This window comes from Camelus bactrianus, chromosome 5, assembly GCF_048773025.1.
Source record: "Camelus bactrianus isolate YW-2024 breed Bactrian camel chromosome 5, ASM4877302v1, whole genome shotgun sequence".
Lineage (NCBI taxonomy): Eukaryota > Metazoa > Chordata > Mammalia > Artiodactyla > Camelidae > Camelus > Camelus bactrianus.
In genome coordinates, this window is record NC_133543.1 from 78,556,220 (window position 1) to 78,627,900 (window position 71,681).

Consider the following 71,681-nt stretch of genomic DNA (forward strand, 5'->3'; position numbering starts at 1 on the left):
CTCACAGAGAAAAAAATGTGACAATGAGTGTGTATATGTCCATGAATGACTGAAAAATTGTGCTGAACACTGGAATTTGACACAACATTGTAAAATGATTATAAATCAATAAAAAATGTTTAAAAAAACCCAGATGAGTGAATATAAAATGGAATGCTACTCAGCCATGAAAAAGAATGAAATTCTAGCATTTGCAACAACATGGATAGTACTGGAGGGTATTACGCTTAGTGAAATAAGGCAGGCAGAGAAAGCCAAATACTGTATGTTATCACTTATATGTGGAGTCTAAAAAATAAACAAATGAGTATAACTACACAGAAACAGACTCACGGGTATAGAGAATAAACTAGTGTTTACCAATGGGGAGAGTGAAGGAGGTAGGGGCAAGACAAGGGTAGGGGATTAAGGGATACAAACTAAATATATATAAAATAAATAAGCAACAAGGGTATATTGTACAGTACAGGGAAATATAGCCATTTCTTTGTAATAACTTAGAGTATAACCTATAAAAGTTGGGTCATTATGTTATACACCTAAAACTAAAATAATATTATAACTCAACTATAGCTCAAAAAAAAATTCACATAAAGGTGAAAAAAAAGGAATTTTGATGTTTTATGACATTTTGAAAGTCTGGAAAGAAAAAAAAAAACAAATTTGTCTTTGAGAAATGCATTTGCTGAGAACATATTAGGAAAGTCTCTGCTTTTCCTAGGCAGAAAAAAGTTAACAATGAAATGTTCTAAGACCTCCATTTTTATTTCCCCTATTCAATAAATATCCACTCAGTCCCAAACATCAATCCCTGTCAATCCCAACCATGTGTCAGGTGTACTGTGATGGAGATCCGAAGACAGTAAATCATGATACTTACGGTGTGTATTTTCCAGTGAGGGACACAGACAGTAATGACAAACACAATACCATTGTGAATGTGCAGCTGTAGAGGTTCGTACCAGATACCATTAGAACATGGAGGAGGGAGTGAGCAAATCCACAGCTGGGGAGAAAGGGATTCCCAAAGGATCTTGAATAGGAGATACTTAAAGTGGGTCTTGAAGAAAGGGAAGAGGTTGGTTAGAGAAGTAGGGGCAAGAAAGAAGCAGAACATGGAAATGCCTGAATGCGACAGTAGCTGCCAAATTCTAAGAGCAGGAAGCAGCTTGGTGTGTCTAGTGTAGAGCATGTGTGTCTGTGTCTGTGTGTGTTTGGTGTGGGGTGGCAGAGATGTGGGGATTTGTTTGAGATGAATCTAGGAAGCAATGCTGAGTTTGTTCTTAATCTGTTCCATTTACTGTGTAGTAATTTACTTTAAAATACTTTAGAAATTTTGTATTAAACTATATGATATATTTAAACATAAGTTAATTTTTATGTGTACCCTAGATGTAGCCAGGTGTAGTAAATTTGCATTTGAAGAATCCAAATCATGAATTCACACTTAAAAATTTGTTCCCTAAACATTTCAAGTGATTTTCTAAAACTCCATCTTAAGGTTTTGTTAACTGGCATAGGGGATGTTAGAAATAAGGTAAGGTGGTTGCCTAGAAAGATGACACCAGACCTATGAACCTTTTCTGAATAAGGAGGAGGAATCCAGCGGGCAGTGCTATGAGCATTATTGGTTCTGACTGCCTTTTTTCCAGAGGATGTTGTCACTTGTCCAGTCGGAAGGTTAGATGATTCTGCCATCAGAGTGTCGGGTCCACTCACAATGAACTTGCCATGTGAGATGCCTGACCTAACTCTTAACTGGCGGAGGCTGCTGATATTTATTAAAAGAACATGTCAATTGCTGTATTTGTCAATTGCCTAATTGCTTTAGATCAGTTTGTGACAGTCTGGTCAGCAGTGGAGAACAACTGGAGATGATCAAAGCATGCCACGAGCACTGTCAGTGTTCTAGGAAGATGGCTCTGGGGGAAAGGAAGTGTGGTGGGCTGGAAAGTGAGACTCCATTAGATTCTAAGTTGCTGTATCCCTGTTACAGTGTGTTTTGTTTGTTTCTCTTCTTCCTCCTATAGATTTTTAAACTACTCAGATTCTGGCAATATCCCTGTGGGGTAGTATATCAGGATAGAGTAGGGATGGAAAGCTAGATAGGGGAATGTTGAAAAAGCTCTTTGCATGTTTATGATATGTCTACCGCTGCTTCCTCCAGGTGCTTAATGGAGTGAGGGGAAAAGGAGAGCAGGAGAGAGGACAGGGTCTTGTTGTTTTGTTTTGTTTGTACGTCCATCATATCTCCTTAGTGTTTATGGATTGTGGGCAACTTGAGAATAGGATGTTGAAATAATAAGCTCCTAAACTTTGATTCATCTAGTCTTTGGTTAAAAATATAAAAAAACTATTGTCACAATGGGGTTCGAAAGGCTTGGGAAGGAAAAAATCAGGTACTTTGCATTTTCAGTGTACTGATTTGGATAAGCCTTGGAGAACATTTGAATTCCAGCAATTTCTGGAGCACAAGGAACTAACAGATTGAACAGGTGGAAAAAGGTTTTATTTACGTTGGTACAGACTCTGCTCTTGTAATATTTGTTTAAAAAAGAAAGAAGTTTCTCTTTAGTTATATATTTAATATTAATTACATTGGGCTGTTTGTTCAAAGAGAAGACAAAGTTCCTTATATCTTCTCCCTGGAATGTAATCATCTACTGGTTACATTTAGTCAAATTGTATTTGTTGTAGGATATGAAATTATTTCATTTAAATTGTAAATGAACTATGCTAATCAAATTCATCACTATATAAATTGTGTGGGCTCTTCTGACATATGGGAAAATCTCAGAGTCCTGTGTCTGTTTTTCCTTGCTAGTTGTGTATGAATGTCTAACTTTAAAAATATTAAAACCATTGGGGGGGTTGGATATGGCTCAGCGGTAGAGTGCATGCTTAGCATGCATGAAGTCCTGGGTTCAATCACCAGTACCTCCATTAAAAATAATAATAAAGAAATAAAATTAAAAAATTAAACCATGACTCTTATATAATGTGTAATGAGCAAGGTAAAAGATACAGTCAATGAGGGACCCAAGATGATAGCACAAGTTCAAAGATAAATATGAAAAACTGATATGTAAAAAAAGAACGCCAGAATAAGATTACATAGTTAGCCCCAGAAAACCAAAAACCAAAAATTAAAACAAAACTGATGAATGTCCTACAGGACAAAAACAAAAAAACAAAAAAACAAAAAAACAAAAAAACAAAAAAACAACCCTGAAACCTTTGGGGTTATCTTTTCAACTATATGGAAATCATTTGCAATTTGTCAATGTTCTACAAGTAAACATCTGTATTAGTTTCCTATTGCTGCTGTAACAAATCACCACAAACTTGATATCTTAAAATAACACATACTAAAAAACCCCCACAGATTTATTATCTTACAGTTTTGGAGTCATATGTCCAAAGTGGGTCACACTGGGCTAAAATCAAAGGGTCAGCAGAGCTATGTTCCTTCTGGAGATGATAGGGGCGAATACATTTCATTGCCTTTTCCAGCTTCTAGAGACTGCCTATCTCAAGACCCAGAGTGTGATCCCAATAAATGGTAGATACATAAAGCTACATTTCCCTAGAACAGTACTGTCCAATGTGAGTTTCCAGGATGATGAATGTGGTCTCTTCTGTGCTGTTCAATATCGTACCCACCAGCCACACATGGTTACTGAGTACTTGAAAGGGGGCTTGGGCAACTAGGGAACTGATTTTCACATTTAATTAATTAAAATTAAAATCTAAATAGCCACATGTGGCTTGTGGCCACCATATTGGAACATTACAATTACTAGAACATTACATTACTCTTTAATGGGTTTATTAATACTGGAGTATGACCTTGAAACATCCCACAGTATTTTCCCCTCTTATTTCCAAGTTTTGGAACATTTTTCTTAACATGTGAAAGTAACATAGTGACTCCAACAGATTAAAATCCGATAACAATGTAGGTTTCTTTGTCAAAGAACTATGGTTTCTTTCTTTTTACCTTCCTTAGATCTTCTGGCTCATGAGTATCTGAGGTGCACAGTGTAGGTTTCACAGATACTTTCTGTCTGAATAGGGCATATTTGTTTGCCCTTCCTTAGCCAAACATGTGTAAGTATCAGTTTGAGATAGACTCTGTGGTAAAGAAGGAGTAAAAGACACTCCCTGCCACCAGTCAGTGGGGACATAGTCTAGAAAGGCAGGATGCACACGTAGACAGATCGATGGTGAGAGAAAGAAGAACCAGGCACAGTAGGGCGTGAAGGAGGAAGGGGCACTTTCACCCCACACTGCATCTGTTAGTCTCAACAAGGAGGCTTATCGGCATAGTGGGTTGAATAATAATTGCCCCAAATTCATGTCAGCCTGGAACCTCAGAATGGGACTTTATTTGGGAACAGGGTCTTTGCAGACAAAATTAGTTCAGATGAGGTCATACTGGATTAGCATGGTTCCAAATCCAGTGATTGCTATTTTTATAAGAGAAAGGAGAGAGGGATTTGGACACAGACACACAGGGAAGAAGGCCATATGATGATGGAGGCGGAGACTGGAGTGATGCAGCTACAAGCCACGGAATGCCAGGAGCCTCCAAAGAGGCAAGGAAGGATTCGTCCCTGGAACCCATGGCCTTGCCAACACCTTGATTTCAGACTTCTAGCTTCCAGAACTGTGAGAGAATAAGTATTTAAGCCATTCAGTCTTGGTCACTTGTAACAGCAGCCCTAGGAGAGTAATACAAGTGGAAAAATACTCTGTAGCTCACAGAATCGAGGGCTGAGCTGAAGAAGCCAGCCTTCAGATGTGTAGGAACAGGGGCTCCTCTGAGGATCTCAGCCGCAGGGCCTGTGTGCTTTCCATGGCCCGGCCATCCAGGCAGTCTGCTCCAGGGCCTGTTAAGCTGGTGGACCTCACTCAAGAGTCTGACTCTTATCAGAGAGACTCTGACCCAGCTTGTCCTGTGCCTTTCCCAACAGCCCTCCTGGAACATATGGAGAGGAGGACAGGTGACTTCCCAAAGGAAAAGACCCCAGGCAGATAAAAACGACAGGTGACCACTATGCCAATGTTAGTGTGGTCCTTTTTGGAAGAAGGAACTGGCCTGTTGGCTGCTACTCTTTTACCCGGGAAGGGTGGGTGGTTACAGATGTTGAGAAGGATTATCCTGGCAGCTATGTGCAGAATGGTTTGGAGCAAGACAGTTGGTTGACGTCAAGCCAGCATGAAGTGAGGGGAGCTTGGGGGTGTGCGTCCTCAGCCAGTGGCTGTGCCAAGGAAAGCACACTCTCGTTTTGCACTTAGTGGTTTCTTAACGTTGACTCATTTAATGTTGACTCATTCAACGCCTTTATTTTCTGTCTCCAACTATTTCTACCCAAATTTATGGACTTCTTTTAGGCATCTTAAGAATCAGAAAGCATATCTTTTTTGCTACTGGTCTACCCAGTTATATGTGTCTGATCAAGTGTTAATTTTCACTGTTTCAGGGTTGGAGTGGGGAGCACATTGTTTTTCCTTTAATGAAAGAAAACCCACTCAGAGAACTCAGGCTCTGAAAGCAAGTGTACAAATGCCTCCTGTGCACCCAAGAGCCAGGGGGAGGAAAGAGGAGGGTCAACAAGACCCAGATGAGTGTTAACGGTTATAGTTCTTCACTGTGGTGGGCACGAGGGCTCTCTGATGTGGGGAAGGTGGAGGAATCACGTAGACAGAGAAGGGGGAGCAGCATCTCACTCAACGGGTCCAGCAGGAGTAGTAGGGACAGGAACCAGCTACTGGTCCTGCTGCCTTAGGCTTCCATTCACATCCTGACATTTGGCCTTTGTGTCCCATCCCTGTGCGGGGCCAGCTGAGAGGAGCTCTAATCTTGGTAAGGGTGGCTGAGCATTCTGGGACTGGCTATTCCTGAAGGAAAACAAAATGTAAAAAGTAGCTAATAAAAATGGTTACACTCTGTGCTTGTGTAAGAATCGGCTGGGTGGGGATGGTATGAGAGCAAGTCTTTACACTGTATACCGTTTCATATTTTTGAACACTGTGAATATATTCAAAATATTTAGTGTATTTTATCCTTTAACTATGCTTATAGAGCCCAAATAACTGGTTTTTAGTATGTAGCTTCAAATATATCTTTTTAAAAATGTATTTTATTCATATTCATACATTTAGATTTTAGTGCATCAACTCAGATGAATAATTTTTATTCAGAGTTCTCTATTCTTTTTGAAAAGATTCTATTTATTATATTATTTAATTTTTATTATTATTTTTGGTGTGGGGGGAGGTAATTAGGTTTGTTTATCTTTGAGGAGGTACTGGGGATGGAACCTAGGACCTTGTGCATGCTGAGCATGTGCTCTGCTACTTGAGCTACACCCTCTCTGCTCGGAGTCTTCTGTTCTTAACGCTTCATAGTTCTCAGCCATGACAAATGGAAAATAAATGCCCAGTAACCATCCTTAGCCCTAATAGACCAAAGTAGGAAAAAAAATACAAATTTTATTCACCATCATTTAAAATGATACAAATGATAAAACAAATTTCTCACAATCATATTAGATCACACAATTAAGGATTTTATTTTCAAGAGCCAAAACATTTTTTCTTGATTACTTTCAACTTATTTCACTCCGGCTCCTCCCACTAAGTTCCCCAGCACTTCTGCTCATATGGGCAAAAGTCTTGTGGCATTTTTGTCCTGCCCATGACCCTTCTGCTCATGTCTCCTTTCTCTTTGTGCTCCCGCCCCACTTCCTCCCTTGGAGTCCTGTGGCCCAGTGGAGCCACCAGTCAGCGGATGGGCCTGTGGACAGCTGTGTCCCAGTCCCTTCAATCAGACATGCTCATTGCCTCCCACGACCTTCAGCCTCCTCCAGGTTAGACTACATGCCTAATCGTTGCCCTCACTCACCGGTCCCCAAGTGCTCTCAGCTCAGCCTCACCTCCTTCATTTACCCCAGGAGTCCCTGCAGATGAAGGCTTGTTGAGCCTGGTCATGTGAATTCTGGCTGATAGAACATCATTTCCCCTCTGACTTTTAGGTCAAATAAGGCCTAATTCATATGCTACTTTCTCTTCCTCCGAAGACCTGTAAAACACAGATTAATGGAGTTTGATGGGTCCTGCAGGTTTGAAACTACAACCTAAAGGTGTGCATTTAGAATTCTTTTGCTCCGTATGACCCACTTCAGTATATGGCAAACTGAGCAATTATTTCTGAAACTGATACCAGATTTTCATAAACAAATTAAAAAAAATAATTTTCTTTTTTGGTGAGAATACATTGAAAATGTTTTTACATTACTTTCCCCCTCCAAATTCCAAAATAACGTTAACCACTTGAATAGCTGACTGACATGATGAAAATACTTCTTTGCTGTCAAAGGTACATAAAACACAGGTCCATAGCTACACCGCAGTAAAAACAAAACACAAAACTTTTAGAACCTTTGTGTTTCCTTACCTGTGGCCACCAAATCAAACACATCCCTGGGAAAAGTAATCACATGCTCACCTACTGAAAAGTGCCTTTCATTCTAGAATTGTGACCTGTATAACTAGTTCAGTTAGATTGGGTGGACACACAAAGGAAAAACTTGCTCTCTCACAGCAGTATTTACATGGCATCTTCAGAAACACACCAGCATTACACTCCTTGCTGTGAAAACTGCAGTATTTGGTGGCTTCCGGGCTAGAAAATCTAAGTTTATCATTTCTAAGTGATGATTCATCTTGTAATCAGACCCGAATAATGTCTCTAAATCTTGTGTAATATTTTTTCCCCCACAACAGTATAAGAATATCAGTTTGGAGTCTAGTTAGATTAACGAGCCATATTTTCACTTGTGAAAAACGGAAACACCTGGAAAAAAAAAGAGAGAATAATTATAAAAGTGTGCAAATCTCTCAAATTTTGCATGTGAAGAGAACAATAAATAGTTGAAAAATTGGATTATAAACTTTACAGGTTTGTTGTTTTATTGTTGGGGGCAGGTAATTGGGCTTACTTACTTATTTCTTTAATGGAGGTACTGGGAGTTGAACGCAGGTCCTTGTGCATGCTAGGCATGTACCCTACCACTGAGCCATACCCTCCTCATATAAGCTTTACAGCTTTGAATAAGTACATTAGGTAGTTCCTTATTCTCCCTTGGCCTCCATCTCTTCATTTATAAGATAAGAAGTTGGATGAGGTCAGAGGTTTTTACACATTTTTATCAGAGGTTTAAAATGTTACGGGGAACGCACACACATATATGATTTTAGTGTAAATTTAATAATGTCAATGTTCAACGCTTGCTTATGAAGCAAGTATATGAGAACAATCATGCTACTTTGTAAATAAGCCTACTTTTTTTTTCCCCCAACGGAGGTACTAGAGATTGAACCCAGGACCTTGTGTGTGCACTCTACCACTGAGCTATCCCCACCCCAGTCATGCTATTTTGAAGAGTGCAAAATATTGAAATTGCAGGTAAAGGATGAACGTCAAGACTCAGAATGCAAATTATATCTGCATTTAGTTTTAATTGTACAGCATGGAGAAAATTCTGACACATAGAAATAGTTGTAAATGGTAAAGTGGCAAGGGCTTTTTTTGTCTGTCTGTTTGTTTTACATTTGTCTTACAACCTGAGGTTGGTCTTTATTTTAAAGTCTATACAAAAACTTGACAACCCAGTTCATTCATTGGACTTGCCTTCATATCCACATTCAAGTTTAACACTTGGAAAGAGAGAGGCAGAGAGAGAGAATAAAGAACTCAGGCATCCTGCTCTCCATACCTGGGTGTAAGTTTTTAAATTACTACTTTATAATGATTTAAAATATAATTTTAAATGTTGCCTACTTTTACCTTTGTTGTTATTGTGAAAAGAGAAACAAAAATCTTATCAATTATTTAGTCTGATGTAGAAAAACTATCAATGAAAGCTCTCATCTGACAAAGCACAATGGATACATGTTAATACTTGTGGGTTTAGATATTTAATTGGAAAATCAGATTTTGATGAAAAAACATTATTTTTTTCTGAATCTATGATGTAGTTCTCTTGCGATTTCAGTTTTTCTAATGTTGTCCATTAAGTGTGCAGAGAGGCAAGAGTTTAATTTTCTAACAATAAAAGTATATGTATCTTTTTATCAGCATGTGTTTCCCAGGTAGTTTTGGCGGTCACTCCCAGAGCCTTCCGCACTTTGCATTTTGTGTTAAGCAGCAGTACAAAACTGTAGCAGTTGAACTCAATCAATACAGACCGGCAACTATTCCAAATAGCATGCATTGATTATAAATGCAGTAATCAATAGATTTTAATTTGGCGTTTTGCCCTCAAGTTATGATTCTCAAAAGAATCAGGGAGCAGGATCTTTAAAATATCTTAATCCACAGCATTCTCATTAAAAAAAAAAGAAGTATAATTGATTTACAACACGGAATTCTCATTTAAAATTTTATTTTAAAATAAAAAGAAAAACTGCTATGTTAGTAAAACACCCTGACTTTCTCTTATCAGCCTCCAAATTTATATGTAGTATTGAAGGGTTAAAATGTTGGATAAGACTTGAAAGGAAACTTGATTTACACACTTGTACAATCCTTAAGGTCCCGTAGAACACAGTTTGAAAGCCACTGGACTGCCTGATCTTGTCTTTTTGAGTAATTATTTTTCAGTGTATTGATCTTACCTTTTAGGAAATGACAGCAGTGTTACGCTATAGGGATAGACCAGGGTGTAAATGTCTTAGGGTCATCTCTTGGGATCTAAGAAAGCAAGCAAATCAAATACTTAATATCAAATTACTGTTGCAATATTTCACCAGAAAAATGACATTACATCTGTAGGTTTTGAAATTTTTTTCTGATGGGAGGAGATAGGGCTGTTCTGGGGAATGGGACTGTACCATTCCTTTCACGTGACAACTGTAAAATTTAGACAGTGGGTCAGGGTTGTGGTCTCTGCTACTGTAATGCAGCTAAGTAAGAGGGTGCATGGATTCATTACCTATCTTCTCTGCTTCTCAGATGTGAATCCCAAACAGAATTATAAACCCTGTGAAAATGTTTGGGAGCAGGGCAGGAAGGGGAAAATGGTACGCTGAGAGCTGTCTGGACCCTATGGACCCAGATTCCTCTGCAGGGATCTGAGAACACCTTTGATCATTGATCTGTGTACACATTTAGCCAAATGACTTACATGGTACGATGCCTTTTCTTGTTTAACCCTGGGCTCATTTCTCTATCCTGGGCTACAAGCCCCAAGAATTTGACTTGTTTGTCCTTCTTCCTTTTGGTCCTCAACTCCTGTCTCTGCTAAGAACTCTCCCTCTTAGGTTTGGCTGAAAATCAGACTATACCTTCCTCTTCTCCACTGTGTTCATGTTTTTGTTTGAAAAGTTGACTTTTAATTACAAAGGTGTTAAAAACGTAAACTGCCCATAAATAACGAAAAGTTATGAAGCTTCCAGAAAGCTTGTCTCCTAATATTTATTTCGCAAAAATACAAAAAGAAGACAAAAAACCAAAACCAAACACAAACACAGCCCAACTCCTAAGTTGTCAGGGTATCTTTCCAAGTTCTGTTTTTACTGTTTGCTCTTAATTTGCATTGAAATGCAAATGGAGGGCTAGTTTGCCCTCCTTCGGTGACTTCCCTTATTCTCTACCTAACCCTGCTTTGGGAGTTACTTGGCTGTCTTCCACCTGGGCTGGGTTGGTTGCGGGACAAAGCTCCTCAGTCTAGTCTGAAGTAGATTCAGGTCAATTCTTCTGCTGAAGGTGATGGGAATTTTTAGTCTCTTCCAAATCCTGTTTCCTATTCTTCTCACTGGATCTGGGTTCCTGGGGTTCCCTTCTGCTTTGGGATTCAGATCGATACTCATTCTCTTGCTATCCCAGCTTTCTTGGGTCTCACCGACTCTCTAGATCCTGGAGTGAGGACGTACTTTCTTTTCTGGTCTCAAAGATTCCAGCCCTAGAGCTTAAGCTGCTCTTCATTGGCCTTTGATGATCTTCCATTTAATTTCTCCCTTGTTTGGTACCATCACATCCCTCCCCTTCCTCCTCTTTCTCCCTGGTTGTTTCTTAATAGCTATAATTAAGGCCATACATTCGCTATGGCTGTCAAGACTGATTCTACTCTTAGTTACATCTTCTGAGCTCTATCTGGGCCCAGTCTCACCGGTTTCAAGGCCTAGTGTCAGTGGTAGTTACCGTCCACCCAGGATTGCTCATCGTCATCGTTGTGCAGTAAAGGATGAACTCAGGAGGCCTCCACTGTCCAAACCCTGCACCTTTCAAAGAAAGGTTTAGCCCTTATCCAGCTCCCGGGAGATACCACCAGGCCCCTGAATATCCTGCCTTCTAAGAGTGTCTATTTACCTGAGGCCTTGAGCCATGTGATATGGTTTGACCTCTGGAAGAGCTGGACATGGAGGAATTTAGGTCAGCTATGCAGGTGATCTACGCCTATATAACTGATCCCTAATAAAAATCCTGGACACCAAGGCTCAGGCGAGCTTCCCTGGTTGGCAGTTCTTTGTGTGTCTTCTCACACACTGCTGCTGGGAAAACTAGGCGCTGTCTGTGTGACTCTCCCCTGGACTTTGGGCTGTGTGCCTTTGCGCTGTGTGCCTTTGCCTTTGCTGATGTTACTCTGTATCCTTCCACTGCAGTAAGCCATGACCATGAGTATAACAGCTTCCTGAGTTCTGAGCCCGTCACTGAATCACTGAAGCTGAAGGTGGCCCTGGGGACTTCTGACTCAATCAGCATCGTCGTCATCAGTGTATATTGACCACTTACTGTATGTGACAACTGCTAAATGCTTTTCATGTCTCTCATTCAGACTTTATAACAGCACTGTAAAGTAACTAGAATTATTCTCTCCACAAGCCTCTCCCCCCATTTTATAGAGAAACTAAGTGATCAGAAAAGTCAAATGAATCATCAAAGGCTGGGATTCCAACCCAGGTCCCTTTGACTCCGGGATCATATCTTAACCTCGAAGCTAAAAAAAGTGCATCGTAACTCCCTTCCCTGACCCGATAAGAAGGCCGCCTTTTCCCCTTTCCCATTCTGCATCACTTGTTCCCTCTCTTAATCTGAGTGATGCCTCCAGCTTCTTTTTCAGATGTTATCCGTACCCCTCTCCTTCCTCTGCTTCTCCCAGCTAAAGGAGTAATCTTCAGAGACCAGGTAGGAGAGTTTTTAGGTAAAAAAATACAAATTCACTAACAGTAGCAAATAATCCTCTGTCACTAGTAGGAAAGACCACCGTGTGAAGCGTCACTAAATATTGTGGGGAACAGATCCCTGCATCCTGGAACAAGCACATTCAATGTGGAACCAGTTTCACAACAAAATCTCTTCCAAGACAATGTGAGAGGCAGGGAGGAGGAGATGTATCAGCAAACAATGAGCGACTGCACGCCTGTCTGAGTGTATGTGCATGTGTGCACCTGGGTGTATGTAGGTGCATGTGCATGTGTTCACGCATGAATGAGTGTGTGTACATCTCATGGGAGCAGGACCACAGGCTTGGCATTCTGAGGACGGCGCCGGGACAGCCTGCACTCTGAGTGTCTCTGGAGTTGTGCAGTCTGCGTCTGTGCTCCGGCTCACAGAACCCATGTGACGGAGGTGTGTTTGTGCTGCTGTCAGGCCCTGAGTCTGTGGCTCAGCTGTCAGCAGAACAGCCTGGAGACTGCGTGTTTCTTCATAGTGTTGGGGTAGGTTCCAAAACTATAAGGAAAAAGAACGCAGGCTTGTAGGACTGGCAGTACATCTCCCAGGGCTCAGGGACATGCAAGGCTGTGTGTGCACGCACAGGATACAGGGTTGGGGACTAGCATTTGGGCACAAACCAGCCAAGAGCAGCGCTGGGAGAGCAGGCTGCGCACAGCACGGGAATGCTCGTGTGCCTCTCCTCTTTCATCCGGCAGGAAGGGCTTCCTTCACTGCGCTAAACAGGTGGCACTTTCAATGCTGCCAGCTCTCAGTCTGTGCCTCCAGAAATGCAAAAGAAGCAGGGAAGGGAAATGAAACATGTGGATGTCAAGGCAGTGATGCAGAGGGGGGAAGAGTAGGTGGGAGGAGGCTGTTTTTGGAGTTTCAAAGTGGGGAAGGTCAAGGTCTTCAGAAACAAGACACTTACCAGCCTTACAGAATAACAAGGCAGGTCAGGCATGGCAATTTGGAATTGAGGACTGGTCTAGAATGAAAGGACTCCTTCCCATTAGGTTACTATAAAGTAAGGTCCCCGCCTAACACATGACACAGCCATTTGTTGTGGTTTTGAGGATTCCTTTTGAGTCAGCATTATAAGGCTGTTCCTAGAGGAGGAGGGTATAGCTCAGTGGGGGAGTGCATGCTTAGCATGTGTGAGGTCCTGGGTTCAATCCCCAGCACCTCTATTTAAAAAATAAATATTAGATAAATATAAATAAACCTAATTCCCTCTCTCCTCCGCAAAAAGCAAAGCTGCTCCTTGAAAGTGTGAGATGAGCTGAAATCTGCTTATAAACTTGTTTCTGAGCTGAGCTATCTGATTTTTCCAAGAAATGGAATCTGCTAACTGGCTTTACATGGCCTCCCACAATGGCAGCCCCTACCTACTACGTTTGTGTAGTCATTTTAATAAATACTTTTTGTTGCTAATGATAACGAGGTAACAAGTTTTCTGCATTTGTCCTAACGCCAAATTCTCCAAGGCAGTATTTTTCTACTTTTTAAGGCTGTGAAACCCTTCATGTCTTTGAATCCTAAAGATTTTTTTAATAAAGGAAGTCACTGTTTCTAAGGGAAAGTGCTAATTTGAAAGTGTTAATTAGGCATTTTCTGTATACGTTTAAAGGAAATTTCCTTTTTTTTTCCCCTTGTGGAATTTTAAATGACTATATAAAATACATTCTCCAAGAAATACATTTTTCTTTCTCCCATCACCAAAAATGAAATTTTGTATGGAAATAAGGTTTCTGGCCATAGCTGGTTGAGCCAGGCTGCTCTGTTGGGCTCAGATTGGGAACTATCACCAGCGACAGTGTTCTGATCAGGAATTAACCACTTGAGAAAGGGCCAAGGGATAAAAGCAACAATCTACAACCTGATCAAGGTAACCAAACTCACACAGGTAAACAACTTTTGATATGATTGTTCAAAGCAGAGAACTTTTTATAACCAAAATGCTCCAGCCTTCTTACTAATGCTTGCTTCTTGTTATGCTTAAAGCTTACTATCTGTGAAAAAGAGGCTTCGAAGTCTTAAGAGCTGTTTTTCCCCCCTTAGCAGTTCAACTTGATTTGATGTGAAAACTCTTTTTAAGCCTTTGGCAGAGGCATATTTTGAAAAAGATCATTAACAGTTATGGGTATTTGGTGAAGACCTTAACTGTAATATTTACAGAGGGACTTGTATTTATACCGTGTTTTTACATGCATTATTTTATTTAATTCCAAAGGAAATGCACTGAATGTTTGACCATCATTTCTGTTTAAGAAGCTGCTATAGACAAGTTGTTATTTAGCTGATGGTTGTAAGGTTATTAAAAGAGGAAGTTCTGGACTTTCCAGTGCTCATGTTCTGGTACACAGACTTTGTGACTGTTCCACCTTCTTACTTGTCAGAACAAATTGTCTTTTGACGACAGTATTCAAAGGCCAAAAACAGAGAATTAGTATCCATGTTCCTCAAAAAAAATTTTTTTTGCATTGTACAGTTTTGTATGCCAGTGTGAATCATTATATATTTCAATTAAAAAGAACCACGCTGTAGTTCAGTCAAATATAAGTAAATTCTAAGACAGGCTCACTTTTGCTCCAAGGTGCTTTAAAGAAACAGGTCTGTGTAAAATAACTATAACTCAATAAAAAAATGTTAAAAAAAAGAAAAGAAAAAGAAACAGGTCTGTGTGAGGACTGTGTGAACAAACTGTCATTTCTAAAGATCTGAAGAAGTGGACCTGAAGGAGGAATAATAAAATGACCACACTTAGGCTAACTAACTTTTGGCTTCATGCTTGCTGCTTGCTTTTAGAACGGTCAGCAAACCTGACTGGTCACTGCTCCCAGCCCCTAGCCCACTGTTAATGCTAAAGTTATTGAGTTTACTGTTTTTACTTTCCTCTGGCAATTAAAATTTATAATCATGTTTGGCTTCTGAGTCGTTCTCCAGGAAGGTCAAGGAAATGTAACCCTGCAAAACAGGCTAATTTGCCAAAAAGAGAAACATGCTGCTGGTGTTTGAGAAATGAAGACTGGAAAAGTTACAATTACCAGTCTCTGTAGAACTATTGCCTGAGGACGTCCTGAGGCCAAGATATCTTGTGACAAGAGAAGTGATTCTGTTGATTGTTGTTTTTGCTTAAGCTATGGCTATGTCATCACATCACCCTGCCCCATTCCCAAGGTGGTTTCACAGTTTTGAAGACACTAACCTGCTGGGAGTCCCCTTTGCCCAGCAAAGCAATAAAGCTGCCTCTTTTCTTCTAAGCTCTAAGACCTTGTCTCTGAATTATTTGGCTCTTCAGGGGTGAGGGTGGGGGTGCCGATCTTTCGGCAACAGAACTGGATTGTGATACTGCTGGGTAGAAAAGGACAATCCAGGTTTCAGCTGCTGATGTGAAGGTAAGTGGTGTGACCACAGATTTCTTTTGTCTCTCTGCCACAGAGAACAACTGTAGCCTTTCAGTTGCAAGTTTTGTTTTTATTTTCCTACCAGGGAGGCAAGATCAGAGACTTGCAGAGAAGGCCATTTTTGAGGGCTACTTAGTCCCAGGCTACTTTGAACCTCCTGAAACTGCCACCAGGGCCTTTGCATTAGCTCTTCTCTGCCTCGAATACACTGTTCTCAGCTTTATGCTTGCTGCCCTGCTTCATTCAGGCTTCCACATGTAATGCAATTCAGGCTCAAATGTAAACACTCTAGAAAAAATTCTCTAGTAAACTATCTAAACTAATCTAAAACAATCTCTGCATCTCATGCTAGCCCCCGACTCTTTGGCTTCACAGTATTTATTACCACATGAAATTATGTTGTGGGTTTGTTTACTGTCTGGTTTCCCCAACAGAATGTAAGCTCCGCCTGGTGGAGATTGACTCACGATGTTTTTAGTTCCCAGCAGTGCCTGGCAGAGGGACTGAACTAAGTAGGCCAGATGAATGAATGCATGAATAATGGTCAAAGTGGGGCCACATCTTTCACCCTTTCGACTTTAGGAGAAGGTTAAGGCTAAGTTAGAATAGTTTTGTTCTATTGACACACAGGGATGACCCAGAGTCAGCCGGAGCATTGTATTTCACAGTAATTGTCTTCCCTTCTGCTATTCCGTAAACAACTTGAGAGCAGGCGCCTGTGAGTCTGGTTCATCAAACTATGCAAGAAGGAAAGTCTCATTTAGTTCCTTGAATTTGATTAAAATAGGAAAGGTGAGTAGGGGTTAGCCAGGTGAGAAAAGGCAGGAAGATGGTTCCAAGCAGAGGGAAGAGCTGGTGGAGGCCTCTGTCCTTGACATGAGGAACACACAGAAGAAGGCAAGTGTGGCTGGGGTGGAGAGACAAGGATGGGTGGGGGACCACGTGTGGCTGGAGAAGTGGGTGTGGGCTGGCCATGCTGGACTTTGCAGGTTTATAGGCTTGGTAAGGCATGTTAAAAAGTTTTATCTTTAACCTTAGAGCAACGGGAACTTTTCACTGGTATACATGCCAGAGTGATATGATCATGTTGGTCATACCACACATCTCTGGCTACAGTGGGTGTAGGGAGACCAGTTAGGAGGCTGCTTTGACCCAGGCTAGAGAGATGGTAGTTGGGCTTAGAGTGTCCAGAAAGTAGGCTTCTCCAAGGTAGAGGTCACGCTCTGTTTCATTCACTGCTGTATTCCCAGCACCCAGAACAATGCCTGCTACCCTATTAGATACTCCACAAATGTTTGCTAATAAATGAATTACATAGTGGTTAGAAATGGAGGAACTAGATTGGTGGGAGAGATTGTCAGGGGTTAAAATTAACAGGGTGTGGTAAAGGATTGGCTAAGAGCGTGAGAGCGAGAAATGTCAGGCCACCTCCTGGGTTTCTAGTTGCTGGTTTGTATTACTATATGGATGGAGGAGTATTGCCATTTCCTGTGACAGGAAGTGGCAGAAGAATCTATATTTTGTGTGTTTCTAGTTCTCTTTGTTGAACTGAGAGAGAGGACTTCCTCCTCTCTGCCTCCCCTGGGGGTCCCCACTCAAGGCTGGCTTCTGCTTGTCCTCTCTCTGTTGGTGTACAGCTGAGGAGAGGCGGTCTGAAGGGAAGTGAAGTCAGGAAGAGAAAGATAGGTATCTTATGACATTACTTATATGTGACGAAAGACAAGTATGATATGATACCACTTTTATGTGAGGTCTGAAAAAATGACAAATGAACTTACTTACAAAACAGAAACAGACTGACAGACATAGAAAACAAACCTAGGGTTACCGGGGAAAGGGGAGAGGAGGGGTAAATTAGGAGTCTGGGATTAACAGATACACACTACTATATATAAAATAGATAAACAAGGACCTACTGCACAGCACAGGGAACTCTGTTCAATAACTGATAATAACCTAGAATGGACAAGAATCTGAAAAAGAATATACATATATCTATGTATAACTGAATCACTTTGCTGTACACCTGAAACACTATAAATCAACTATACTTCAATTAAAACATTTAGAAAAAAGAAACCATCAGACTTGGGAGAAAATAATGGCCTCATTACATGGACCAGGTTGCTGACACACTGTTTCATACGGTGAATGAAATCAAAGTGATTCACCTCTTACCACCACATGTGACAGAGTGACTTTGCCAGACTACTGGACTATTAAAAGTGCCCTGATATTTTGCAAATAAAGGAATTAATTTTCTAAAAGCTGGGATATTTGTAGACTACAAATGTTAAACCCAAGCAAGAAAGGAAAATTAGAAGTATCCTTTTGTTGTGATTTTTGGTTTCCCTAATCTGCCCCATTCCAGAAAAGGATATTTATTACTGCAAAATGTGATCAAGAACTTTTTTTAAAGTTCAGAAGTGCTTGTGCTTTCGGGGTGGAGATCCCATGATTCCGCACGTCACTAGTGCTTTTGGGAATGGGAGACGTGGCTCTCCAGGCCAGAGTCAGCCCAGAGGTGTTCCTGCAGTGGAGGAGGGCTGGTCCCCTGGCCCTGGCCATCTGAAGAGGGACTGGCCCAAGGCAGGTGATTGGAATCCTTCCTGTAAACAGTGCAATCAGGTGAGTGTCAGGCTGAGGGGCAGAACCATCTCTGGGAGACTTGGAGGGAAGTACAGGGTGGTCAGAACTATGGGAGTGCAGGAAATGCTGAGTCAGATTTGGAGATGGGAAGAAGGCTGGATCATGCAGGAGAAGGAAATCAGTGATTGTGACACATCCCTTTAAGCAACATTCCTAAATCCTGGGTCACATTATTCTTTCACTCTTTGGCTGACTGTTTTTTTTTTTTTTTCTTTTAAATTTATTGAAGTATAGTCAGTTTGCAAGGTGTCAATTTCTAGTGTACAGCATAATATTTCAGTGATACATACACATATATTTGTTTTCATATTCTTTTTCATTATAGGTTATTACAAGGATATTGAATATAATGGCTGACTATCTTGAAGAGGTCAGTTAAGTATTTGGGCTTCTTTTAAATATAAGTATGAAAGTACACACTTCCTTTAAGAAGTAAAGAATCAATGCTTTTCTCTCGAGGAGGGAGGCAATATATTGGAGCCAGATGGTCTGAGTTTGAATCTTGATCTTGGGCAAATTACTAAAGCTCAAATTCCTCAACAGTAAAATGAAGAAAATAATAGTAATTACCTGATAGAGTTGTAGGAATGACTACTGAGGTAATTGGTAAAATATTTAGTACTATGCTCAGTCAATGCCCGTTGCTGTTTATGTAGGGACACTTCGAGGAAATCGGCACAGGGTGGACTCAATGATCTACCCACAGCCAGCAGGTTGGGATGGCTGTGTGCATGTGCGTCTGGCAGATGGCTTCTGAGTCCTCTTTCCTGGGCTGGGAGGCACGGTCATGAAATGCTGGAAAGCAGCAGCGGGTAATGAGATCACGTGTTTTCTAAATGAATGACAGACTGTCTCTATGTTTGCATAGGAAACAAGGCAAGTGACATTATCATGACCTGGGTTAGTTTTTGTGTTTGTTTTTGTTGAAGAATGGGATAGATTAGGTAGGGTAGAGGGAGGGAATACTTGTAACCGTTCGGTGAAATCAGTCAGTTCTTTCACATTTAGCCATTAGTTTTTGAAGCATGATAAATTATCCTACTTCAGGGCTGCCAAATTATCAAATTACATAACAGATGGGGAAATTTTTTTTTATAAAGTTAAAATTACTACATATACAAGAGGTATTTGTGTGATTTATTTTTATCATCTTACACTCTGATTAGTTTATATCTTATCGTGTGATCTTACAATTTGATTAGACACAGATTAGGTTATAAATTTACCTAAGTGGTCTAAAAAGCAGGAAATAGAAAAATCACCTTTTAGGAAAATAAACAATAATTCCATACCATCTCAGTGAACCGATCCGCACAGGCCATTCGAACCCATTCTGGGGTTGCTGGGCTCTTCACTGTGAAGTCCTCAGCTATGTCTCTTTCTCTACGTGCTGCAGCCACAGCATCAGTGATGGCAAAGAACACAGAGGACCCCAGGAACATCCCCGACTCCCCCAGCCCCTGCAAGAAAGCACATTTCTTTTAGAAGCTTCTATACTAGACCACAAGCCACTGTAGATCAGGGTCAGGCCTTGTTCACTATTGTGTCCCCAACTCCTAGAAGAGTGTTTTGCACACAATAATTCTCAACAATTGTTTGTTGACTGACTCACTGACTGAATGAAGCTTGAGTACTCAAAAATCCCAGTATCACCTGAACTACCCATTTTTAAAATCTTGTCTGAGTTAAATCTTTGTTCTATAGGGAAGATGTGTGTGTGTGTGTGTGTGTGTGTGTGTGTGTGTGTGTGTATGTGTGTGGTGAGGGGACGATACCCTATTTAAAAAAGCACATTCAATGCATAGAACTGGCCAAACCTCAGGAGCAGAGAGAAAAATGCCTCCTTATGACACCAGGGTCAGAGGAGGCAAGGTCTCTAGAAGAAAGAAAGAGTACAGACTTTGGTACCAGATGAGGAGTTGCTATCCTACAGCTGTAAGGAACAGTTAGGTAATGTAAACAAATGGCATGGGCAGGAGTAGGGCAATAAGGAGTAGTGGGGACTCTGGTGTAGTAGAGATGACCCCATGGCCTGCCTTAAGGGGCAGCTGTTCTTCGGCTGTAGCTAATTGTTGCCTTCCAAGAATGTAGCCCAAAGGACTAGATCCTCCAATTTTTCATGATAATTTAGATATTCATATTTTAATGTAAGATTCCCTGACTTTTAAAAAATTTTTTTATTGAGTTATAGTCATTTTACAATGTCAAATTCGTGTAGAGCACAATTTTTCAGTTATACATGAACATATGTATATTCATTGTCATATTTTTTTCGCTGTGAGTTACCACAAGATCTTGTATATATTTCCCTGTGCTATACAGTATAATCTTGTTTGTCTATTCTACATTTTGAAATCCCAGTCTGTCCCTTCTCACCCCCAAGATTCCCTGACTTTTGAAAACACTGTAGCCCACAGAAAACAAATCTGTGGGCTGGCTTCTGCTGATGTACCCCTAATTTGCAACCCCTGAGCTGGAGAGAGATGGAGTCTATATCCTGGCCCTTACTCCCTGTGTTTCTCTGCGTGAGATCATGTCTCTAAGCCTCTGTTCTCTTATCAGTTCTGGCAATGATCCCTACCTTATAGAATGTCGTGAAGTTCAGGAAGTGCAAACGCTCCTGGGGCAGCACCTGGTACCTGGTAGTTCCCTGTTATTACTACATAGTATGCTCCATGGGGCACCTGCAAACCCATGGTTTTCCTGAGGGTCACAACCGCGAGGACTCACGGGCCTGCTCTGATACTCTTGGTAGCCTGAAAGCTGCCTCTGAGCTTCCTTTTGCCTTTTCCACTTTGAGTGACTTCTAGCCCAATAAGAATCCAAAGATGCTAAGGATTGCTTGTCCTTTCAAATCTGCCCCCTGTCCCTCGCCTACCACATGCCCAGAGGAGGTTTCTGGGCTGAAAATGAGATCCAGTTTGGAAATGGTAAGATTCCAGCAGATATTTATCAACTCATTTTTAAAAAAAGTATCAATTTCCTACCCCTAGTAAGAAGTCACCCAAAAGATTTTAAAGAAAATTTTAACAATCCATATCAAACCTATATGAGGTTCTTACCACGAGTGTAGTTTTCACATAATCTGCTTTCAGCAATACAAACAAATGCTGGTCTATATCTTAATTTGCGATTTCACTGCCTTAGCGATTACTAAGGGTTGCTGTCTTTGTTTCCTGTCACTACTGACATTTGGGGACAGATAGTTCTTTCTTGTAGGGGGCTGTCTTGTGCACTGAAGGCTGTTTAGCAGCATCCCTGGCCTCTAACCACTAGTAGTAACATTTTCCTCCAGTTGTGACAAGCACAAATGTCTCCAGACATTGTGAAATATTCCTTGGCCGGCAAAACTGACCCCTCCCACGCCCTCCTCCGTAGTTGAGAAACACTGCTTTAGATCCATTTCTGAGTATGGCTGAGAACTGTGAGCCCTCAGAGGTGAGCGGTTTGCCTAACATCTTAGAGAGTTGGTGGGGCTGGGCAGGAATGCAGGTCTTCCAAGCCTTGTCCAGGATTCTCTCCGTGCTGTCACTGCTTCCTAAAGATTTCAGTCGCATCATGCCTTCAATCCCATTTAATAATTTAGTCTTAAGGTTCTTCAGTGAGAGTGTCTTAAGTGAAAGTGTTATTTTATCAAATCAAAGCTACCTGCTGAATTCTAGAGTTTTCGGTGTAAAATCCTGGGTCCCAGAATTGCCTTGGGGGTAGGGATCATTTATCTTCTCTGAATTGCACTTTTCTGTAGGTGATTCGGTTCCAAAGTTTAACAATCTATTGTAATTGGGTCCTGGTAATGGTTGACCTTTATTTTTCATTTTGTCTACTGATGTTCACTTACCATGATACCTGATCCATCGTGTTGCACAGTAGTAGGTTTTGATGCTTACCTTGGATGAATAGATGGTTAGTGGGCTTTGTGATGACGGCAACAAGGAGACATTAAATTCTTCTGGGACATCGGTGATGGTTGGAATTTTGTACTCATCTGGGCCCCGAGAGTACAGGACACCTTCGGGGGAATATTTCAGCTCTTCAGTGGTGTAAAGGCCCATTCCCTGAATAAACGCACCTTCAATCTGAAGGGGGAAAATGTCAAGCTCTGTGATATTGTGTGCTTTTTAGAAGGCCTTTACCTACCTGGCAGTGACTTTCAGAAAGTGACATCCGTCTAGGTGGGACAGCACCTACCTGCCCAATGTCAATGGCCGGATTTAGACTGCAACACGCATCCATGACGATGTCCGTTCTGACTTTCTGCCAAAAATGAAAATTACCTGACCATAAAAACTTGAATTAGAAATATTATTTTAAGGTTTATTCAAATGGCCCCGGTTTATTCCAGAACTCCTGCTAGTTAATTAGCACTGCACTGAACCCCGTTAGGGGTGGTAAGCTAAGCTCTTCAAATTTAGTGCCAGGACTGTTGATGACCCCAGACGATCTTTTGCATTCATGGTTTTGATTTCTTGTAAGTGACTCCAAAGTCCATGGCACGATGGTGTGTTTGAGTGTCACTTAGTAAATAATTGAGCCTGATTGTTCACCTGATTCTCAACCTGGATTTGCTGTTCTGATATAATTTTGAGCTCATCTAGCCCTCATAATGGTTCACTGGAGGTGGTATTATTGTTGTTTTACTGAGGAAATTATGTAGCCACAGTGGCATGTATAAATTTGGGGATTTACAAGATCTTGGGTGTATTAAGGGCGAATATTGATACCAGTTTACTTCCTTCCCTGAGAAGCATCACACTTATCAATCTGTCCCTTCTGTTGTGTCACAGGCCATGTGCATGCAGGTTGTGAAGGAGCCACAGAAAGCCTTAGTGCCTGTGGTCTATCGCAGGAATGTCTCTGGGCTTCCCTTCTGCCCCCATGTCCAGTGCTTGTTCTGATAACATTGTCATTCCCTGTGTAGGACTAATACCTGGGCTCTTCCTTTCTTTCTAGCCCTTTGGATGAGAAATTCTCTTTTGACTCACACAGCCTACTATGGGCATTAGGAGTCGCCCATCCATTTTCAACTTGGATAGGGCAGGAGATTAGACACAACTCAGTGGGCTTTCAATTTACTTCCATCTTGAAACCTGATATATTGGACAATAGGAAGAGATGGCTGTACACTAACTGAATCTTCAGATATTTTAGTTCACCCGCCACAAATAGCCATCAGCATGAGGCCTGTCATTTAATTTTTCTGGTTCCTCTTTGATTAAAAGAAGTTTTACCTCTTCAAGAAAAAAACAATTTCAAGGGACCAAAGTGATACTGAAATGACTGAACCTTAAGCTATAATAAGGAAGGAAGAGGGAAGACTAAACCTTAACTTTTCTTGTACCCCAATTATGGAAGATTCCAGTAAGGTGCTCTTCAAGGATTTATACCAAGATCCTCAGGTGAAATTGCTAGATAAAATACGTATGTCCCAAATATTGCACGGAGCATATTTATACCTGAAAATTATTTGTTATTTATCTGAAATTCAAATTTAACGAGCAGTCCTATTATTTTACTTGCTAAATCTGGCAACACCACCTTTAGGGTGGAGGATCAGGCAACCAGCTGATTTCTAAAAACAGCTTCCCACACAGTCTGGAGCCTTGAATGGGGTAGAGGGGTGCCAAGACACTGACCCTTGGCTTTGAGGCAGCCTGGGGCAGGACCTCCAAGTTGGTCACCTGCCACCATGGCTTCCTTGTTTGCAACAGTCTGTTATGCAAATATTATCATTGTCTATGTGTGCCATGATGTGGAAAACACTCAGAAACCCAGTTTTAAAATAATCATGTGAGTAATCTGTGGTCCTAATTTCATGAGTTTGCTTCTTCATGATGATTTAGAATGAAAATGGAGACATAATATTAACGTGTCCTAAGGATAAACTGGAATGCTCTCCAGATATCCCTTCATTTACTGTATGTTTTCTTATTTATATAATATTTAAGTGGTGGACAAGGTAACCAACAATGGGTCAATAAAAGATATTTTGATAAAATTTATCAGTCAATATTTGCAAAGTCCTTTCTATTTTACATGAATCGACCACTTCTATTTTGGGGCAAGATGGTTCAAGATGCTGTTGGAATAATTTGTGTATGGAATGCAGATGTGTCGTTGGACCACCCTGTAAAATTCCTTACACTTTGGATTATACTATATTCTACTTAAGGTTTCTGTAATCTGTCTGTTTCCAGAATGGAACCTAGGGTTCATCCTTTATGGTGGAAGTTATTAGCTTTTGGTTAAATATGACTCCTGGTCTCCAATAGGTGGTTTCATGGATGCTTAGTTAAATAGCAAAGACAAAAATTAATTTAACTACCTGCCCTTCCCTCCCCTCCAACTTATTTCTTTAGGACCAGGGTATCCTTGGAATAATTGACTTTCAGAATGTATTACATTGCTATATGCTTTCAAAATGCTTACTCAAAACAATTTACTAAATTACCTAGTCTGATAGGTATATTGACCTTCCTTTAGGAATATAACTCTTTTTTGGGGAGAAAAGAAACTTTGGAAAATAATTTTGTCTGAAATGGAATTAAAAGTGTAATGCATTTTCGGCTGTCATAAGCAACTCCTTCTTGACTACTTCTTTTTAAGTGGAAATTCAGGCTAAAGCAGGATCTCTAGACAATCCCACAGAATTGAAAGAATCTTGTTCTTATTGTACAAGTATTACATAATGAAATTGGGCTATTAATGTAAACACAATTTTGCTGTTGTTTTAACTTGTCAGGAGGACAGTTACGTTTGACTTACCTTGTAAGCTCCTGTCAGGCAGTCAATTTCAACCTCAGAACAGGCTGCTCCATAGACATAGTAGGGAAAAGGGTCTCCTTCCCCCTTCTCCCAGTCCACGAAGGCCTTGTAGCCCCTGATGGAAGAAATAGAGGCTTTTAGCTTGGCATGAGGGTGCAAATTATGTTGATTTGTTTTAAATGTTACCAAAGTTTTAAGGATAGCATTTCATCTGATTGATATCCATTGCAACTGCCTTTTAAGCTCATTTAAGCTGCTACCTGCATTTATAGTCTAGCTAGTTATAGCAACACTGATATTTGCCTGCATTTTAAGGAGGATACTTTGGTGCTGCAGTTAGGATACCAAAAAGAGAGAAGCCAACAGACTCTTTTGGTCCGGACTTCACGTGGTGTCTTGGGGGTTTAAGGTTTAAGCTCTAGATCTGCACGTTGAAATCCTCAATCGATTTTTTGTTAGGGTTCCCAGAAGGACCCCTTAGATTGTGCAAACCAAACTCATAGGGGACTGATGGTAATTCAGAGCTGGTGGAAAAGGGCCAGTAATTCCACGCATTTATTAGTGAAGATGGACTTTACTAGACGGCAGATTTGACCTCTTCTTGGATAACTGAACTCAGGAATTTGGAACTCATTATGTACAGGACACTGGGCTGGCCATTATCTCCTTTCTTCTGAAGATTTGCTTTACTCTTTGTGTATGTGTATGTGTGTGTATAGTTCAGTGAATTGTTGCATTAGACTGTAAAACTAATGTCATATGCTTCCTGCATTCTATTAACATGCATCTACTGGGGCCCCCACTGCCAGCGGAGGCTGCACCACACAAATGATAACTAGTGATGGCCATCTGATCCCTCCCAGCAAGGAACTTCAAAACAGAGAGGTTTTATGGTAAAGGGAGGGAGATTTGAAAAACTGAGTTGCAAGTTTTCTTTCTATTTCTATTGATACTCTATTTCTATTGATAATCTTATTACTCACAATAAAGAATAGTTAATAATCATTAGATATTGTAAATCATGTTGGGTTTTTTAAATGGGGATATTTTTATTATTTAATCTTTCTTTGGACATAGCTCAAAGGCTTAGGTTAAGTCATAGAACCTGAAGGGATCTTAGGGATCAGATAATAAAAACTTGTACAAATGAGGGAACTGAGGCTCAGGGTGATGGGATTGCCTCATATTTTCTAAGCCAAGTCAAGATATTATTGTAATTTTTACCTGAAGTATCCAGTGGCTGAAAGACTGATTCTTTGTTCAAAAGCAGCTTCTATCTGCAGAATGGGCATATTTAATCAGAATAAAATAAACATACCATCTGATACGTGAAAATGAAAGTAATTTATATATCAAAATTGACATATGACAATTGTTGCTGGTGTTACGTTACCAATAATCGAACCCATCCTAATATTTTCTTCTCCTCAGCTGGTACACTAACAATTACCTTTTGATTGAGTTCATAAATCGAAATTAAGTAAATAAAATAGAATCTTGCTACATATCCATGATGTGGGAGCTAATTCACAAGGTATTTGGAGCTTTATTTTTGAGTGTTAGAACTCTGGTAAGTATGTGTGCAAGTATGAGATAATTTTTCTAATGAAATAAGATATAGGACATAGCAAAGTTGGACTAAACAAGTCATTTCCCTTGAGACACACTGAATAGCAATCAGGCCTTTTAGTTTTCTTCCTTTCTACTCAAAACCTCAATTTTTGTGTGTGTGTTTGTGGCTTAGGAAAGCTCAGTCTTTTCCTTTTCTTTCTTGTTAAGGCAGAAAGGGTAAGGCCTCTGGTAATTCTTCATCCACTTCTGTTCCCTCTCAGTGATGCTGTTCCCTGTGCTCTCTCTCCACTCATACCTGAGATACATCATGGAGCAGCCATCTCAACCTGGTGATCCTGCCCTTTCACAGAAACCCTATGCAGGGTGGCTGTGCCCTGCCATGGCACTCTCAGCACTGGTTTGGATCGTTTTCTCATTTGAAGCAACAGACAGAGTGGTACACTTACCCAGTCTTCCCAGGTACCTTCTGGATTTTTCTTAATGATGGGCTCCAGGCGTTTCAGAAGAATCTGACAAGCAATCTTGAGGGAGTAAAGAAGTGAATCCTCATTAGAGAAGAGCCCAGTGGTTAGGATTTGTGTGGAAGACTATTAGTTGATAATTGATTGGGTCAGTGAATGCTTATGGGTTGCTTGATACTGACACACTGGGAACTCAGAGGCGACACCAACACAGCCCTGACCTTGAGAAGAGTATCAGTTACAGAGGGCGTTTCCCATTCTGTGTTCACTTCCTGTGAAAATATGGGCTCAGCTGAATTTCTATTCTCAGATCCTGTTGCTAAGAATATTCATATTCTTAATTACTTCTCTTTTTCTCCATTTTTGGATTTACACCTTCTTTTGTATTTTCCAGCCATCAATAGAAATGGAACAAAACATCCCATTTTCATTCAACTTTGTGCTGTCCAATTTGGAACAATGACATGCCAGGACCCCTCTGTTCAACACTTAATCCTTTTGCTTGTTCATCCATCCACCATCAAACTACTGCAGTGAAGGCCTTGGCTTTGGGTGTGAAGTAGAAAATAATTAAAAAATTTTGGGGGTAATACCCTAGATCCACAACATTTCTGATCCTTAATACAGACACTTAAAACCCTAGAAGATGGATTAATGCCTAATCTGGGCTGACAATCCCCATACACACTGAGCTTGTGTTTGATTTTACCTAAAATTGGATTTCTTGAATTTGAGGTTCCCCACACATTGGTTCTGAGTAAAAAATGTCTCTGTTTTATGAGCCTCTAAGAGGTGTCCCCCCTGCAAAGATAAGATGGATTTGAAAATGGTTCCTATTGAGCATAAATGCAATGTCCTGGGAGTGAGGGAGTATGTCCCCACAATGTCTCAGTGGAAAAAGTGGACAGTTTATAACAGAAACATGACAAATAGATACTGATTGCTTCAAAAGTACATGCAGTCAGATCTTTGAATTAAGGCATATGAAGTCATGGTTCTATTCTGAAGAAATGAAAATTTAGCAGCTTTTTAAAAACATCAGTTAGAGAATAAGTACCAAGAAAAAAGATGAGTACTCTGGTAGAACTCCACTGATGCAGACACTTTAATTGCACCATACCTACTTGGCTGGGGTTCTGCCTGCTTACCTGCCTGCAAGAACTTGTTTGTGTTATGGGAAACTTGCACAGTTTGCATTACTTGGTACCTAAATTTCTTCTTTCTGTGTCTCCCAGGGACAAAGACTGCCTGTTCACCAAAATTCAGTCTCCCTTCCTTCCATAGTATCTGGGCCTATGGTTTCCCACTGTTCTACATTTTTTTCCAGTTTGCCCTGCGGTTGGATGTGGCCTGAGGCTGGTCCTGCTGACGGATGATGACGGGAGGTGACCTGCATCCCTCCCAGGTCTGGCCGCCATGCTCTTTCCCTTCTCTGGCTCACTGACACGATGATGCTCAGGACAACCTTGAAAGCCACACGTTGAAGATGGAGGAATCGCTATCAACCTGGGTGCTCTGACGACAGAACATGTCCTCTGGACTGTTATGTGTGCAAGAAAGAACTTTTGTTGCGTTCAAGCCATTATATTCTGGGTCTATTTGTCACCCCAGTTTAGCCTATTCCAACAGACATACTCTTCTGACCATTTGGTTATCCCAGGCCTATGTTCAGTGACACAGATGACTTCTCTGAAGCCAACCACTGTGTCTGAATCCAGCAAAGAAAACCAGAGATGTAGAGAAAGCAGCCAGGGAAGGACAACCAGGAGGAGGCACCTGCACGGCTCTGCCATTGACGTCTGAGCCGACGGAGGCTGCTGTGGCAATTGTGTTAGGCACCGTGGCTGTACTGGTTTCACAGATGTGCATGTAGGACATGGGTATTTTTAATTCACGGCTGGCCACCTATGGAAAAAGAAACAATTTCAAGTCTGGTAAGGACTTCTGTGAAGATTTGAGTCATTATTTTTCTTAGTTAAGAAATGACTATTTTTAAAATTATATCCACAGTATCCTTTAAAACTTAAGATAGTGTGTCATAATTATCAAAACCACTTTTTAGTAGGGCCTCACGCTGATTTTTCAAGTGTTTTCTTGGTAATATTTCACAGTAGTTCTTCCATTCAAATTGATTGCGTTTAGGATGTTAAGGATTTCCTTTTTCTATAAATTTACAGGTGTAGAGAGTAGGCCAAGTTGAGATTACTCGGTGGTAGTGGCAGGAAGAGAGACAGAAATTAGATGGACTGACTCAGAGTTTGGTCTTAAATCTGTTGGTGTCGGTATCTGACGATCTTGGAGTGACACTGAGGGCCTGTCTTCTTTCTTGCCCTCATTCCCACCTTAACTTGAGCTCCCTCCTTTCTTCTATTTGTTCCCACTTGCTTGTACTCCTTTAGTAAGTGCTGTTCATTTTTTTCTTTTCTGCTTTTTTCCTTCCAGTTTCTCTAGCAGACTTATGCGGAAATTAAGATATTTGATAAGGAAGAAATGAAAAAGGAAGAAATGAAAAAGAAAGGAAGGGAGGGGAGGAAAGAAAAGAAAAAAAGCATAATTTTTGCTGCTGATGTCTTTTGGTTTTTGCAGAGACACTTTCTGTAGGTGTCTGCAGGTATGTACCTGTTCCCAAATGCCAGTCTTCAGATGAATGCTGTTCAGTGATCAAGTTTCCCCAGAAAGATGCAAAATGAAAAAAAAAAAAAAGGGACAATTTGAATAGTTCTTGGTGATGACGATCCAAAAGGAATTTATTGGCCCACCTAACTGGGAAGGATGGAGGAGCTAGTGTTATGTATGTCTGTATCTAGGGGCTTTTGTGGTCTCATCTGGGCTCTCACAGCCTCTCACATTTGCTTCATTCTGCAATGGCCATGTCATTTCCAATGGTAGACAGGCTTCATCCATGGCACAGAATTGCCTCTGACAACTTGTAGCCTATAGCATAGCAGCTAAACAACCACAAAGGGAAAATAGTTCCTTTCTCCTAGCATCTACGTATCAGTCCCAGGAAAGGATGCTGACTGGCCTTGGTTGGCCGTGGTCTTCTTCCTGGACCAATCCCCACGCAGTGGGGTTCAGGAACCATCACTGGCCAGACTGAGGTCCTATGCCTGTACCTGTGGCAGGTGTTGGGGCAAGAAGGGAGATGAGGTTAAAAGGTATCAGAGTTGAAGAGTTCTTCAGAACTATATGGAGTGTGGAAGGTGTATTCCAAAGGAGCTGAGAGACTGGATAGTCAAAAGCTGTAGATGTGCACTGTAACAACTTAGTAAATTAGTCCTAAAGTTAAATTTACTCAATTTAAAGGATTATTCTTTTTCCTCCCGGGATTATCTCTTCCTGCTTTGAGTATATATATATGTGTGTGTTAAAATAGCCTTTAAAAATCATAGGATGATGACAGTTGATGAAATTCTCATCACTGCTTGTCAGAACAATACATTAGCACCCTAATATTCTTGTCCATACTTTAAAAATTACACATATTGTTCTCAGAAATAATAAAGTTGAGAAACTCCCGCTCTAGGTAAGCCTGTACAGAGCACCCACCGCGGTGCTCCGGGCGGGGGTGGGGGCCCATCAGTGATGTTTTCACTAACAGCCTCCCCCATCCATAAACCCTGGCCAGGCTCTGGGAGGATCTGCACATGTGTGGGATTTCCACCACCTTAGCTATTCTGTTTGACATGTAAGAAGTTTTTCAACTAAATCATCAAGTTCTTAGGGTTTGAATACAGGGAGTCATCATCTACTGTAAAATTAGTGCCAGATGTTTATCATGTCATCAGTGGATAGAGAGGTGAGTTTTGTTTCTCTCACCTGCAGCATTTTGGTGTGAATACCTTGTCCCAGTTCGTTGCCTCCATGTGTGACCAACACAGACCCGTCGGTGTAGATATGAACAAGCGCGGCTGCCTAGGGAAACCCCCCGAAAGGCACAGCTTAGTGCAAGTCAGCATTTGGGGAGGGTCAGCATCAGAAATGAGGTCATGAAACACGAATCTCACGGAGCGGGGAGTGTCGGAGAGACAAGCTTTCCTGGTAGGATTCTGAAGTTCAGCTCTGTTTTGCGCTAAAGTCGCCTGTAGAGAACGTTCCTACTTAGGAACCTGGCTTTAGGAGGAGCCCCTTTGGATGCCTCAGGAGCTATGAGTATTGGTTCCAACTATCTGAAAGTCACTCCCCTGCTTTAACTCTCTGGCTGACCGCTCAGCCAGCTCCTTAGACATTTGTAAGTACTTGCACGTGTTTTGTGCCAATCTGTGCTCAGCTGCAGATCTGTAAAACTGAGTAAGACGTGGTTCTTCCTCAAATAGCTCACAGTGTAGTAGGGGACCGGCCGGAGCACCAGGCGTTATTGTGTGGAATGTTTTGGGAGGCAGTGGATGTGGCAGAAGGGGTCTGGGGAGAACAGATCCAGCTGCTTCTGTGGAGCCCGGGGAGGGGTTCCCCCGAACAACAACTGAAAGGGATCATGTAGGGGAGAAGGGTCCACCACTGAGCAAGGTGGACAAAAACTCCCTATTGTCTGGAATGGAAAGCTGGCTCCTTGCTACAATACAAGGCCTTCTGGGATTTGGTATCTTGAACATTCCCAGATTCATCCCTGTCTTTTCCCTCCTGGCTCCCGAGTCTGGCCTTAGGACTGCTCCTTCCTGACCTGTGCTCTTGCCTGTGCTGCTCCCCGGCCTTCAGACCCACACCCCCTGGTCTCTATTCTGGGGAAACTTCCCCCGCACACTTCTCATTCCCCTCTGGCAAGGATCAAAGCCACTTTCTCAGCCCTTCCTCCCGCAGGGTGTCCTCGGTGGAACAGTGTCCTCTCCCACACCCCATGTACATGTCCACCTGGAACCTCAGAATGTAACCGTATTTGGAAATGGAGTCTTTGCAGGTATAATTAGTTAAGATGAGATCATACTGGATTAGGGCAGGCCCTAAATTCATTGACTAGTGTCCTTGAAAGAAGGTCCTATGAACACGGAGGCAAGAGATTGGAGTTCTGTGGCCACAAGTCAAGGAACACCAGGAGCCCCCAGAAGCTGAAAGAGGCAAGAAGGGGTTCTTCCCTGGAGACTTCAGAAGCAACATGGCCTTGCCGACACCTGGGTTTTGAACTTCTAGCCTCCAGAACTGCAAGAAAATACATCTGTTATTTCCAGCCACCAGGCTTGTGGTACTTTGTTACACAGTCACAGGAAACAAATGCTAGGGTGACCAGTTCGCCCATGAGAGTGTCCCAGGGGAAGGGCACCTGGTCGTGTTCATCTGTGAGTCCTGCAGAGAACTTTGAGCAGGTCTGAATCACAGAGACACTAAATAAATATTTGGTAGATTGGACGAATGGAAATGTGGTAGTTTCCTTTCCAGGAGGAGGAGGAATTAGAACGCTAGTCTATTTGTGTCCCGGAGGTTCAGGATGGCCGGGAGGAGCTCGGGGCCATCAAGGCTTGAAGGTGCTAATAATAGTACTTATTTACTGTGGGCCTTTTCACTCCCTCTGAGGACACTGCCTCTCATCCCTAATTTAGAGAGTAGCTGTTCCAGCTTTGTGAGTCATCAGCTGACCTGGAATAACACACTTCAACTCCCAACTTGGGTGTGCCAGTTTCAAACTCTGTGGGGAAGCTGGAGGCCTTTCAGATGGAGACAAAGTCGGTGCTTGATTTAAAGAAATCTGGTTTTTTTTGGTGGCAAGATGAGAAGTTGGCTCCCATGGGTGATGGCAGAGAGTAGGCTATGGTTTAGGTGAAGGGCAGTCACACAGGTGAGGGGAGATGTGGTATAATAAAAAAATGAACGTGACACAAGAATATATTGTATAACACGGAGAATATAGCCAATATTTTATCATAACTATACATGGGGTAGAACCTTCAAAAATTGTGAATCACTATATTGTACACCTGTAACTTATATAATATTGTATAGCAGTTCTACTTCCATGAAAACATTTAAAAAAAAAAAAAACCCAAACCAAACCAAACCGAAAAAAAAAAAAAGTGGTGTTTGGCCCTGGTTCTTGTCACAGAACTCCGAAAATTCTTGGAATTTACTGTCTTCTGTATGCTAATGGAATCATTCATGGGGGGAGCCTAGATAACTTTAGAATGGGAGCTCATTTCCAGAAAAACCAAACACATGGTCAGAGGGTTCCATCTTTCAGCCGTTATCTCCCAGGCTCCAGGAGGGGAGAGCAACTAGAGACTGAGTTCAACGACCAATGGTCAATGATCCCATCAACCAGCCTGTGTAAAGAAGCCTATAGCCCCCTCTCCAAATGATGGGGTTCTGGGAGCTTCTCGGTTGGTGAACACATCCACAGGCTGGAGGGTGGCATGCCTGATGGAGAGGGCGTGCAAGCTCAGTTCCCCTTCCCCCAGACCTTGCCTTATGCAAGGTCTTATTATCTCCTGTTTGGCTGTTCTTGGGTTGGATCCTTAACAATAAACCAGTAATAGTTGTAAGTAAAGTGCTTTCCTGAGTTCTGTGAGTTGTTCTTTCGTATGATCAAACCTGAGGGTGGGTAGTGGAAACGCCTGAATTTGGATTTGGCTGGGCAGAACTGTGGGTAGTCTGGGCACCCCACGTGGACCAGCATCTGAAGTGGGGACCATCTTGTGGGACTGAGCTCTTGATCTGTGGGGTCTGCGCTAACCCTGGGGAGTTAGTGTCAGAACTGAATTGAGCTGTTGGACCCTAGTTGGTATTGGTGAATTGGTGGAGAAGACATGACATTTGGTGTCAGAGAAAAAAACCACACTGGCAGCTACCTAGGATCTCTTACATCCCAGATGTTGATTCAGTCCAGACTTGTATACATGACAGTTAACCTCCTCATGCCTCTTTATAAAATGAGCACACTGGACCAGAACAGGAGTGTGACCCAGGAGTCCAGAAAGTCCTACCCACCAGAGGAGCCACAGCCCTGAGAGGTGTCTGAGATCTCCTGGGGAAGGGCTTAGGGCTGCCCTGGATAGTACACAGTGTACCAGGAAACCTGCCAGATCCTACATGCAGTGTCTCATTGAATCATCATCAATCTGAGGAGAAAGGATTATTATTCTCATTTTATAATTGGAGAAGCTGTGGCTCAGAGAGGTTGAATAACTTGCTTAATATCACACAGCTAGTAAGTGGCAGAGCCAAGGATTGCTCAGGTCCATCTGGCTCCAGTTGATTAGGGATTTGGGGCAACTGCTTTGTACCCTAAGAAGAATGTCCCTAGGCAGGACAGCTTTTGTGTGAGGGGTGTGTGTGTGTGTGTGTGTGTGTACCTACTGGCTGTCAGTAGCTGGGTATAAGTAGAAGAATGGTTTCAGTGTTAGACACACAAGGGAGATCTAATGCATTTTTAAGTTTAGATTTAGATTTAGATCTAATGCGTGTAAGATTTTCCAGTTGCTGACTTTCTGCTTTTGGTGACAGTAATGGGGAGGTGACAGTAATGGGGAGGCACCAGCCTCTCCCAGTTTTCTGACGGCTTTCCTGCCTATGAGCCACTGGGATGGCTGAGAAACTCCTCTGTACCAGTCCTTGTGCTGTTTGATGTGCTCATCCCAGTCACCCCTCCTCCTCCCTTCTGGGTAGGGCCTCTGAATGACTGGCCTCTTCTTTCACAGATCTGCCTGGGAGGATTTTTGGACCCCACCCCAATACCATTCCCCCCGCAGAACTGACACAGATTCCTGGGAGGGGCAGCTGCGAGAGCAGCCAGCCAGTCAGGGCAAATGGAACAACTTTTTAAATCTCAGACTCAGGTGTACAGAGGAGTGCTGTGGGTCTGGGGCAGAGACCAGGAGAAGCCCATTTCCACACAAGCCATGAGGCCCCTGAGCTCGGAAAGGACAGCACCACAGGCCTTGTGGGCTCTCCTCCCCTCATGGAGCAGCAGGGTTTTAGTGGGGGCAGCGCTCCCTCCTGGCCGTTCTGCTGTGGTGGGGCTCATGCTCACTCATGCTGCTTTCTGCCACCAAGGCATTCTCTACTGCACTGGGTTGAAAGTGCTTGCAGGTGGGGGTGGGCTCAGGGGAGTTCTGTACGTTTCTCCCAGGTGCGGGGGTGGGGGTGGGGGTGGGGGGAGATGGGCTCAGTGCCCTGGGAGATGTGACACTCTTCCCAAGTCAGCCCAAGCTGACTGGGCCCCGAGCGGGTCTGACACCAGGGTCACTTACCCACGGAGGAGACTTACCTGATGATAGCTTGTTGCAGCAAAGCCGACTGAGAACTTCATGGGGATCATAGCAATGCCTCTCTTTTTCCAATAATTCTGCTTATTGAACTCTGCCACCTGCATCCTTCTGCTATGAAAGGAAGACTTGCCCAGACATTCATTCCAACATCTTATCAGGGTCTCAGGGCTGAACGCTTGCTTGTAGATAGTCTTATCAACTGTTCTGTACATGTTTTTCTCCCTAACCTGAATGGGTGGGAAATTGAGTCAATACTTAATGATAAGACAGAAACTGACTACAAAATAGAGATTTGAAAAGCCTCTCCACCAACGCATAAACTTCAGTGGGAAGAAGATAGGGTTTTTTTTTTTTTCTTTTTCTTTGAACAGCATGTGCTTTTGCAGAAATAATGAGGGTTATTTCTCATCTCTTCTTCAATGCAGCACTCGAGGTCTCTCCCTCCTGGAAGTAGAGGGTAGAGGTAGTGACTGATCTGTGAAGGGCAGGTGGATGGAGGGGCCTAAGGAGGCAGATTCTCCCTTTTTTCCCTAAGGTTCAGAGGGTGGAGCAGAGTTTGTAAATAATATATTAAAGTAAGGATTTATTGTTATAACTGAAGACTTGTTCCTCTAGAGAGGAAGAGCATTGTAGCTGATGACAAATAACAGATCTCCAAGCCTTCCAATTGCCTTAGGAGTGTGCAGTCAAATCTTTTAAAAAATGTACTTCAATATAGGTTGTGTCTTATGTCCTAGAAACTTGCAACACCTGACAAAGAAGAAAGAGAGCTCACTGATACAAGCTCAAGGTTTTTCATTATCCCCACTCTGATGACAACAAGAGAATTATGATTATCAGCAGTTACACTGGAATAAAACTATCCAGTGTATGAAAAGAAATATTCTCATGAATGCTAACTAATTTAGTTCTTGCAGGAACTCTGTGCAGTGAGTCACACTGTCTTCATTTTGTAGATTAAAAAAAAAACAGCCAAAAAAAGGCTGCCTTGGATTGTTTGGGTGTTCCACTGGCCCAGATTACCTTTTCATTCTTTGTACTATTATTCTTCAAGGTGCATCTTCAGTGCCACCTTTTCCAGAAAGTTCTGCCTGACTCTCCTCCCCTGCGCTAATGGGATGTCCTCCATCTTTGTACCCATAGAACATTTTATGTGACTTCTCTTAGGGTAACCATTGTCTTCTTTGCTCAATATTTAGGTGTTCATTTGTCTATAGGAAGTACCCTGACCATCACAAATCACAGACCTGGTAGTCCTCCTTGTTAAATTTAAGGACAAAGGGGTTCAAAATCATGGAGAGTCTTTGCTGGAGCAGAGGGTCTATGCTGGGGAAACGGGATAGAAGTGGAAAAGTAGGCTGGAATCTGCTTGGAATGCGTGAGGAGTGAAAGGGTGTATCAACAATGATCTCAGTTACCAGTGGCTGCCTCTCCGGTCTGGCATATTGTACCTTCTGTGTAACTTCTAGGAGCTTGCACAAAATAATAGTTTTGGACGGCATTCCTTTGAAGTATCTCTCAAAAGCTTTCAAGTGCACCAGCAATTCTGCTTCTGTAAATTTATGCTACAGATACACAGTAGGGCAAAGGTATAACCTTTGTACATCTGTACCAATACCATTTTAATAGCAAAAGATGGGTAACAACCTGAATGAGTATCAATAGTGGAGTGGCTAAATAAATTACGGTACATCCAGTCATAAGAATGAATGAAGTAGATCATTCTACTGACATGGGAAGATGGCCATGGCATATTGTCATGTAGAAAAAGTAAGGTGCAGAATTATGTGTTTATTATGGTCTCATTTTGGTAAATAATCACATATGTGCACATATGCATCCTATGTCAGTGTTTATGTGTGTATGAAGATTGATGGGTGGGTAAAGAGAGAAAGGGCCAAAACAATAAACATGGACCTGTCACCAGCGGTTACCCTTAACCAGCAGGGATGGGGGATGAGAAAGGGGATGTTCACTTTTTCCTTTAATAACTACAGTGTGGTTTGAATTTTAAAAAGAGTATTTTTGTACAAATTAAAAAAAGAAAGAAAAATAGAAATCGTCACATAAGGAGGGAGACCTTTCGGGGGAGGTGAGTTCTTTTAGGTAGCTCTTAATTTATCTGGACTTCTGAGCCAGGGCTAATTTGCGTGGTTCTCCCGGGGTGTTTCCTTGGCTAGCTGGTTTCCCACCTCATCTGATTCTTCAGCAACCTTGTTTAAGACTTCAGTTATAACCTTACCTTTTCTGGCAGGAGGCCACACTTGGCTGCCACAGCTGTGATGCAGGATTCTGTTACCAGGGTTCCTTGTGGGAAGCCAAACCCGCGAAAGGCCGTGTTAGACGGTAAATTTGTCAGGCATGCACGGCCCCGGAGCCTAAGGTTGCGGATTTTATATGCATTTTCCAGCTTTAGAATAAGAAATTCTGTTACCTAAAGTAAAAGGAGATATTCATGTACATTGGACAAAACTTTATTCTTTTCTCTAAAAGTCAAGTGTAGAGCTGAACTGCTTGTGGAACTAGGTACAAGTACTTGAAGAAACTGCTCCATGGAGACGCATCTAGAAATTCTTCCTTCTGTTCACCCACAAGGATGGTGCCAGTCTCTGATGCACGTACCTGCTCGGAGTGATCCAGTGTGCAACCTCCATTAATGAAGCACTCGATGTCCAGAGCTTTGATTCGCCCGTTGTTCATGAATCCCACCTGTTACCAAATGGTGGTTTAGAATTTACCTGCTAAGTTTGAGCCACAGCCCAGCTCCACCATGGGGCAGGACTGAATACAGACCCCTCCCGTTTGCTTTGTTGTGAACCATGTCCGAATATTCCCTTGTTTTTTGGTGCTTGGCTGACAAAGGACCAAATTCTTAGGACCTGAATTTTGCTGAGCCCTTTCCTTTCAACATGTAATTTTCTGGCTTCACAGTCAATGTGGAATTCTACAGCCCTTACTTGTATATAATTGTTACCCTCTTCTTCCTTATTCTTGGAAGATTCTTCTTCACTTTTTATTGGTTTTCCTTCTAATTTAGTCTGTGGCTTTCCCCCTTGTAGAAAAGCTTCTGGAATTCCAGAGTGCGACGGAATGAACTGGAGTGCACTTCGTTTCCGGAAAGCCTCCCATTGGAGGATGGACATAGGAATGACTGCTCTGATCTTAACTGAGCTCGGAGCACTTAACTGATGAAGGATGTAACAAATGTGAGTGAGTGCCACTGTTACTACTTGGGACTCACTGAACGCAGCTTGCATTTTTCTGAAGTGGACACTCCCTTCCCACCCACCCAGACCATTTTGTCTGCACAGCCCAGAATGAAAACAAAACTTCCCACTCCCTATTGTAGTTCTACCAAAAAAGAATTGGCCCTGGTCCCTTTGCCTTTTTGAAATCAGGAATAAATACATGGCTGGAACCGTTTACCTATATGGTTATTATCATCTTCTCCAAGGGAAATGCTGGATAATAAATCAGAGAAGTTAGGAAACAGAGCAACATGTAACAATTCAGAATTTATAGTAATTTTGACAAATGCTAGGCTGAAGTCTACCTTTGACTTTTCATGAAGAAAGGATTGCTAAGCAAAATAGTACCACAAACGAGGGAGCTGAGAGATTCTCAAACAGTATGAACTTTTCAAGAATTTTGGAAGAACTTGTTCGCACATAAACATCTGATATGCTAATTTACAAATAGCTCTGAATAGCCAAGCAAAACTTTGTTAGCTAGGTTGGAATGAGGATACACACACGTACACATTATAATATTGAAAGTAAAATTATATTTATTTAAAAATAAAATTCGTTTTTTCAAAGTCTGATTATTTGTTTCTTTTAAGTTATATTTTGTACTACTACAATTACCAAAATTTTTTATAGTCTATAACCCTCTTAATAAGTACTAGTATTACTCTCATAACTGTGATATAATTAAAGCCTGATTTATATAGTCTAGGCCAAAACCAAGGAAACTCAACAACCACCATAACACCAACTGCCACAATCCCAGAGGGTGCTTCTGCATTGCTCTTGGGCCTAGAATGTTATAATAGTGCGAATATTGATTTCCCTTTTATTTGAAGGCAAATGAAAGATTTAATGGCGAACTATGATCCTTTCCTTTCTAATTATAAAAACTGCTAATGCCAATAGGAGAGATCAAATTATAGTGTGGGATGGAAAGCTGTGGCTTGAGTAATACTGGAAATACAATAATTGGTAATCTAAGGCAATGATAAAATCAGACAGAAAACCTAGCTACGTGTATGCTATAAGCAATTTCCAAACAAAGCATGTTTGATGTAGAAATATTATATTAGAATTGTCCTTACAACTCAGTCACAAATTTGAAAAGTAGTGCTGTTGTCAGGTAGATCCCAGCAATTATTTTTAATAGTGTTTATGCATAAACACATAAAAATGCAATGAACATGGTTTGAGACAATTTTAAATTATTTCACTAGTTAGTGGATTCTTTTTTTCCTATTTGCAAAGAGCTTTTGTGACACTTTCATAACCATTTGGTGGAAACACTTGCAAAAAATGCTTTTGCAGTTGAAATGGTCAAATTGTTTCCAAACATTTTTACCAAAAAATAATATTTTTATAGTCAAGAAGTCTTGGTATAACGATATCTGTAGCTTCTTTCATGTTTTTTTTTTTTTTTTTGTCTTTGAGGAACCACTAACATAAATCCTATCCCTTCAATAGTGTTTTTTATCATTATTGGAAATTGTATTTTTATCATTCAGCTTCTTCATAACTCTACAATAGATTTACTAAAAGTTCCTCACAAAATGTTATGAGCATTCAAATACACAGCATATATCTTCTTTTAATGTTTTAGATACTAAGATTATTGTTTTTAAAATTTAGCAAAATTGAATTAATAGAAAAGGATAAAACCATTCAAATAAAATGAGGTACTTTAATATTTTCATCTTTAATACTTACTTTATATTTTCCAAATAATGGGTGTCTTCCCCCAGTTATTAACATATCGTCTTCACGATCAAGAACAAGACGAATGGGGTGACCAGTTCTAAAGAAAACAAATCTTAGATCCTTCACCCATCCCACCTACCCATCCATCCATGTACCCATCTGCCATCTACCTACCTATTTATCCATCTCCTCATTTAACTGTCTACCCACCCATCCATCTATTCACCTTATTCAGCTACCGTCCACCCTCCCAGCTGTATATCCAACCATTCATTTAACCATCCCTCATATATTAACTTATCGATAGCATTCAGTGAGTGCATACAATATGCTAGGCACTGTTTTGAACTGATGTATGATTAAATTCCTATTGTCTCTGTGTTCTATAACTCAGTGTTTGGAAATCTAGCCAAAAGGGATTAATGTCACATGTCAGTTAACTTATGTTCTCATGACTTCAAATTTGACCTTCACCTGGATTCATTCATTTTGCATGTCCCACCACCAGTTACAGAGGAGAAGGAGTATGAACAGAGAAATGCAAACTTAACAAGACAATGGGAAAAACAAGGCCAAGCACTTGGCCTAGGATATCTGGGTTAGCGTTTTTGTTTTCATTCATGAGTGCTACTGTGTTGGCCAGGTTGGGCCCTTGGGCAACTAGAAGGTTCTGTATCTCTGGGGCAGAGGTGCCCAGACTTTGGAGTGCAGAAGAATCATCTGGAGTGCTGCTGAAATGCAGATTCCTGATTGGATAGGTTGGAAGGGGCCCTAGAATCTGCATTTTCCTCAGTGGTTCTGATGCAAATGTCTCCAGTTACATGTTGAAAACCATGATTCTAGAACAAGGTTTCCTGGTCTTCTTTAATGGTGAGGACCACCTGGGGCATCAGTTAAATGTACAGTTTCCAGGTCCATTTCCTGGTGATCCTGAGTCAGTGGGTCTGGGATGGGGAGGCAGGAGTTTCTATGTGCCCAGGAGACCCTTATTATCAGCAGTTTGGGAACACTGCTCTGGGGACCACTTAATGCATGGCAGGTGTGTGCTAAGGCAAGGTTGTAGCTTAAGGCACTGGTTCCCAGATTGGATTGCACAGTGGAACCACTGGGGAAGTTTTAAAATAGACTGATGCCTGGGTCAATATGGGGCAGCCTAGCTATTGGGATTTAAATGCACCCCAGATAACTCCAATGTACAGTCATGTTTGAGAAATCTTAAGTGCACAAAACCTGGTGGGAATACAATGAATGAATGATCCCTTGCTGAGTCCTTGGTGGGTGTGAATAAAGCTTTGTTATGGAAAAAACTGGGGATGGGATTCCGATCCTGCCTCTCACAGCAAAATGGGACACATATCTGAGTGCTTTGGGACCTTTGAACTACATTGAAGTTGTTGAAGGAAGCAAGACCTTTGAACTTTGCTGGATGATTGGGGCTTGAGAAACAGAGAAACAAACAGAGAAACAGCCACAAAAAATGAACAAGGAGCAGAAAAGCCAGCACCATGAACTGCAGAAAGAGTGAAGGAGCGAGACTTCCAGGCTGAGGTGAGCCCAGGGGCTCTTTTTGAGGAGTCACGTGTCTGTCGAGCACACACTGAAGAACCAGCCCTTCCCAGGAGAAGGGAGGCAGAGGGTGGCAGCCTTTCCTTCCTCACCCCACCCTGTCTGCAGGTGAGGATAGGAGGGAAAAGTAGGGGAGCAGCCTCCCCCTTGGCACTCCACTTGGGCGGGTGACTTGCCCTGCTCCTAAATGGGTCCCCTTCCCTGAAGCTCAGGACAGGGCAGCCCCAGCCCTGGGGGTATTCAACTAATAATACCACTTTTCCCTTTGATAGCAAATTAGCCTGTTCAAGGTTCAACGTGCATCTGACTTTTCCACTAACTCTAAGAAAGTGGATAGTATTATCCACAATTCTGCAGAAAAAGAGACAGAAGGCTGAGTTGCCCAAGGACACTCAGGTGGTTGTAACAGCAGTCCAAGTGACTCCCAGGCCGCTAATCTGCCCTCAGCTCTGTGCATCTGATGGCCTCCCGTGACCCCAAGTGCACTTACTTGATGGCGCCCACAGCCGCAATAGCCCCGAATACAGCTGGTCTTCCTACCTTCCCGCCAAAACCTCCACCCACTCTTTTTACGTGACAGGTGATCCTGTTGATGGGGATGTTTAAAGTAGAGGACACTGTTTTCTGTAAAATGTAGGTAATGCGAAAGTTTTACAAGAGTGAAATGGCAAAGAAGACTTTTTGCTTCCTGAAACACATCACAGCAAAATTCATCCACATCTACTGTCAGAAAAAAAACTAATAAAAAACTGAGGTAGCTCTGTCTTAACGGAGCACTATTGAGTTCATAAACATTGTTAATCTTCACGGAATAAACTTTCTAGCAGAAAAATGATATTTTCCAAAAGGGAAACGGTCAGAGTCCTGGATTCCTGTCAGTAGCTGGAATCCTAGCCAAAAGCTTACACCCAAAGTCCTAGCAGGGTGAAAACCAGCAAACTCCTGACAATCTACTAAAGAAGATGTTTGCAGCTGAAACCTGGAGCGCTTTGTGACTGGAAAAAAAAAACATGAAATGATGCGTTTACTCCGAAGTTTACTTGTAATGATTATTTTGGGGAAAAATCAAGTACAAAAATAATTGGGTTGCCGTCCAATCCCAATCACATTTAAGCGTGAAGCCAGTGGAAGTTCTCTATACACTGCAAGTGACTGTGGCTGCTCTTTTATTTACTTGACCCGACCAGAAAACATAAAAAAAGGTTCTGGGGTCTTAGCTGTTCTGCCGATGTCCAGGACTTGGATTCTAAGATTCTGCAGGCAAAATGGCAGCCACCTGGGAGGCCATGGAGGCTGAAGGCCATGACGGAATTAGGAAGTTGGGGGAGGTGGAGGCGACCCCGGATCTCACCTGCACGTGGGCTGGATCCTGTGTTGACACATAAATGTCCAGTTCTTTGTCCTCTGTCTTTGGAATAACAAGCACTCTCTGGGTTTCCATGTAAAAGTGTTCCTGTCCTCCAACATGGACCTCTCCTGTTAAGTGCAAGCACAGGGGAAGCCCTGAAGGTGTTGCTGGTTGGGAATTGCCACATTGGGGAATGTAAAAGCAGGTGACAGGGAAGGGTAGAGCTCAGTGGTAGAGTGCATGCTGACCATGCATGAGGTCCTGGGGTTAGTCCCCAGTACCTCCATTAAAAATAAGTAAATAAACCTAATTACCTCTCCCCAGCCCCTTCAATTTTTTTTTTCCCAAAAGCAAGTGAGACGTGGCCTGGCCAGCTGGATTTGTCTTGACCAAGGGACTGCTGGATGAGGCATCTGTCCTGTGACAACTGAGGCCATCTCTTTCAGAGACTGCGGTTCTGGATAGCAAGTTGAAAGTGTCTGCTTCCATGCCTCACTCTGCCCTTGACCAATCAAAGTCCTAGGATTTTTTTTTTCTATTCTGTTGCTCTGTACCTTCCACCCTCCAAGCAACATCCACACAACTTGAAAGGAAGCGACAGGAGAGGACTTTGGCAAAGTGTCAAGACTTTAGAAGATGGTCTTTCTGAGAGGAAATCACATGCTCTCAATGTCTGCGTCAGAATAGAATCACACAAAGATTCTATGAACTATCTTGGGTCACTTACCTTCAACGATTTGATCGACTTTTTCAAATGCCTCCTCAATGTTTCCTTGTTCAAGTTTTTTTTCAGGGCAGAGGAATGAATTGTGTTTTATGGCATCCTGAGTAACAGGAAAAAAAAAAAAAACCCCCACAAAGCCAATTCTTTTTATTGTTTTCTTTTACTGGCAATTTTTTCTTACTCAAAAGCCAGTAAACTCCTGAAAATAGCCATCTGCTAGGACACATGGAAGGTGTCAGGCAAGTGAGTAGCAGAGAAGCAGACTCGCCGCAGGGATGAGATGTCAGAGGAAATGCCTTCTACGTAGAGAGAAAACCAATGAGGATTAGAGAAACATTAAGAACTGAGGTCTGGGGACACTAGGATGGTCCAGGATGGTAACTACTCATTTCTCATTTTTAGTGTGGCTCTCCAGGGAACAGGTGAGGGGTCCAAATGCAGAATGAGTGTGGTTCGGGGCCTGCCCTTTCTCCCCTCTCCCTGAAGAAAAATACTTGTATCAGACCTGTGTCTTGTACTGGAATGAGACTGTGCTGAGGGGGAAGATTCAAGTCCTAACGCATTTCTGAGGCAATAAAGTCCAACAGAAATGGTAGGAAGTTTGCTCATTTCTTTGCATATTTGGTACATCTCATAAGGGCCTTTCTAGCTCTTTGATCTTTTTTTTTTTTTTTTTTCCAAAAATAACATGACCTGACTCACATATGAAGACCAGAAGGTATCTCATTCTGAGGTTCTGAGGGTTAACCTTCTGACAGCTGATCCTCACTTAGCCTTTAGGCCCGGGTGTTTTCCATGCTTCACAATGGCACCTGTCTCCTGCATTGTACTCGCCAATGGCCTTAAGTCCATCAGCTTCCTTTTTCTTTTCTTTCTTTCTTTCTTTTTTTAAACAATTAAGTACATCTTTACTGATACATTTAAGCTTAAGTTATAATTACTTGGTGAAAGACCATGACCACATAGGATTTGTCCAGCTGTGCAAAGCTATTTCAGCATTCAAAAATCAAGCAAGGTAATCCAACATATCAACAGACTAAAGAAGAAAAATCACTGATCATATTCCTTGATATAGAATAAGCATTTGACAAAATCCAACACACAATCATAATAAACTCTCAGTAAGTTAGGAATAGATGGGAATGACCTTAAACTGAATAAGCATGTATTAAAAAGCCTATAGCTAATTTGATACAACATTGTAAAATGACTGTAACTCAACAAACAATGTTAAAAAAAAAAAGCCTATAGCTTACATCATACTTTTTTTAATGGCCAACAATGATCTTTTTAATTCAAGTACAGTAAGTTATAACGTGTCAATTTCTAGTGTACAGCACAACGTCCCAGCCATGCACATACATACATATGTTCATTTCTTATACTTAATGGTAAAAGACTGAATGCTTTCCTTCTAAGTTTGGGAACAAGACAATTGTCCACCCTCACCATTCTCTTTTTTCCCCCACCCTCACTATTTTCATGCAACATAGTGCAAGAAGTTCTAGCCATTGCAAAAAGACAAGAAAAAGAAATAAAAGGTATAAAGATTAGAAAGAAAAAAAAAAACCTCTCTATTTGCAGATGATATGATTGTCCATGTAGAAGACCTCAAGGAATGTATTTAAAAAAATTCCTAAAATAAATTAGTTCTGCAGTGTTGCAGAATACAACACAAATGTGTCATATGGGTATATAACCTTATTATAACATATGCCATATTTAGTGAGCTCTAACTAGGTGCCAGTTCTGTTCTAAGTGCTTTAAACATATCAACTCATTTAATCTTACAAAGTGACCTTTTTAACACTTTGAATATTGACCAAGTTGTACCTTTTAGACATATTTCAAAAAGGCTCAAATGGTTCACCAAGCCCTTTGAAAATTTTTTATTTTCTTTCACAAAGAAGTAAGTTTTTCTCAACTCAATTGCTATGAACTTGTCCTTTATTGAGTTAGGACCTGCAAACCCCAGTCCACACCTGGCTTTTCTAATCTAAATTCATTATTTTTGTTGGAAGCAGCATCTGCATTCCATCATCTAGACCCAGAAATGAGAATGGGAATTTCTGTAGCATTCCATCACGATAGTCGCATTGCTTCGGGGCTCCACCTTGAAAACATTATTGTTCCCAATAACTGTAATCACCATTTTCCTCAAGTAATAGAATCCCCAACTTCTAATGCATACCTAGCCACCTAGGATGAAACCTGCATCTCCCAGCTCCCCTTTCCAGGTGTGCTGGGTGTGGCATGTGACTAGGTTCTAACACACGAGACGTAGGAAGGTTATGTGCAACTCTGGGAAGTGTCCTTAAAGGGAGGGGACATGCTCTTCTTTGTCATCTCATTCTCTCTGCTGACTTCATGGCCAGAACTTCAGGAGCCATTGTGGACCAAAGTGTGACCTGAGACTGGAAACCATGCAGGACGGAGCAGCTAGCTGCAAGGGGCTGAGACCCCTGACATCAGAACCCCCCCGAAGCCTGGGACCCACCATTTGTAGACTTTCTGAATGTGAGAGGGAAAGAAACTTCTACTTTTCTTCCTGTTTCTTGGAGCCAAAGCCAATTTTAATTCATATAAGTAATTATCTTTCGGACAAAGAGGATTTTTCCAGAGCAAACCAGTGAGAAGAACAAAGTAAAGCATGGGCTTAGTCTCATATTAAGAAGTTTATGAAGTGACTTGTGATTCCACAAGTCACTCTTCCAGGAGAGACCAGGCAGCCTGCTTACCTGGATGGTGAAGATTACCGGCTCCTGGTCTTGATAGGTTATCTTTATCTTTTCAATTGCACGCTTGGCCTGCACATCTGATCCTGCAACCACGGCACAGATGATCTGGCCCACACAAAGGACCTGCGGAAAGTACATGCGTGAGGCAGGTAGAAAATTCTGGGCAGAAGTACTGTGAGCGCCAACCTACCAACAGCTGGTGTCTTGGTTATCATGGTGAAGAGTGAGAATGACATTGGAGTCACCTTCGACTACATGTGCTTGGCTAAAAAAGAAGTCTTTTAAATTTTAATTAAAAAATTAATTCAAATAATACAGATCATTCCACTGGCCATTTTACTAAGTGAATGTAAGCCACAGCATGGATGTGAGATTGGCTGTGACCTGCATCTGCTGTGTCCTCTGTCAAGGTCGGTTCATAGGTGTTGCCTTTATGGTGTCATTTTGGAGTTTAAAGATAAGGAAAGTATTTTTTTTTTTTTGTACAATGTAATTCTTGTGTTTCCCTCCACAATCCCCAGATTCGTATGTTGCAGCCCTAACCCTCAATGTGACTGTTCCTGGAGATAAGACCTTTAAAAAGCTAATTAAGGTAACAAGGTCACAGTGGTAAAGCTCTAATTCCATATGGCTGGTCTTCTTCTAAGAAGAGCGAGGGCCACTAGGGAGGCTCATACACAGAGAAAAGGCCATGTGAGAACACAGGAGGAGGCCATCTGCAAGCTGGGAAGAGTGGCCTCAGGAGAAACCTGCCAACACCTTGATCTTGGACTTCTAGTCTCCAGAACTGTGAGAAAAGAAATTTCTGTTTTTTAAGCCACCCAGTCTGTGGTATTTTGTTATGGCGGCCCGAGCAGATAATATAGCTCTTAAGTAATAGCCAACCTCTTCATCTGGAGTTCAACCGAAAGAATAATGATTTGTTCCATGGCTGGAGGAGACACAGTCTGTGTGACACTCACTGGGATGTGACAAGAGTAGCTAACACCAACTGAGAGTGTTCACATGCCAAGCAGTGTTGTAAGCACTTTACATGTATTAGCTCATTTAAATCTCACAACAACACAATGAAGTGCGTGTTATGATTATTCCCATTTACAGGTGGCGGTATTTTGCAGGCATCACTATACCATTTTACAGGTGATGATACACAGTTCGTGAGCGGTGAGCAAGAACATGAGCCAAGGTAGTCTGGCTCCAAAAGCAAGTGCTCAGTGAATGATTGTAGAACTGAATGAAAAGATCAAAGATGACACGAGTAACTATTAAAAACGGAGTATGTGAAGGTCAGTGGGAGGCGGCGAGGAGAAGGGGAGTTCAGCGTAAATGACAGGGAGTGGCTGTATATTTGTACTCTCCTTTCTAGATTTCTCTATCCTGATACACATCAGTTCCTCCATTTATTTTCCAAATAAGAGTAAATTGACTCAAGAGCACACAGTGGGAAAACTGGGACTTATTTTTCTGTAACGAATTTTCTTTTTGCGATATTATTTTCTGATTCCAGAAGAGCAGATCTATCTGAATAAAGGTTAGGGGTAGAGAGAAGCTAGAAGAATTGGCAACGGAGAGGGCTAGGGGGCGATGGAAAGCTGCCTGGAGGTGGTCTCTCGGTGATGATCTGCACACAGTCACGTGGGAAGGCATGTTCTGTACCTCACCTTATCTACAGCCAACAATTTGTCGTCTTCGGCACCATTGGTGCCTGGAATGTCCTCAGCTGTTACCACATCAACCACCCCGGGTAGTTCAAGGGCCTCAGAGAAATCCACTGATCTGAAAAAAGAGAATTATTTAGGAAGTAGACATCAGCAAGCTTTGAGGGACCTAAACTTGAGGGATGGGTAAGAATCGAGATATATATAACACTGGTCCACCATAGACTCTGACCCATCAGAGATGACCTGCCATACAGCAGGGCCCAGGAGGCCCCCTGCTGGGCCAGGGGTAACATGGTAGCTGCTGGGAGGGGCCAGCGTGGCTGTGGCAAGGGGTAACCTTAGGAAGCTCAGGACGGTGGCCATTTACCATTCAGCAGTGAAGCAGTTCCATGTTTCATCACCAGCTGAATATCAGTCCCACTCAGAGTTACTCCTCTGAGCCACAGCTGAGGCTGCAGTGGGACGATGAGGGGTTGTGAGGTTAGAATGAAAGCCATGGCCCATAACTGTGATTTTTGTTCTCTCTTTCATGACGGTCATTTCCAGGTAGTCTCCCTTCCTCCTTCTGGGGCTGGTGACCTTTTCTTTATTCTTTCCATTTTAGGTTTGGGCTTAAGACATTTCAGGAGAATGGTCACACTCCTCCAAGGGAATCCCCAAGTGTGCTTTTAAAAGGCTTTTTGAAAGCTTTTCATTTACTTACATGATTTTTGCATGGGCTCTGGTACTGGTCACCAAAGCCATGAAAAGTTCTTTATCCACCATAGGGATGTCATCACAAAATATGGCTTCACCTGTGGCATGTTTAAGACCTGATAGGTGCATGATGGGGCGTCCGACTGGATCTTGGAGGGGTTGGTGAGAATCCACACTCTACAGAGGAAGACAAGAGTTTCCCTGGAAAACTTCAATCTTCAGAAGTGGCCTGGCCAATCACCAACACTCCTGATTCAGGACTGAGAAACCAGATGGTCGCCCTCAGGCAACAAACACTGGAGTGGGTCAGATGAGCGTGACAATTTAATGCTGTAAGTAGACTGGGGAACTGTCATTTCAGTCATGTGGCAATGCTTTAGACGGGGCCAAGGTTTTGGCAAAACTGTGAAACAGGTGAAGGGGCGCCCGGCTTCTCTTTTTGGCATCTTTTTCCAAGAGGTATCCCCGGACCCCTTTCTTCCGGAGTTCAGAGGGTCTCCCTGTCTTTCTTTCTTACCATTCCAGTGATCAGCCCATTCACCCATAAAGTGATTATGATAATGAGGCCTAAAGCGATGTAACTCCTGAGGGTGGGGGACCAAAATCTAAGCCCCAAACCTGCTTATCAGCTTGAGCAGGGCCTCTGGTAGGGGATGGGGAGGGGCACAGGGCAAGGAAGTCCACTCAGATCTGGCCTAAAGTGCCTTGGCTGCCCTTGTAGGTGGCACTCCTATCACTGGGAGTACAATGCGATGTAGAAAGTGCTTGTTCTGGAACTCTTCTCAGGGAAGGTCTGTGTGTGTGGAGATGCGGTGGTGGGAGGACTTGTGCTCTAATAGACAGTAATAGATTCCTTCTGAATTGTCCTTCAAGAAGAGAAGGTGCAGGTGCTTGCAGGGCCCTTGTTTTGCTGACTGGAGGTTAAACATTTGCAATCAGGGCCGTAGGCTGGACTTTGCCACTGTCCTGCTCTGTCCTTCCCCCAGGCCTGGCTTACCTACTCTCCAAACAAATCCCCAAAGAACATGAGTTTGAAGAGACTACTGATTATTAGTCAGATGGTCAAACTGCTTCCGGTTGGTTCAGCCCTCAGTGCACCTTGCGGTAGGCAGCGCAGGCCTGGTCTTAGATCCAGCCTCTCCCACACTCGGTCTAAGCAAAGGGCCAACATAGTAGCAAAAACTAGAAAGTCAGAAGGGAAGATTGCAACTCTGAACTGCTTGCTTGTCCCCATAGCTGCAGCTGTCTTTTAGTTTCTAGGTTTCCATTAAATTAAACTCACTGACCTGGTACATTTGGACTCCCTGGGGTACTGCGACTGGGAAGTCTTCTAGGGCACTTAGGAATCGGTCTGAAATTTCAGGATAACGGCAGCTGCCCTGAGAGATGATGCAAAACAATAAAGATAAGCTGATTAGTCTATGATTAAACTGGGCTTTGATTCACGTGAAAGTGACTTGGCTGAAGTAGCCAAGCAACCATGAGGTTCAGGTAGCCCGGGTAACCCAAATCCACGTCGCTTCCCTGGAGTTCACTCCTGTGAATGCATCCTGCCCTCCCTCCCTTTCCACCTACAGCAGACCTAGGCTGAATGGGTGAATCTGACCCTCAAGTCAGCCTGGGGAGGGAGAGGCCAGTCAGCGAGCTGAGCAGAGGCAGGAGGACAAGCAAGGAAATTTGGGGCTGGAGAAGCTATTCCAGAATGAGCTGGAGCTCACTGTACACAAAAGAGCCCAAATCCTGACGGTTTTCCTCAGCAACTCAGCTTTTCTGGGAGAGCTGTCAAACTGGGAAGGCTCTCTGGGCATCACTGAAACACATCGAGTGTCTTGATTCAGAAATTCAGTGGTGGCAAGAATTATTCTGTAAATGTGGTTTGTGAGGGTCTCCATCTGAGCGAGTGAAAGCCAGACACTTTAGGAACACTGGGCTGTCGGGATGGGATGTGGCGGCGGAACAGAGGTGCAAGGTAGGGTGACAGCTGTAATTGTGGTCGGGGGAGGGGAGGGGAGGGGAGCGAGACAATGTTTCACTTTGGTCACTTACTCCAGAAGTTTATAATCAGAAATTCTGGAGAGAAGCTGCTTAAATATTAGCATGTAAATGTTTTAGTATTTCTGAAAAATAAAATTTATTTTACATTTCATATTGAATGTAAAATTCTCGAATAGGCAAAACTAATCTATAGTGCCCAAAGCAGATCAGGGGTTGCCTGGGGGCAGAGGTGGGAGGGTTGCCAGCAGAGGGTCAGAAGGGCACTTTTGAGGGTGATGGAAATGGTCTCCACCTTGAGAGAACTTTGAGGTGGCGGCTACATCAGTTTACACATTTGTCAAAACTCTCTGAATTTAAATAGGTACATTTTATTGTCTAATTTTATTTTAATACAGTTGATTTTAAAAGGAAAAAAACTGCACATGGGAGACAGGGGCCCCATCCTGTTTCCCATGTGGTAAACATCTGCTGACTGAAGACAGCCTGGCATCCTGAGCCTCACACAGCAGCCATTCAGGGCTGAACCCCTGAAGAAAGAGTGTCTGGGAACTGACAGGCTGCCCACGAGACAGTTTGCAAAAGCAGCAGGATGGTTAGGAGCCTATGGCTGCCAAGAGCACATAAAAGCCAGAGCACTTACAGACACCGAGGACAGCTTTACTAGCTTCTTCAATTCCTGCAGAACTTCTAGGTAGAACTTGAAGAAGAAGCTGACCACTAGAGTCCTCTTGAATTCCACCTTCCCCCCTGGAGCCCAGCCTGGGAGGGAGACTTCATCCAGGAGCAGCCTGCAAGCCTCAACCAGCATCAGCTCATCCCAGCGCCTGGTAGGGCTGGAGGCAGGAAGGGACCAGTCAAAGAGCAGTGTCAATGATGTGGCGTGTGCTAGATACCGGATGCTGACGGGTTAGAGACCCCAGAGTCTCATTTATGAGTTGGAAGAGAACTTGGAAATCATCTAATCAAGCCCTTCAGGAAAACTGAGCCTCATGGCAGTGTGAGGATGGGACCCATTCCATTGCTACATGAACCAAGCATGTTCAAGGGCCAGAACATGCTGGATGCAGGCATTAAATAAATAGACCATCAGGGCCAATTCAATTATGAACTGGACAGGTCTCAAACTTGGACATTGCCTTTACTGAGGAAGCAATAGGTGCTTCCCTGCATCAGGAGCTGTGGGTACCATTTGGATGTTGCCTGGCCCAGGTTTGCTGGAATACTGATGTGTACAAGAGCAATGGGTCTGAACAAAGTCCAGGGCCATTTTTGTTACATCCTTCACCTAAAGAGTAGCACCTAATTAATCAAAGTCAGATAAGGTTGGATTCATTCAGCAAAACTACAGAAAGAACAAGCAGTGATTCTATATATAGGAGTTTCCATCTTCCCAGGGCTTTATCAACTCTTGCAGGAACCAAGCTTCCACTTGTTTTTTGACATCAAAGCTCCACCATCAGTGTGCAGGGTTTGTTGCTTACCTCCCTAGGAGCTGCTGGCAGGATTTCTGTGCACTGATGGTGGCAGCCCCAACCCCGCCGTAGGCGATGCTCAGGTCCTCGATGGTGTCTGAGCCTTCTTTGAGGAGGACTCGCATGGCAGCGTTCATGTCAGCCAGGGCATTTTGCTGGCACTGAGCCTGTCGGAAGGCTGACACAAATTCCCACTGTGGAGGCAAAAACCATTTGGAGTTATTTGATATGTCAAAACTAAGAGCAAGGTTTCTGCTTCTTGGTGCCACTAATTAATCACTTAGACTCAATCTAAAGGAATACGAAGGGCACTTGGCACAATTTGAGGACAACTGGGCTGCCTTCTCATTCAAAGTGAGAATGAGATCCTCCCAGAGGTCCATCCCCAAAGCTCCATCCCCTCAAGGAAAAGGGATCACTGTGCACTTTCACTCTGAAGCCAGAATGCCTCTGCACGCAAACCCTGGATCATTTCCACGTGCTCTTATTTCCAGGTGCCATTAACTCTGGTCTCCAGACCCCTTGGTCCCCTGTGAGGATAGAGGAGCCCTCCCAACGCCGGTGCTTTTTTTTTTAAATTTTATTTTATTGAGTTATAGTCAGTTTACAACGCTGTGTCAATTTCCAGTGTAGAGCACAATTTTTCAGTTATACATGAACATACATATATTCATTGTCACATTCTTTTTCGCTGTGAGCGAAAGATCTTGTGTATATTTCCCTGTGCTATACAGTGTAATCTTGTTTATCAATTCTACATATGCCTGTCATACCTACAAATATTGAACTCCCAGTCTCTACCCCCCTCCCCGGCAACCACAAGTTTGTATTCTATGTCTATGAGTCTGTTTCTCTTTTGTATTTACGTTCATTTGTCTTTTTCTTTTCTTTCCAATGCCGGTGCTTTTAAATGCACCGTTTATTTTGTACTAAAACAAAGTATAAAAGAGGTCAACTGCATCTCTTCATTTGTAGAGACTATCCCTTTTCCATTTTGTGAAGCTCATAAAGGCATTGAATAGACCTTTCCAACAGTGGACTAGGGAGTCTCGTATCAGGAGCAAGAGTCAGGTGGGTGATGCTTGCCCCGCTACCCCTCGGCACCATGACCACTGGTGTGTGGACATGGGGTTAAGAGAGGCAGCCGGTGCCTTAAACACAGATGTGTTTCCATCTGTGTGGCCACCGAGGGTGCTGTGTTTGGGTCCGCCTGTTTTTCTGTCTGGGGCCTTTACACAGATGCACACTGGTTTGGGAACACTTTTCAAAGTTTCCATTGCCAAGGAAAAATAAATGAAGATCATTCATGGCTAAAAGCATGACTTAATATATGATTTCCTGCATAACCAAGCTGACTCCTGGCTTTTGACCACAGTGTGTATGTGTGTGGTATTGCCCCTCTCTGGGAAGACCGTCCTCTGGGATTCAGGTACAGTTTTGGGGAGAGGCACAGGGAACAGGGAGTGAGGACAGAGGGTCCCCTCCGCAGCCACTGGGCGGCCACATCCACCCCATGGATCCTGTGCTGGGCGCTCCTGTTCCTCTGACCTGCTGTGGTCAGAGTGGGGAGTGGGAAGGCCCGGCCCCAGCCTCCACTTCCTCGTGGGTCAGGTGGAGAAGCTCATTCCACAGCCAGAGAACTTTAATTTCCGCCTCCCAGAGTCCATGTTGGATGTGAGGGGGCAGGGAAGCGGGACCGCAGGCGGGGGAGGCCCCACCCCACAGCTGAAACAACATTCCCAGATCCACACCTGGAACTGCCGGCTGGAGGGTGGGTGAGGGCCTTGGGGCCGCGCTAGGCCACGGCGGACAGGAAACAGGTTTTCGGGGCAGATTTATTTTCCTTCCATCTGTTTTCAGATTTCTAAAGATGACTGGGCTCAGTTATGAAAAGAGAAAAACAACTCTCAAAAGCGACTGGTGGCATTCTTACCTTTCGAGAGTGAGGGATAGACACAGACTCCAAGATTTCCTCCGGCTTTAGGTCTGCACTTGCCAACCCAGCCAGGAAATGTTTGCTTAGAGGGATCTGCCGTGTGCCTTCTGTTGAAGAAAGTGACATTTCTGCACAGTGCAACAGGAATGTGAGATGCTTCTACACCCTTAAATGTCAGCAGCAGAGAAGAAAAGGTCACCTTTTCCTGTACAAAGTGATGCGTGGATCTGAGCGCGTGGCAGACCAGGCTCCGCGGTTCCCCTCCCCAGGGAAGGGGAGGGGCGGCTCTGAGACCTTGACTCTTGTTAGCACACCTGCTCTGTGAACTTGGTCTCCTCCTGCCCCCAAGGCCTGCCAGGCCTGTTGTCATCTTTCAGCAGAGGCTGGTTAACTAAATGTAACCATTTCAATACTATGCTCATGGTGAGGGCATAACTTAAGCTGAGACAGGGTTTGTTTCCACTATCAACAGAGCTCAGATCATTGGATTTGCTTTTTGTTCTTACTGCTGTTGCTGGCTTCTAAGCTGGATACCCACACCTTTAAGGTAAAGCGAGCAATTCACAAAACTTCCATTCAGCCCAATTGTCACCACATAGTGATCAGAGCAATGCCCTCTGGTTTTAAAAAGTGGTCTGTGGCTCCACAGGAGATGTGGTGAGATCAAACCACAGCCCAGTGAATGTGACAGGGCTTCAGCTCCAGGCATAGCGACAACACGCCGATTGGAAGGCAAGTGTAGTCGGGAGGGAGGCAGGAGGGCCCCAAAGGAGCCCCTGTGGACCCCTGGCTCCCTGCTGCTGGGCCAGCAAGCTCACCTACTGGCCGCACTGGGGCTGGACGGAGCTCAGGCTGCAGGTGGCTCTGGCAGAGCTGGGAAAACAGAGACCTTAAGCCAAAGGTAATGACCCACACCAGGCAGAAGGACACATTAGCACCACCAGTCCTAGTCCCCGTGCAGATGCCCCCGTGGCGGGGCCGGGTCGTCTTTGCTGTCCTGATTCCCCCGAGCTTGGCTTCTCTCCTGGTCTTTGGGGGTTGAGCTGGGGTCATCCTGGACCACAGCCCTGGCGAACTCAGTACAAAGGCTGATGCACCAGGCAGGCCTGAGGCCTTTCCTGTCCTCCCTCCTGGGAGGGACCCATGCAAAGCTGAATAGGGGCCAGAGAGCTTTTCCTCTGTCAGCAGCTCTCTCCCAACACCCCCTAGTTCCCGCCCATCAGAGATGGAACTGTGTTAGCCCACAAACCAGGGAAGGTTATGATGCCTGTGATATAATTCCTTGTCAGACGCACTCCAAAGTTCACATGGGGTGGTGTGATGGCTCCCCTGCACCCCAGTGCCTGGGCCCATGTCAACCCATAGGAGGGTATTGATGGGTTGTGGGTGAGGGAGGGGGAAAAGCCATGGAAAGGGGGCTAGAAGCCCTGCGGAGGCGGCTGATGGAGAAGAGTCAAGCACACCCGTTTGGAAATCAGGCAGACTGGCTTCCCATCCCATGCCCGCCTCTGCAAGCCACCTCAGCTGGATGGTTGGACAAATGAGAAGTGCTGTGAGCAAAGTGTCCAGCAGAGCCTGGCACAAATTTAGCGCCCAGGAAACAGGAGTATCAGCCTCCTTGGAGCAGTGAGACGGCTGAGCACTACGAGGGGCACAGGGTGGTCTAGCACCTAGGAGCCCCACGGGGATGTCCCTCTCAGCCAGCAGGTAAAATGAGACATTGCCTTCTTCCTGTCTCCGGGGTCCACAGTGTCTGCCGTGTGTCCTCACCAGACTAGTGGCTTCTCACACAGCAGCCGGGGGTGGGGGTCATGAAGAGGAGGAGGGAGCAGTCCTCAGGCCACAGAAAGCCTTCGCCTCAGCCCTTGCACACCACCCCTGGCCGACGCGGGCTAACTGAGCTGGGGTACGGGAGGGGGGTTGGGGGTATGTGGCCAGTGGTACCAGAAGGAAGCACTTGCAACCCCCTTGCATCGATGTGCCTTCCTCCAGGAGCCTGAGCTCTCCGTGGGGGACTGAGAGCCAGAGACCTGGCCCCTGATATAGCAATTCCTTAAAAAAAAGACAAAACATCTTCAGGTGCTGTTCAGCGTGTTCTGGGGAAGCTTACCTTCTGATATCAGATTGAGGGTAGCGTTGCCCACAGCCAGAATTGGGTTCAGATCCGAATAGCAATGCCGGCTTATAATATGTCCCCCTAGGGACTAAGGAGAGAGAGTTACAGTCTTGGTCATTCTGTCCCTTGAACCCTAGCCACAGAGGCACCTGTTTCTGGCCCTCCCTGGTAGTGAAAGCGGCGAGAGGCGTCTTGGTCTCCTTTGGAGATGAGAGTCAGTTGGGACTGTGTGGGAAGCCCCTCCCACCTGCTGCTTTGAATTGGCTGAAGAATGGAGGGAAACAAACACTTGTATAGCATTGGGTATGTTCCACCCTCTGGGGAACCTCTTCTCATGTATTTACTCACTTGATCCTCACAGCAGCCCAGGGAGATGGTGCCATTATCCCCCCTATACAGATAAGACACTGGGGCAAAGAGACGTTATGAAACTTAATCAAGGTCTCCCAGCCAGGAAGGAGCAGGACTGGGATTCAAACCCCAGCAATGAGGCTCAGGGGCCCATCCTGATCCAGCCTGCTCAGGCAGAGATGCCATCCTGCCTTGGGCACACAGAATCTCAGCCTCATCTCACACGGTCTGAAACTGCCAGACTTATCACGGGCCATATTGGAGGTGTGGGCACCCACACCATTGAGGGAGAGTTGCCCTTTTCATCTTTCTGGGAAACTCCACTGGGATCTGGTCCAGCCTGTAGCATCTCAGAACGTGGCAGGAAAATGACTGGCCGTTCCACTCAACACTCTCCTCCCCATGTAGTGATGGAACCCACAGTGACGACCTAGGTGGCCATGATCTGGGCTGAAACATGGGTGAGGACAGGGAACCCCCATTCCTTTATGAGCATCTTGATTTTAAAGTTCTTGTTTCACTGAGTTGAAATTGGCATCTCTGGATTCTCACCTATTGGTCAAACCTTGACCCTTTGTGATCATATGGAATCCATCATACTCTCTTCTCAGGAGTCTAGATGTATGTGAAGGCGGCTCTGACTGTCCCCACCCCCACCATTCCTCTTTCTGTTGTGGTTTCCAACTCCTCACTCTCCTGCCACCATCTCCTCACCAGGTTCCAGGGTGTCAGTCAGAATTCTTGACAGAGGGAGGGAATATGTTGGAATCACTTGAAGAGTTTTTCAAAGGAAACACATCCTCCCCCAACTTCTCATAACCCAAGGATTTCCAGTACACCATATGGGATATGTAGGGGAGGGAGAGTGCATATTTTGAAAACCTAACTATATCTCTTCCGCCTTATTCTGAGGTCAAAAATAACTAGACCTTGAAATGTGCCTCCTAGATATGAGCATTATTCTCCAGCTGTGGTCTGAACAGTCTAGGGTAGAGGAGGTTCCCCTCCTTATTTCTGGTACTATGCTTCTGTTAATGCAGCCTAAGACCGAATTAGGTTCTTTGATGGTCTTATCAGGACATTAACAAAACCATGATGTTCTTTTCCCACTTGTACTTCCACTTGGCTATTCTACTGAACTTGATGTAGAGTCTTCTTTTAAATATGTTATTAAATAATATACGTTAAATATTACACTTTTATTTATTGTGCCTGTCGTTTCAATCTGCTGAGACCCTTTTGCATACTGATTCTGCCAATGCCTATTTCACCATTTCAGTGAGATTAAGAAATAGGTGCGGTGGGCCCAGTGATGGACCCAGAGGACGTACGGCCAGGTTCCGGATCTGCTGGCCTGCCAGGCTCTTCAGGTGCTTCAGGAGGGCTCGGAATGTCTGAGTCTTCTCCTCCGGGAGCTCAGAAACCCTCTCAGCCAAGATGTCCTCCACCTGGGCCAGACTGCAGCCAGCACCTATTGTCAGTCCTGGAAAGCAAATTGTTTTTATAGGTGACGTGGGAGGCGCAGCTGGATTGTAATCATGGCGCCAGGGCCTTGGCCTTAAGCTAGTTCAGTGCTCTCCACACTGGCTGCACAGAGAATCTCTGGAACTGGGAACAGCACCGAAGCCCTGCACCCACATCAGTCAAATCAGAATCTCTGGGTGCAGGACTTCATCAAAGTCTCCCCAGGGAGTCCTTCTGGGCAGCCAGGGTTAGCAGCCTGCGGGCTGGTCTACACTCTTTGGATGAACACAAGAAAATAGGGGCTAGAGAGTGGAATGACAGTAACAACTAGCAAGTGGTACACTGTACTAGAACTTTCCATGAACCCTTCCTGACTGACCACAGTGAAGCTATGCAAAGCTGTTTTGTGATTAAGAGGGGATAAATCTGATGGCATTAAAAAAAAACAAAGGTCTTTCAGTTGCTTAGGTCATTGTCTAAATCAAGAATGCTTTGCTGATTTCCATCTCTATAGGTAGACTTGTTACTCAAAACCTTCAACAGCCAGTTCCATGAGGGGCACCAGCCAATCAGAATGGACACAGTGCTGCAAGGAGCTGACCCTGGTTTATGTTGAGTGTCGCTGGGTGTGGGGGTGTCAGGGGTTCCCAGGGAGGGGCTGGGGAGGCGGGAGCAATGGGAGAGCATCCAGGAGGATGGGGGCAATGCTCTTTGCTACCTGGCAAGGAAGTAATTCTGAATTTAAAAATCCTTGCAGCCGTGTTTGTGAGTATTGGCAGGATATTAGCGCTGGCTTTGGGTTTCTCTGTAGTTGGGATATAAAGGGTTCAGATCAATCTTCAGAAATGAAGTCACCCAAACCATCAGGAGATAACTTAGCTGGACTTTGAAAGTTAATCTTTCACTTCCCCTGAGGTTTGCAGAAAGAATCACTAACATGTAGAGTCTGATTTGACATTACTTTCAGGCCTGGGTTGTAACTGCAATTAATCAGGTTTTTTTTTTTTTTTTTTTTTTTTTAATAAGCTGTAAGCTGGGCTTTGATTTTTCTCTTGTGGATTGATCTTGGAGACTATTTCACCCTCCCACATAGCTTTATTTTTATCAATATTAAAAATGTACCTGGCACAATACTTCCCCAACTCCTGCCAGCATACCCACGTACCACCCTCTGCTGCTTCAGTAATCATAGCTAACCTAACTGATTAGGGGAACCACTAGCTGCTCCTTATTAAGCAAATCTTGCCTAAAAGTAACTAAACTGCTCCTCTGCCCTGGAATGTCTCTTAACATAGAGTCCTCACTCTGTTTCTGCTTCAGCATCTCATCAAAGGCACTCCGTAACACGGGATCCCAGCCCAGACCTGGCAATGATGATCTGTTGCTTCCCATCACCACGATTTCCAGTAGAGCTTGGCCTTTAACTTTGCAAAATCCAACTGACTGAGGTAGAAGAAGGCAGTTCAGCCTCAGGGGAGAATAAAATCCTATTGACTTCTCTAGTGCCTGAGTCCTCATAAGTACTGATTTCAAAATCAGACTGAGGCCAGACTGTACCAAGAAAATTCTATTTACTGTATGTCCATTTATATTTGTTTCTATCTTTGGTCACAAAACCTATCGTGTATTTCAATGGAGTTGAAAGAGCTTTATCTTTCTTTGATTCTCAGGATGTGGAATTTGTTTTGACTCCATACATCTCTGAAGTCATGGGTCTGTGGGTTAAAGAAGCAGCGACTTTCTGAAAAACTTACTATACTAAAGATTTTGAGGAAAAAAAAGTATACTGAGCCAAACGTGTGTGTGATCTGGATTAGCATGCAAAATTTAAATAAACGTAAGCCCTCACAGAAATTTACTCCCTGGGGGATGCTGATGGTGGCGATGGGCACATTTGGCTCCAGTGTACCCCTCCCCCACTAGTGTCCTTCACTCTTCTGGGCCTTAGGAAAAGTTTGGGAATCCTGGGAAATGTCCCTGGAGGCCACTAGAGGGTACTCACACTTAAAGTTTAAGAAGCCTCGAGGAAAGTTCATTGTTCATTTCCTCGGGTTTTAGAATTTGGCTCAACTTCGCCTGCAGAGTCTGAAATGACAAATAGTCAATTGGATGGGCCATGCGGTGGGCCAGGGGGACAGGGAATGGCTGTAATGACCAGAGTTCTGGATTGGAGGTGGGAGCTGTGTGGTTTGGTGGCTGGTCACCAGCCAGTTTGGGGACTTCGTGCAAGTTCACTTTCCGTTTGTCCTGGCACTCTCAAAGGTAGATATATTGCCCCTCCTTCAAACAGAGCAGCTTCTTTTCATTTGCTAAGATTTGTTTGAGTACAGGGTTGTGGTGCTAAAGACAAATTTGGAAGCCATGGGCTAAATGGCGCCTGGGGTGAAGACTAAGGGAAGGGTTTTCCTGTCTTGACCTTCTGCTTACATCAGTTGTCTACACTTGCAATCCACTCATTTTACTATGCCCTCTTCCTATTCTCTCTAAGATTTCAGATAAATCTAAGCCCATTCCTTCATTTTCTGAGTGGCACTCAAGTGTGCTTCCTGAGTTGTTTCAGGGCTGAAGCTGTGAGGCTGCAGTGCTGGGAAAACCAGGAAGGGTCCCTCTTGTTGCAAATAGGTGCGGTGAGGCCAGGGAAGGGCAGGCTGGCTGGTTTGCAGCACAGCCTAAGTCCGGCTGATGATGGTTGAGGCTGGGAAGGTAGGACTCCTGGATGGCAGGGACATAGCCAAGGTGGGGCCCCTCGCCTGCCCACCGCTGACCGCCAGAAACATATGGTGGCCTACGTGTCAGCCTGGACTAAGGCTTTCGGTTCAGTCAACCTCCTTGCTGCCTAAATTAAGGAAGTCAGTATTACCACTGGATCCCAAATTCAAGTTCCTGACCCACTCATTCATTTTTGTTTTGTTTTTCCCATTAAGTCATTTGTCTGTCATTTAGCACATGTACGCATGCAGCTAGGACCTGCACATATATGCTGAGAGATCTGGGGGATGAGGAAAGGAGTAAAATAAAGTTCTTTTTTTGCCAAAGATGCATTTGCTGTGCAACTTGAAGGCATGTTTCTCTCCTACTCTGTGAGTGCCACCTTCCCTGCTGCAGTATCTGCACGAGGCGGGCCCCTAAGGATGTTGTGACTGGGGATGCTTGCAAGGGCAGGTCTTTGTCTCACTTGGCCTTTTGCTATTGTCCCCATGAGACAAGTAGCATTTGAGTGTCAGACACTATCTCACCTGTTTTCCTCCTTTAAAAATCCTCCATTCAACCAAAGGATAGTGCCGGCTTCCTCTTGCTGTCTTCCCATTAAAGTGACAGGGCAAGTTTACTGTCTTTGGGTCTCCATGGCTTTTTACAGGCAAGAATCCTATAGGTGGCTATGGAGTCTTGAATGATATCATTCAAGTACCCCATATTTTGTGCAAATCTTTTGACAGTAAAGTTTCATGGCAACAATATAATTTCACATCAGAAAAATGATGAAGAGTTGGAAACAAGCCAGACAAGATAAATGTATGAGGAGGTTTCAGACTATTTGGCAAGTATTACGTTTAGTGCAGGGATTGGTTCATTGATATTTTACTAAGAACACCTGACACTCACCATCACTTGTTTTAGACACGACACTCAGCTCGGAAATCCTAGCAGGAGAGAGGAGAACTGGGTGAAAATGTCCTTGAGATTTCATTGCAGGTCCTGAAAAGTAAATGCAGTATATATTTTAGAGAGAGTTAGGAAAGAGAAAATGCAATTTTTTGGCATTGAATGTTTCTCATAAAAATATTCAGATGCTAACTTCAAAAACTGGCAGGAAGTGTGTATAATGTGAAAGCAGTGGCCGCACACCCTGCCAAGTCATTTTATAGACATGTCCTCCCAGTATTTGTATTTATTTATACTCACTTGATGCATATAAAAATAGGAAATAAAATGGATGACAGGTTCTTAGAAAACACTTGCACGTGGCCACCAGGAGGTACACATGAAGGTATTTGTAAGAGCCCAAATGTGGAGAACACTGCATGTTCTTGAGCTACATAGAACAGATGGGCAAATAGTGCCCTGGACTCAAGGTGGTATCCAGCACAGCTCCGTGCAACAGTCCGGGCGAACCTCAGCTCAGGGATGTTGAATGAACAAAGCAAATTGCAGAGAGATAGCACTGTGTCAGTCTATTTATGCGAAGTTCAAAAATATGCAAAACTAAGTGACATATTGCTTAGGGACTCAAGTATATGCAGTAAAATTGTAAAAATGAGGAAGAGACCGACCAACATCATATTCAGGCTCTCCTTGGAGAGGAAGGGGTGGGAAGAGGATGTGGTTTGGGAGGGCCCACTGGGCAGTCAAAGTTCCTGGTAAAGTTCTGGTTCTTAAACTGGGTCTGAGTCATAACTGGGTGTGCATCGTTAATACACCTATACTTACTTTATAAAACTCTATTTTATTTACTCACTATTTAACAAAAATAAAAATTAAAAAGGATGAGGTAAGGTAAATGATAAGCGAAACTAATGCTTTTTCTCCACACCTCAAGGGCTTACACTGCCTACTCCCAGGGTATACCCAATTTTAGAGACCATTTTATTATATTATAATGTAATAATATCATATTTATAATTTTAATATTATATACAATTTATATGTAAAAGTATATATAGTATATATGCTAGCATTTATATGTAGTACATATAAAATGTATGATAATATTATATAAATGATTATACAATTATTAAATTCTAGAACATACAATATAATAGTACATTTTATAATACATTATTATATTGTAACATTTTTATTAAGAAGGATCAGGTTTTTATCCTTACAAAGTAGTTTTTGTCAACTGAGCGCTGAGTGGGGGACAGGCAGTCCCGCTTGGCTCTGACAGTGTGAGAACTGTGGTAATCACTCACCCAGTGAGGTGTTGCCCAGGACGAGAGGGGCTCCTGGGTGCTTCACTTTCAGCTGCAGGAGCTCCTGGAGGGTCCCAGGGGAGATCCAGGTAATCCTCTCTCCATGAAAGGTCAGGGTTCGTTTTTCTGGGTTCTCTGTCATTCTCTAAGTGCAAATGACAAGGGTGTGTGCACGTGTACACAGCTGTCTTCCTGGGTTATGATAGATTGCAGGTGGAGGTATGTTCCTCTAGAGAGATTTCAGAAGTTCTGGGGTCCTCTTGACCCAAAAATATACTCACTACACACACAGGCTAATGCTTGAATTTTCATAATTAGACATTTTTTCCTTTAGCTTAAGACTTGTTAATATGTAGTTCTTTGGAGACAAGTGACAGTATGAGGGGGCACCTGTCACTGACCCTTCAGTATAGATTAATTTAACATAATTTAGTATTATGGCCTTAAAATCATAATTATACTAATACTCTTAAATTAGTATCTTCAGGTTTTCCTCTGAAATCCAAATTCCAATCTGAATGAGTACTTGATGTCTCTTCTTAGATGTGTAATAGGCATCTCAAATTTAACATGTCCAAAACTGAGCTCCTCCTATCCCGTCCCCTTCCAAGCCCCAGAAAAGGACCCCTCAAAGGAAAGATACCTTGCTTCTCCAGAGTTTTCCCTTCCTCCATAAATAGCCTCTCCCCTTTCCAGATGCCCAAAGCCCGGGCGTCAGCCTTGACTCCTCTCTCTCTCCCACACCCTACATCACACCCATCAGCAAATCTTGTGGTTCTTTTCCCCAGATGTATACAGAATCCACCCACTCCTCACTGCTTGCATGCTGGCAGCCTGGTCCTGTACCACCATCTCTCAGGATGGTGTTAGTGCCCTGATGGGCTCACTGCTCCTTCCCTCACCCCTCCACAGGCTATTCCCATCCCAGCAGCCAGAACAATCCCAGACCCCTTTACAACATTAATAGGAGGGGACCCCTCTTCTGTCCAACCTCCCTAACAACTTCTCATTTCATGCAGAGTGAAAGGCAAGCAGCCCAAGTCCAGCATGGTCTGCCACCCGGCCCTGCAGTTTCCGACCTCCCTGGTTCCCTGTGCTCTGTCCCTTGATCGGGCCAGGAGCTCTCCCCTCCATGGCATCCCCGCACTTGCTGCTCCTTTGTCTGGATTGCTCTTCCTCCACGGATCTTTGTGGCCAGCCCTCTCACCTCCTTTAGGACTTTCCTCAAACTTTACCTTATTGCAGAAGTCTTCTCTTGCCAGGTATTTAAAATTGCAGTCCCTTGCCTCCTATACCCCTGCTCTGTTTTATTTTGTTCTCCTTCTTACTTGCTAGCATACTATCTCTCTTATCAATCATCTTGCTCATTGTCTGTCTCTCCCACCAGATTGCAAACTCCTCAGGGGCAGATCTTTGTGTGAGTTTTGTACTCTGCTGTATGTTCAGTGCCTAGAATAGTGCCTGGCATATGCTGAATATTTAAGGTTTGTTAAATCCATGAATAAACACACCAGAACCCCTTCAGAAGTAGGTATTTTGTAGAATGAGACCACTGGATGTTCAAGAGAAGCTGACAGGGACAGCTGAGGAATAGGGAGGCCCTGGAAGTGCTCCTTGGGGTCAGTGTCCTGGAGGGGCTGGAAAGACCAAGTGAGAAGCTGAGAGAAACGGGGTTGCTTGGGACAGTCAATAGGGACACACTGCAGATGACAATGATGAGAGTAAGGATGAAATCTTTTTAAAAATAGCCCCAGCCAAGGCTTCAGGAGACGTGTGCAGGGCCCCCACCAGGTCTTGGTGAGCTGGGCAGGGACAGGCATCCTGATTTGATCAAACATTTCCACTATTTGCTAATTTTACAGGATGGAAAGGATGATTTTAGAAAACTGAGCTTATAACCAGTGACATTTAAACAAGCACACGAAACACCTAACTCATCTTACCAAGAGTTCTGGCGGAAATATGAGCTCCTGGGTAGGGTCCAAGGGCTGGAACTCCTCTTTCGCAAATAACTCTGTGCAAATCTTTATAAAGGGCAGAAGAAGATGGTTCTGTGAGCCCCGCTCAACTGGAAACAGCTTTGTAATTCTTTACATTAATTAGGCAAAATGAACATAGCAATAACTCTTCGACTCTCCGTGGATGGGAAAATAGTTCAAATCAAATGTTTTTAAATAAGAATCTTGTAAAAGAAATACTGGTTTGACACTAATATGATACTAAAGAAAAGAGTATTCTATGAAATAGTTCAAACAGTACCCTGTACAAAGCCAAGACAGTCTATGAAAAACAATCAGAGGTCAAGTACGCTTGGGAAATCCTCTCCATTGCACCCCAACCACTATCCCCTCACCTGTCAAGTCAGGATTCAAAACTCTAATAAAAGCTCTGAGAAGTCCTGGAGTTTAAGTGAAAAAATGTCTCTAAACATACATGCCCATGTGTAAACACCACCCCCCGACACCCACAACTTGATTTCATAACAATAGTTAACATTTATGGAGTGCTTATGTTTCAAGTGCTTTTACATGTATTAATAATTTATTTAATCTTCACAACAATGTACAAAGAAATTAAATTATTATCCCCACTTTACCTATTGGGAAACTAAAGCACTATGAAAAGTTACTCAAACTGTAACCTTGTCTGAATCAAATATGTTTGAGCTTGGGAAACACTTCCTCCCAGAAAACATTCCTAAAGAGGTAAGACCAATCAGGAGAGGACTGTGAGACGCCGGCCATAGGGCTGTGTAGGGGGACAGCCTGGGTGGACAGAGGGGCAGACAGATCTGGGTTTATCCTCGGCTCTTCTGATTCCCCCAGGGGAAAGTTACCTAACCTCTCTAAAGATTAAGTAGAAATAATGCCTATTTTGAAGGGTAATTGTGAAAAGTAGGTGAAATGACCTGACATTTTTCCAACCCTCCCCCTTCTTTCCTTTCTCTTGAAGGCCTTCCCAGGTTCCAGAAGGAAAACTTGCAATTGTTCCTTGGGTAGGTTCTAAGTAGGACCCCAGTCTGAGGTGTTACCTGCCAACGTCTGAATGATCAGTTTTTGTGTTAGTTGGAATTAGAAATGTTGGCAGTAGCTGGGGACAATGATGTGGCATATCTCTAAAACCTAGAAATACAACAGTGTCTGAGAATGAAATGGAAAGCGAGTGTAGTGAATCAGAGCTGAGGAATTAAAGTTCTCCTAAACAGGTACTAGGCCAAGACATCACAGTTCCCCCATGGAAGATATTAACACAGCAGCAAGGGAAGGGACATTAGGGGGGCAGTCACCTGCCATCCAGCAGGTCTACCTGATGCACAGGGAGAGGTCTTCTATGATATCCCCCTTAGGATTATACAACTGCTCTGTGTGCATGCTCACCAAGCAGCCTTTTCCTTATAATGTGGCTCACTGCGTATGTTTTCTTATAGGGAAAGGACACGTGGCTCAGTGATCATAAGATCTACCTTAAAATTGTATTTCTCTTTATAAATGAACATTGGGGCATGGTCCAGTTTAAATATCATGTTCTTTTGGGTTTGGTTAAAGTGAGTCAGGTGGTCCCCAGAGTCCATGCATTGCCCAGATTGAATTCCTGAGGCCACAAAATCAAGAATCAGACTTTAGAATGCATTGACTCCTTCAAGATGCACTGATCCTCTGTGAAGTGGCTGCGGGGGGCGGGGGGGCGGAGGTGCAGCCCCCTGTCCTTGGCACACCCCTCTGTTCCACTGCACACCTTCTTCAGACCAAAATAAAGTGATGGACGAGGCCAAGAATGGGAACCGGGTAGATGTGAAGGCTGGAAACAGATACAGCAGGGCGATGCTGGGCTCAGTTTTGTATAAGGCTGGCCCTGCTCGCTTACATTTCTGTGTCTACAGAGAGCAGGCTATTTCCCCTGTATTCTAACTTCTTTAAGTGATTCCTTTAAGAACTTGGCAGTGAATCTTTTTTGGAAAGTGTCTCTCAGAGAGCAAACCTGGGACTGGTGTGTTTCCGGCTGGTCTTCCCAGCTGTGGGGTCATGAACACACCCTGGGACTTTGACCGGGCTCCTCAGCCCTCCGGGGTCGCAGTGCCCTCTCTCTGCAAGGCGGTGGCAGCGATAGAGGACAACTCTGCCTGGAGGGCCGGGCGAGGACGGGACTCAGCCTAGCTGGGCAGGTCTTTTTCCTCCTGTCTCAGTGGGTTTCTGTTTTGTTGTTTCAGCCTTCCAGAGAGTGAAGGGGTTCCTCAGAGGGTGGACTCTGAACCACCGCTTTACCCAGCTCCCAAATGAAAGGTGGTTTATTTGTGTGTGCACTCTGGACGATGGTAAGGAAAGCAGAGAATGGCCAGCAAAGCTAACAAGCGCAGTTTCAGCCCTGGCCGGCATTAAGCGATACTTTCAGGGAGGGGACAAACACCAAGGGACTCACATCACTTTTCCCGCCGAGCGAGGAGAGATCATCTTCTCCTGGATCCAAGCAGCATTTTCCTGTTCCGTTCTGTGGACAGCCGTTTGACTCCTAGGACAGTGAAAGGTCTTGAGATGAAAAACTTAGCATGTAAATGGGTGTGTGCCTTAAAGGGTTTCACAATTTAAATGAGACTCCAAACTCTTAAAGTCATTTTTGGTGGTTTCTATTGCAATAGGGATATTCACAAAATCTTTCTTCTTTAGCTTGATTTTTCAAATAAAATGATACAGGTAGAACATATAAAATATATAATATATACACAATATATAATATATAGTATAAAAAAATAATAAAGAATAAGGAGAAACATAAAAGAAATAAATATAATTATCCTGTTCCTCTGATAATATTTTAATATAACATATATCGTACTATATTTATAATACAATATACTTTTTATTTATTTTTGTTTATTTATTTGCCTATTGTTTTGTTCATTTATTCCCGTATTTATTTATATCATAAATCTTTTTCCATATCATTTAAACATCTTTAAGATATAATTTTTCCATCTTCTGGCTATCCCATAATATATTGGTAAAATTTGTTATTGATGTATGTTTAGTTTTTCCCCTACATTTTATAACTAATAAATAACATAATGAACATTTCTGTTCACTAGATGTACAGTTTTGTGTACATCTCTGAATTTTTTCTTAGGTGAATTCTTAGTGGTAGAATTAATTGATAACAGATAACAAGGCAGTAACAATTTATCCATTTTCTAGCATATATAAGATTCAACAACATTGAATATTATCATTTATATAAGGACCTTAAAACAAAGAAAAGAAAAAAAATAAAGATGAAAAGAAGAAAAAAGAAAATCATTTTGGAATCAGATCTCCCTGAAATTTGCGATCTGCATGGGACTGAGTAGGAATGAATGGACAATCAATGAATTTTAAAGCAGGTTTCCACTTGCTGGTTCTCTCATTTCCCATCTCCACCAAGCTTACTTCTTGTATCTTCTTCCTCAAGTAATTTCTCCTATGTTTCTAGGAAAATACTTTTCTTCCAGATACTTCAGTTCTCTGTCTGCACAAATGTCTCGGGCTGCCATCTTCCTAATTCTGAACAAGAAGCAAAACCAAGTGGGCCGACAGAGTAGTGCCTCCTTTCTCGCTCAAAACTCTGAGCATTTCCATAATGGGCCATGAGTCAGTGGCAATGGAAAAAGCCAGTCTTCTCTTGCCCGGTGGATAGAAGCCTTGAGTATTCCTACCAGGACTCAGTTCCTTTTACCCATTAAGGTCCCTGGGGCCTGTTGGCTGCTGGGTGGGTCTCTGACTATATTTTTGCCTTTATCCCCAGAGTCTGTGCCTGGAAAGGTGGATAACATCCACGTTCCAGAGGGAGAGAGATTTCCTTTACCTTCCTTTATTTGTATTTCACAAGTGCTTTTCCATTTACACCAATAATTTGATGGATTTACAAGCTATTATATTTTATTTCTCAGCTCATCAACTTTGGCTCCCCTGTGTGGCAAAAGATGAGACACACACACACCAGAGACCTGCCTGGCTCTGGGGAGTGGGACACACCTCCTGGTCTACTTCCAGGCCCACATCTACTATTTGTGGGGCTGAGGCAATACAAATGGAGGTCCTCCTATCTGGCTCTGTCCTGTACTGTGAGGGGCCTCACACACCCCAGACTGAATGTTCAAGCTCCGTCCAATTCCTCTAAAAATAGGCAATCATTGGCCACTCTTTGGTCTTGGGGTGCACCTGCTGGTTTTTATGATCTGCCATAGGAAGATGGACTTGGAGAAGAAGCTTGTGCCTGGGAATGGGGTCAAGATCATATTTGGAGCTGGTCTAGAAAAGGGTAGAGGCTTAAAGTGAACAAGTTACTTTGGCCCCATGACTTCTCAAGAAAGGCCGGAGGAGGACTAATGAAGGGCCTTCCAAAGTGTGGGGTCCCCCTTGCAGGGTCTAAGGGTGGTACTGCCCACATCCATCCTGCTCTCAGTGGAGGATGATCAGAGGTGTCTGGTCTCCCTGTCAAACACTATTCATAGCATCAACAGCATCCTCAATGACAGTAGAAATTATTTGTTGAATTCTCACTAAGTGCCAAGCAAGACTTTGCTGCATGACTGCAATTTCTTATTTGATCTTCACAGCAGCCCAGTAAAGTATCCCCATTTTGTGAAGGAAACTCCCTGCCCTCCGTAGTTGGGGCAAATTTTGGATTCCACTCTGTATTTTTGACTTCTGTATCTGCTCATACTTCCCAGCTGGTCTAGATTCTTGGAACTAACCTTGCCTCTCCAAAGCAAACCCCGTGCCTTTGCTTGTCTCCCTGGGTTTGCTGGAGGCCTCCTACCTGTCTTGTCCTGATGCCTTGTTGGACTAGTCTTGGAAGATGTCTGTCTGGCTGGCTAGATCACCTGGCTTCGCTGTGGTGTGATACGGAGCATCAAAGGTGGTGTAACGTTCACCCTTCCCACAACAAAGAGCTCAGGCACTCCCGGGAGTTAGCTGGAGCTAACTCATGTGGTCTTCCTTATGGTCTATTTAGGTGTTCTAAAAAATTCAGCTCCTGTAGTCCCAGCCTGGACCAGCTGTCACTGTCATTCTTGCTCTGTGGGGTGTTCCCACAGTCTCTTACTCACCAAGCAAAAGGTCTTTCCACTGGCAAGAACTGGCCGATACCCAGTGCAGCGGCATAGGTTACCTAATCAGAGAAGAAATACGATCGTCAGTAGGCTTTATTTTCACTGATTTCTTTAGAAAGTTAAAACAAACCTAGGTGTTTTGTTTTTGAGAGTATTTAAGCATCTGCCAGATGGATTACTGCCTTTTTCTTCTTCTTAGACAATTATCCTTCCTCCCACCTCAATTCTAGTTTTATTCTTTGTTCTAAAGAAGATAATAGTCCATCTGGTGAGCTCACTGTCATCCACCTATTAAATTATTTATTCAACATATATCTATCGACAACAACTATATTTCAGATACTGTGTAAGATACAGAGGGCCCCAAATAAGAAAATATAGGTTTTTTCTAAGGCACTATATGAGTGAAGTGTCACTCCTTGGACAGATTATTAGTAGTGCCCTTCAGTGGATTTTAGGTCCTTGCAGACCCTGGCCCTTCTCTGATTCTCCTGAATGAGAATGTCTGGGGACAAGCCCAGGAATCTGCATGTAAGAGGTCTTCAGGCAGTTCTATTTCATGGTACAATGTAAGGACCTTAGGTTTCCATGGATGAAGACTTGGGGTGGTCAGGGTGGAGGAGGATCAGTGTGGAATGAAGTTCATCTGGGAAGGCTTCACAAAGAAACTTGGACTTGAAGGATGGGGAAGCAATGGATTGATGGAGAATAGGGAAGAGGCACTTGGGGTTCACAGAGCAGCATGAGCAAAGGTGCAGAAGTGGAAACTGTGGAGGATGGAGGTTGGGGAGGAGACTGGCCAGGAGGAGTCACAGAGCTGTGGAGGAGGAGTGAGTTTGGGAGGCCACTTGTTAGACTGGTCTGAAAGCCAGGAGAAGGGGGGTAGGCTTGGCCATGCTTGAGGGGTGAGTAGCTGTTGAAGGACCTCAAAGAGTGGACGGACCTAAGGAAGGCAGGATTTTAGATGACTTGACCTGATTTTCTGTAATGGAACAGAGAGAGTAAAGGAAATCTTCCAGCAACTGGCAGATTTGGAGAGTGTGTTGTGCTCACTGTTCAGGTCTCAACCTAAGAATTTGTGTATCTGATGACTTGTTTGACTTGTTTAGGGATTGTTGACACTTGAACATGAGGTTTATTGAGCCTTCAAAAGGGATACTTTTTTAGTAATTTCAACCCACTGCAGATTTTAAAGGATTTAATCCCTGGAACCTATGAATGTGACCTTATTTGGAAATGTGCAGAGATGCAGATGTGATCCAGTTAAGATGAGATCCTACTGGATTAGGGCAGGCCTTCACCCAGTGACTGGTGAATTTATAAGAAGAGGGAGGGGAGACACGCAGGGGAGAAGGCCCAGGAAGATGGAGCCAAAGATCAGAGTGATGAATCTCTGAGTCAAGGTGCACCA

The 71,681-nt window shown here is 43.2% G+C and overlaps 2 protein-coding genes across 2 annotated transcripts in view; both read right to left on the reverse strand.

Annotated features, from left to right (window-relative positions):
* Nucleotides 1–6,260: 6,260 nt before the first annotated feature.
* On the reverse strand, nucleotides 6,261–54,916 carry LOC105082310 (aldehyde oxidase 2). Its single transcript, XM_074364190.1, has 24 exons — nucleotides 54,343–54,916; nucleotides 52,419–52,603; nucleotides 51,578–51,761; nucleotides 50,229–50,321; nucleotides 48,950–49,119; nucleotides 48,247–48,361; nucleotides 46,586–46,708; nucleotides 43,851–43,947; nucleotides 43,127–43,251; nucleotides 42,266–42,399; nucleotides 40,219–40,306; nucleotides 37,886–37,972; nucleotides 37,506–37,697; nucleotides 35,263–35,490; nucleotides 30,891–30,986; nucleotides 28,848–28,976; nucleotides 27,057–27,131; nucleotides 26,263–26,315; nucleotides 25,039–25,153; nucleotides 22,465–22,530; nucleotides 22,164–22,352; nucleotides 19,569–19,736; nucleotides 9,685–9,760; nucleotides 6,261–7,861 (listed from the first exon to the last, which is right to left on the reverse strand). Exons 1-23 carry the CDS (start codon nucleotides 54,469–54,471, stop codon nucleotides 9,707–9,709), a joined length of 2,895 nt encoding a protein of 964 aa, XP_074220291.1. The 5' UTR covers nucleotides 54,472–54,916; the 3' UTR covers nucleotides 6,261–7,861; nucleotides 9,685–9,706.
* A 14,416-nt stretch (nucleotides 54,917–69,332) lies between these two features.
* Nucleotides 69,333–71,681, reverse strand: part of LOC141577628 (aldehyde oxidase 2-like) — a 9,147-nt gene continuing 6,798 nt past the window's right edge. Inside the window, exons 6-7 of the mRNA XM_074363210.1 lie at nucleotides 70,268–70,329; nucleotides 69,333–69,467 (exon numbers count right to left, since the gene is read on the reverse strand). Of these exons, the coding sequence (XP_074219311.1) occupies nucleotides 69,333–69,467; nucleotides 70,268–70,329 (197 nt within the window). The remainder of the gene's footprint in view (nucleotides 69,468–70,267; nucleotides 70,330–71,681) is intronic.

What these genes read in the sequence shown, in the direction of transcription:
- LOC105082310 (XM_074364190.1), bottom strand. Translation starts at nt 54,471, where the DNA reads ATGTCACTTTCTTCAACAGAAGGCACACGGCAGATCCCTCTAAGCAAA. An exon ending in TCAGCCACTGGATACTTCAG is followed by an intron (nt 25,154 to 26,262) that starts GTAAAAATTACA and finishes TTCTTCCATCAG; the next exon opens with GGGCTACAAGGCCTTCGTGG. An exon ending in CGGATCGGTTCACTGAGATG is followed by an intron (nt 9,761 to 19,568) that starts GTATGGAATTAT and finishes TTGCTTTCTTAG; the next exon opens with ATCCCAAGAGATGACCCTAA.